The following is a 71,301-nucleotide window of genomic DNA, read 5'->3' on the forward strand; positions in this document are numbered from 1 at the left end:
GGTGCAGTGGCTCATGCCTGTAATCCCAGCACTTTGGGAGGCCAAGGCGGGCGGATCACGAGGTCAGAAGATCGAGACCATCCTGGCTAATACGGTGAAACCCCATCTCTACTAAAAATACAGAAAATTAGCCAGGCGTGGTGGCAGGCGCCTATAATCCCAGCTACGCGGCAGGCTGAGGCAGGGGAATCGCTTGAACCCAGGAGGTGGAGGTTGCAGTGAGCTGAGATTGCACCACTGCGCCACTGCACTCCAGCCTGGGTGACAGACTCTGTGTCAAAAAAATAAAATAAAAGATGGGAACAGCAGATACTGGGGACTACTAGCACCAAGAGAGAAGGAGGGGAGCAAAAGTTGAAAACTACCTATTGGATACTATGCTCACTACCTGGGTGACAGGTTCAACCATACCCCAGACCTCAGCATCACGCAGTATACCTTTGTAACAAACTTGCACATGTACCTCCTGATTCTAAAACAAACATTGAGAAGGGGAAAAGAAATAATGCAAAGTTTGTTTAACTTACAAAATTTACTTAATATACCACTTTAATAGAAAAAAAGGACAAAAAGCACATGATCATTTTCAATATACACTGAAAAAGCATTTGGCAATACACAACACTCTTTCTTGGAAAAAACCTCTCAACAAACGAAATAAATTACTTCCTCAACCTGATAAAGAGCATCTTTGGAAAAACCCACAGCCTACATCATATTAATGGTGATGTGAAAGCTCCAGTTGGGAACTTTCTTCCCAATATCAGGCACAAAACTGTTGTATTTATTCTTGTCACTTCAACATTGTTCTAAATGTTATAGACATAGCAATTTAGACAAAAGGAAGGAAGGAAGAGTGCGCATTCAGACTGGAAAGGGAGAAGTATGACGATCTCTCTTTGCAGACGACAAGATATCATATAGAAAAAGTCCTAAGAAATCCACTAACGCTGTTAGAATGTTCAGCAAGATTGCCAGACACAAGATCAATATACAAAACTCAATGGTATTTCTACATATTACAAACAACTTGAAGTTAAGAAAACAATTCCATTTACATCAACATCAAAAAGAATGAAATACTTAGGAATAAATTTAACAAAAGTTCATTTCTACACCAAATACTACAAAACATCTCTGAAAGAAATTAAAGAACACCTAAATAGCCGGGCGCGGTGGCTCACGCCTGTAATCCCAGCACTTTGGGAGGCCGAGGCGGGCGGATCACAAGGTCAGGAGATCGAGACACGGTGAAACCCCATCTCTACTAAAAATACAAAAAATTAGCCGGGCGCGGTTGTGGGCGCCTGTAGTCCCAGCTACTGGGGAGGCTGAGGCAGGAGAATGGCGTGAACCCGGGAGGCGGAGCTTGCAGTGAGCCGAGATCGCGCCACTGCACTCCAGCCTGGGCGACAGAGCGAGACTCCGTCTCAAAAAAAAAAAAAAAAAAAAGAACACCTAAATAAATGGAAAGACATCCCATGTTTATGGATCGGGAGACAATTATCGTTAGATTGAAAATAGGCCCCAAATTGATCTACAGATTGAACACAATCCTGATCAAGAATCTCAGCCTTCTTTGCAGAAATTGACAAGTTGGACAGGGCATGGTGGCTCACGCCTGTAATCCCAGCACTTTGGGTGGCCGAGGCAGGTGGATCACTTGAGGTCAGGAGTTCAAGACCAGCCTGGCCAACATGGTAAAACCCCGTCTCTACGAAAAATACAAAATTAGCCAGGCATGGTGGTGCATGCCTGTAATCTCAGCTATTTGGGAGGCTGAGGCAGGAGGTGGAGGTTGCAGTGAGCCGAGATCATGCCACTGCACTGCAACCTCAGCAACAAGAGCGAAACTCTGTCTCAAAAAAACAAAAAACAAAACAAAAAAAGAGAGAAATTGACGAGCTAAGCTGGCGCTAAAATCTATATTGAAATACAAAGGATCAAAGAAATCTGGAGAAAGAAAAAGTTGGAGGATGTGCACTTCCTGATTTCAAAATTTATTACAAAGCTATATTAATCAAATCTGTGTAGTAATGTAGACAGACATACAGACAAATGTAGATAGACATACAGATCAAGAGAATAGAACTGAGAGTCAAAAATAAACCCTTGCATCTATGGTGAATTGATTTTCGACAAGGAGGCCAAGAAAATTTGATGCGGGAAAGAACAGTCTTTTTAACAAATGGTGTTAGGACAACTGGCTATCCACATGGAAAGGAATAAAGTGATATGCCTTTCTCATATACAAAAATTAGCTCAGAATGGGTCAAAGACTTAAGAGTTGAAACTACAAAACTCTAAGTAGAAAATGTAGGTAAAAATTCCCATGATTGAAAAAGATCCAGTATTTGATAGCACAACAGGGTGACTGCAGTCAGCAATAATTTGTTGTACCTTTAAAAATAACTGAGGAAGTACAATTAGAATGTTCATAATATAGAAATGATGAATGCTTGAAGTGATGGAAACCCCATCTACCCTTCTGTGATTATTACATTGTATGCCTGTATCAAAACATCTCATATACCCTCTAAATATGCTAATTATGTACCCATAAAATTTTTTTAAATCCTCATGACCTTGGATTACACGATGATGTCTTAGATATGATATAAAAAGACAGGCAACAAAAGAAAAAAAACACACTTCAAAACTAAAACAGTTTGCTTCAGAGGACACCAGCAAGAAAGTAAAAACCCACAGAATGGGAGAAAATATTTGCAAATCATGTATCTGACAAGGACTAGTATAGGCTATATAAAGAACTACAACTACTCAGCTGGCCGGGCGTGCGCGGTGGCTCATGCCTGTAATCCCAGCATTGAGAGAGGCAAGGCGAGAAGATAGCTTGAGGTCGGAAGTTCAAGACCAGCCTGTGCAACACAGACTCCCGGCTCAAATTTTTTATAAAAAGTGATATAGGAAGGAAAAGTACCAGGTGAACTAGGAAAAGGGGAAGTTGACAGTAAGGAGGGACTCTCAGGGACAGGAGGATACTGGGTAGTGGTGGTTTAACTGTTTTGTGGTGATGGCTGCATGGTTGTATACATAGGTCAAAACTTAACACGTACACTTTAAATGTTTGGTTTATTGTATGCCAGTTATAACGCAATATAGCTGTTAAACACACAATGAAGTTGAAAGGCCAGCAGGCATTCCCTGATTAATCAGTGTACTGGGGAGGTAAGGGGCTCACAGGGACGCAAAGGATCTTCACGCTGTAAATCCAGTGGGACGCCCAGCTGCCCTCTCCCCTCCATCCGAGACCGCCCGATCCCACCTCCCTCCCCAGGCCTCCCCAAGGACTCCAGTCCAGAAGATGCGAGGAGGTTAGCGGGGCCCGACCACTCCTTGGCTTCCCAGGGATGAGCCTCGCGAGTTAGGAGTTGGGTAGAGTCAGCCAGGGGCCCGGCATCCGCTTTTTCGTTGAAGCAACGACTTTGGCCGGATGACTCCCCAGTGTCGGCGTCGGCGTGGGACTGGGAACGGGTTAAGGGAAATAGAAGAGAACCTGAGAAGACCGCTCTCCTCCAATCCTAATTGACTGAGCCAATGAGAGCCAAAGAGATCACACGCTCCACTGGGAGAGGAGCGGGTTTCCACCTGCGGCATCTGTCGCAGAGGAGGGAGATGGGTGGGGCGGAAGATGGGAGAAAGGGAGGGACCGCCACGCTCTAGCTGGTCACGGCCTTAATCGGCCCGTTCACTCGAAGTTTTTGGTTCTACGTCGACTCCATGAAACCGAAACCGTAGGGCCTAGGGCGGGCGGAACGAGAGGGAACTACATTTCCCAGCAGGCTGCGGAAGCGGGACTCCGGCCACTACTTCCGGCGTGTACAGAGCCACTGGCATTCGGTGTGCAGGTGGCCGCATGGATCCCGGCAGCCGGTGGCGGAACCTGCCCAGCGGGCCTACCCTAAAGCACCTGACCGACCCCTCTTATGGAATCCCGCGGGAACAGCAAAAGGCAGCGTTGCAGGAGCTGACGCGGGCGCATGTGGAGTCCTTCAACTACGCCGTGCACGAGGGTCTCGGCCTCGCGGTGCAGGTGAGCGCGGCGTCCGCTGGCGCCCTTGCCGCGGCGAGGCCAATCGCAGGGAGATGGCTGGGAGGTCACAATATGACCCTAAATGCATGTGCTCCTTGATCCTGACAGGCTCAGTGGGTAAGCGGGAGAGCACAACATGTTAAACAGGACGCGGAATTGGGCCTCGTGGAACTTGTAGTCAAAGCGTCTTAAGAGATGTATTCGTGATTTCTGGATTGAAAAGTGATTGCGAACCGTAGTTTCTTGTTGGACAGTTTCTGGGTGCTGTGAGAGTGAGGAAGTGGCTTATCTGGGGTGTGCTTCCCAACCACTCACAATGCACACGGCTTTATATCACTAGAAGACTTACCTCTCCAAAACGTACCTCAAAAGATTCCGAACTTATTTGTAGGTACAGTGTAATGTACAAGGTTATCCTTCAGTATCCTTCTCTTAGAGCTTTAAAGAGAGAAACTACTCGTCATTTGTTATGAATTAAGCAGGTGCTGAGGAAGGTATAAATGAGTCATAAAAGCAAGATTGAATCGAAAAGTGTAATTGCATTATTAGCGTAGAGTAGTGGTAGCAGAATTCAGGTGAGGATGGTGGGGGAAAGTTTCGTTTAGTAAGCATCTCCAGTGTCTCCAGGCACTAGGCTCAGAGGATGTGGAGGAGGCAGTCCCGTGTAAGAGACAGTTCATGCGTTTCAGTGCTCCCTGTCGTGTTTGGGGGTTGGAGGGGTGAAGATATGAAAGCAGTCCATGCCAATATTCTTGAGAACTGCTCTGCCAAGGGATTGTGTGGGCTACGGTGGGAGCAGATGGGCGGCGCAACTAATCCAGGAGTTTGAGAAAGGGCAGGATTAGATGAGTTCAAGAGGTGAGAAACGTACATTTCATCCAGGGGAAGGGTAGAGCAGAGTCACATGCTTAGGGGACGCTACCTGTGGTTTTGTTGGGTAAAATTTGTGTTGTGAGAGATAGGAATAGAGATAATGTGGAGAGCTTTGATTGCCAGTCTGATTCTTGAACTCTGTTCGGCAAATAATATGGGAGCCATTAAGATTTATTGTTTAGAAAGACTTGGTGGGGGTTATTTGTATTGTGCCTGGATTCTTACAGTATCATGTCTGTGAGAAAAAATACCTAATTAAAAGTTAATTGGGCCGGGTGCAGTGGCTCACACCTGTAATCCCAGGACTTTGAGAGGCCAAGGCAGAAGGATGACTTGAGCCCAGGATTTCAAGACCAGCTTGGGTAACATAGTGAAACCCCACCTCTACAAATATTAAAAAAATTAGCGGGACATGGTGGTCTGCACCTGTGGTCCCAGCTACTTGGGAGGCTGAGGTGGGAGGATGACTTGAGCCCAGGAATTTGAGGCTTGACTGAGCTATGATTGTGCCACTGCACTCCAGCCTTGGTAACAGAGTGAGACCTGTCTTTTAAAAAAAAAAAAAAAAAAAAAATCAAATTGAGAAATTTTAGAAAAGCACTAATTCATTTAAAAATAAGCCAATCGGCTGGGTGTGGTGGCTCTTGCCTGTAATCCCAGCACTTTGGGAGGTGAAGGCGGATGGATCACTTGAGGTCAGGAGATCCGGACCAGCCTGGCCAACCTGGTGAAACCCCATCTCTACTAAAAAATACAAAAATTAGCCGGGCGTGCTGGCACATGTCTGTACTCCCAGCTACTCGGGGGGCTGAGGCACGAGAATTGCTTGAACCCGGGAGGCGGAGGTTGCAGTGAGCCAAGATTTCACCACTGCACTCCAGCCTGGGCGACAGAGTGAGACTCTGTATCAAAAATAAATAAATTAAAAAAAAAACCAATTCTATGTTAACATTTTTATGAAAAATATTTTCCAAAGCAAAAAAGAAATTAGATGAATTGCATTATTAAAAATATTTTTAATGTCTGGCTCAATGAAAAGACAACTGGATTCTCATGTCTGCTTCTGCATTCAGTCCCTTGTGATATATTGTTTTGGTTGAAGTAGATGAAGAAAATTTGGCCCTGCATAGAAAATGATGCCACAACTTAGCCAGTACTGTAATAATATAGTATCTGAAAATGTTTTGTAAAACACAGTAACATAAATGGCTCATATTTATAAAGCCAAGGGAAAAAATAGTTGTCATTTTTTTTACTTACAAAACATAATTTTGCCTAGTTTCTTTGAAGTGAATTTCTCCTTTCTGTGAGTCAGAATTTATGTGTCTGTCTTTTCAAAATCTTTTCAAAATGCAATTGATTTTTATTACTTGGGGATTCTATATTTGCAAATTCACCTACTCACTAAAATTTACTCCTACTCCAAAAGCACCATGCCCAGAAGCAGCGAAAAAGTTGAGTTGATCAGTGTCCGTTTTCCCAGCTGAGATCTAACAAGGTGATGCTCGGCCTTCTTGTTTTCAGTTCTTAAACTATAAACAGAGGTGGTCTTCACTATCTATTTAGTGCCATGTTTTGTGCTTTTTGTTGGTGATTTTGCTGTTTAAAATGTCCCCCAAGCAAAGTATTAAAGTTCTGTATAAAGTTCCTAAGCACAAGAAGGCTGTGCTGTACCTTTTGGGGAAAATGTTAACACATGCATTTAACATAGGCTTTGTTCAGGCATGAGTTAGGGACTCAATAATATATATTAAATAAGCTGTCCTTAAACAGAAACACACATAAGGCAAGATTGTGTATCGATCAGTGGACGAAATCATAGGCTTTGTTCAGGCGTGAGTTACGGACTCAATAATATATATTAAATAAGCTGTTCTTAAACAGAAACACACATAATGCCAGACTGTATTGATTAGTTGATGAAATGTGACCAGAGGCTCTCAGGAAGCTAACCACGTATTTACCCTAGGAGCAGTGGTTCAGTATTGGCTAATTCAGTGTTTATGGAAACGTGTAGAACATAACTATTGTGAATAACAACAGTTCACTGTATTTCGATCTAGATAGTGCAGCTGCGTCTTGAGAAAGCAAATCTTCTAATCTCTCTTTTTTTAAGTGCCATTCTTTTTGTTTTGAGATAGGATCTCACTTTGTCACCTAAGCTACAATGCAGTGGCATGGTTATGGCTCACTGCAGCCTCGACCTTCCAGGCTCAAGTGATCCTCCCACCTCAACCTCTTGAGTAGCTGGGACCACAGGCATGCACCACTATGCCCAGCTAATTTTTTTATTTTATTTTTTTGTAGAAACGGGGTCTCCCTATGTGGCCCAGCCGGTCTCAAACTCCTGGGCTCAAGTAGTCCTCCTCCCTCGGTCTCCCAAATGTTGGGATTACAGGTGTGAGCCACTGCACCTGGCTTTTATTTTTAAATAAAATATGAATTTCTAAAATAATACCAGCGTTAGATAAAATTTTAAAATTTAGCAAAGGTCAGTTAACTCACGTGAGGGTGAAGGAGGAATACCTCCTTGGTATTCTTTCTTGGCTCCATTTTTTCATTATCATTATTCTAAGAAAAGCCTGGGAGGTTGCTCGTAATAAATATATAGGAGAACTTGGTGATGCCCCTTCCTCAGAAGAGCAAAGCTTTCCCCACAGAATGGTACGAAGAAGTAACTTCTGTGGAAGGGGAAACCCAGCCTGGCCACCATCTTTTCCTTTGCATGACTCTGGCTTCAGTATGACGTTGCCATTGTACATTAAGCATCTAGTCTTGAATCCTAAAGGATGTTTCCATATCCTTGCTCTATTAGCAGCAGTCCCATTTGTCTTGCTATGCACATAGACAAGGTAAGAATACACAAGGCTCTTGGTTCAGAGAACAGGAATTTTGTTCTGTTCACAGCTGTATTCCTAGAGCCTGCTACAGTCTCTGACACATGTAGTCACTCAAAACAATCTTGTGCTAATAATGCATTATGGTTTTAAGTATTTAGTGAAGTTATGAGTAGACTGGAGGTAGCCTTAACTGTCCTTTTTAGGTGTGTCATGATGGCATCACAGGCATCAATGTTTGTAGAACATACAAGATTTGGAAGAGTCTTAGAGAAAAAATGCCTTGGAAATGCAAGCAATTTAATAGTGTGAATTGCATTTCAGGCTATACCTCCCTTTGAATTTGCTTTCAAAGATGAGCGTATCTCTTTTACTATTCTGGATGCTGTTATCAGTCCACCTACAGTTCCAAAAGGGACCATCTGCAAAGAGGTCAGCGTTTATCCAGCAGAATGCCGGGGCCGAAGGAGTACCTACCGTGGGAAGTTGACAGTGAGTACTGGTAACGCTGTGTGACTCTCAGCACTGCACATATTTGGGAGTAGGGCGGGTGCCTAATAAAGTTTATGCCAGAAATTGCTTTCTTGGTGCTGTTTTCTAAGAGATCCCACCTTCTAAATCTAAGGCATAAAATCATTTAATTGATCTTCTTCCTCAGTCTTTGAAAATGCTCATTGTTCTCTAAAATGCAGGTATTTCCCTTAAGTAACTTTTTCTCTCATTTTCATTTAGGCCGATATCAACTGGGCAGTGAATGGAATCTCAAAAGGAATCATTAAGCAGTTTCTTGGCTATGTTCCCATCATGGTGAAATCCAAGCTTTGCAACTTACACAGCCTTCCCCCACAAGCCCTTATTGAGCACCATGAGGAGGCAGAGGTAATCACAGGCGTCCAGGCGTGAGACAGTAGAGAAGGCCTGGGTTGGGAGTAAGAAGACAAGAAGTGTGTCAGTGTTTTCCTTCTCTGCTCCAATTTCTGGATAGGTGAAAGAGGTATCAGTATGTTGCCTGCATACAGTATATGACTCTGAATGACCATCAAACTAGACAGTATGAAAAACTGGCTATAAAATTAGAGAATATTATTGTTCAGGGGGAAGAACTGGTAGGTTTTTCCCTGATTTGCTGAATGATAGAGACATACTTCCATGAATTTTTTTTTTCAAGCTGTCTTAATCTACAAAGCTATCGTCAAAAATGTCTATTTAGCTGGGCATGTGGTGGCATGGATCTGTAGTCCCAGCTAATTGGGAGGCTGAGGCGGGAGCATCACTGGAGCCCAGGAGGCCTGACTACAGTGAGCCATGATTGTGCCACTGCACTGCAGCCTGGGAGACAGAGTGAGACCCCATCACTAAAAAAATAAAAATGTCTGCTTTGCTAACAGTAAGATTCTGTGCTCATATTAAATGACTTACATGCCTTCCCTTCATCATTTCTTTCAGCTGTATTAGGTGGCTTTGCAGTGTTGAGGTAATCAAGACGTACAGACTGTGCCTACTAAATAGGTAGATGGTGTTATGTGGTGGGAAGAGGGTTTTGGTGTCAGACAGCTCTTCCGTTTATCAGTCTTGTGGTTTGGGGAAGTTAATCTCCCTGAGCCTCAGTTTCCTCTGCTGCAAATGGGCATAAGAGCTCTCCCACTCCTTGTTATGGGAATTAAATGTTATGATAGCATAGAGTACCTAGTATAATATGCCTGTTTCATAGTAGGCAATTCGTAAACAGTAGCTCTTTATTACAGAAATGTGATATTGAGCAGAGCTATTAAAAATATTTTTCTATTTAGCTAATCCAAATTTCTGGTTTCCAAAACTTTCATACAGTCAAGTTTTTGAACTTATTTGGGAAACCATACTTGAGTATGGAAGCAGAATGGTTACAGTTTTTATCTTTCAACCCCTCTTTGGAGTAAGTTTTTTTTAGTGTTGTTTGAAGACTGAAGTCATTTTAGGGGACAGAAGGCAAGTTAGGTTGAGCCTGTCTGACAGAGAGAAGTATCCTGTTTTTCTTCCATACTTTTTCCCTATGTCCCTAGGACCTTTGTAATATACTTGAGAAAACTGTTAATTCACACAAAGACAGTGTCTGTGTACTGTTTTTAAGGGGTGAGTAGTATGTTTCGCCTCTGTGCTCCTGTTCTATGTGTTGTACTACCTTTGCCTAGGAATGAGGTTCGTGTCTACAGTTAGTCATGTATCTTTGTTTAACAAGTTGCAGTTCATCTCTTTGGCAGGAAATGGGGGGCTATTTTATAATCAACGGCATTGAAAAAGTCATCCGAATGTTGATTATGCCTCGGAGAAATTTTCCCATTGCAATGATAAGACCAAAATGGAAAACCAGAGGGCCTGGTTATACTCAGTATGGTAAGTTCTGGAGATTATTAGAATGTTTTTTAAGGAAAATTTGAAACCTTTTTTTTTTTTTTAAGTAGATGCATCTAAATAGTCTTTGATATTTTTCTTTCTTTCTTTTTTTTTTTTTTTCTGAGACAGGGTCTCACTTTGTCACCCAGGCTGGAGGGCAGAGTGCTGTGATCACAGCTCGCCATAGCCTCGACTTTCCCAGGCCCAGATGATTCTCCCACCCCACCCTTCCAAGTAGCTGGGACCACAGGCGTGTGCCACCATGCCTGGCTAATTTTTGTATTTTTTTTTGTTGTTGAGATGGGGTTTCACCATGTTGCCCAGTCTGATCTCGAACTCTTGGGCTCCAGCAGTCCTTCTGCCTTAGTCTCCCAAAGTGCTGAGATTACATGCATGAGCCACCGTGCCTGCCTTTTCTTTTGCTTTTTGTTGTTTTTCTATTGCTCATTCCTGTGTTAAGTTTTCATAATTGGGATGGAGGAAGAAATGGAGAGATACCAGTCAGAGGATACAGACTTGCAATTACAAGATGAGTAAGTTCTGGGGATCTGATGTACAGCCTGGTGATGATAGTAATACTGTACTGCTTACTTAAAATTTGATGAGTAAATTTTAAGTGTCTCAACCACACACACGTGCACACATACACACAAATGATAACTATGGGTGGTGATTGATGTTTTCATCAGTTTGATTGTGGAAATCATTATAATATATGTATATGTATATGTATATGTATATTCAAGGTATTGTCCACCTTGAATATGATTTTTATCAATTATAAGCATTTTAAAATTTACAAAACTTTCATAGTGGAAAACCAGCTTTCTATTATGTTTCACTTTTGCTAACTGAAAGCGCATGTGTATTTTTGTTACTGCTTATGAAGATGAAAGCTAGTCTGGCTTGGCCATAGGTGAGTGTGGGTCTTGGATGTCTTCCGGTTCAGGCTACTGTGGTACACCCCTCAGGTTCTCTGTCTGCCAGCCACCTGGCCTCTGTTTGAGCACTCTCTTTGACAATGTCTAAGACAGCATGTTGTATTCTTGAGTAACCCTGACAGTTAAACAATTTGTCCTGATAGTTGAGCTAAAAATCAGACCTTAATTATAGCCATACATACTACACCTAGAAAAACAGCATGCCCAAATGTCTAGTCATTTTCTTTTGCATCAGTTGATGGTAGTATGTCTTAGCAGTCTTTGCCTGAAACTGAAATGAACTTAAAATCTAAAATTCCACTTTTCTCCATTGGAACTATTAGATCAAGCACCAGAGTCTTGACCAGACTCCACAGTTTAAGTCGGAAAAAAGGTGCTAAAAGACGTGGATTCTGTCCTGGAGGAAACTTTAAAGTTTGCTTAAATTTATAGCTTCAGTTATTTTACATTAGTGTTTCTCAATCTGGGTAGATTTTGCATGCAAGAGGACGTCTGCTGAGGTTTAGAAACATTTTTGATTGCCAGTCTTGGCTAAACTTAGTGACTTAATGGCTTTAATTGTGTCTAAGAGAGTAAGATTGTTCAGGAAAAAAAAAGATCGAAGCAATTATAGTACCAATGAGTTTCTGATGTTTTTGTTGTTTGGTTCAATAGGAATTTCAATGCACTGTGTGAGGGAAGAACATTCTGCTGTCAATATGAACCTCCACTACTTGGAAAATGGCACTGTTATGTTGAACTTTATTTACCGGAAAGAACTGTTTTTTCTTCCTTTGGGATTTGCACTTAAGGTATGACTTAATGAATGCGTTCTTTTGTTATGAAGAAATTCATTGGGGGTAGTATCCTGTACAGATTGGATGGATTCTCCTTGTTAAAATAATACTGTACTAGTTATCTACTGCTCCAAAACAAATTACTTGAAAATTCAATAGCTTAAAACATCAATAAACCTTTCATTCTCACAGTTTCTGTGAGTCGGGAGTTTGGGAGTGCTTTGGCTGGGCAGTTGTGGCCCAGGGTCTCGGGAGGTTGCATGGAGATGTCAAGACAGGACTGCAGTCATTTTGAGGACTTCCAAGGTGGCTCACTCACATGGCTGGCAAATCAGTGCTGGTTGTTGGCAGGAGGTCTCCTCGTGGGGTTGCTCTCTACATGGCCCTTTCTGTAGGCTGCTTGAGGCAGCTGTCTTCCTCCACATAGTTAGCTGAGAGAATAGAGGGCGGAAGATGCAGAAGACAAAAGCTGCAGTGCCCTTTGTGACCTAGTCCTGGGAGTCTGCCATCATCTTTTTCACCACATTCTCTTGGTCAAGCAGAGCAGCTTGATTCAGCATGGGAGGAAACCACACGTGTGCGTGAACACCAGGAGGTCAGGACCCTGGAGGCCATATTGCTGTCTGGCTATCATACAAAGAATGCTTTATTTTAGAGAGTTTACTTTGATTCAGCAATAGCAGAGTGCTAATTTTACTTGGGTATGAAAAATAATGAGAGAAGATAATTGTTACTGAATAAATACAGTATTTTAGTTATTAGTGAGCAATGAAACCTTTTATTTTCTATTCCAGGCACTTGTCAGCTTTTCTGATTATCAGATATTTCAGGAGCTCATCAAAGGAAAAGAGGATGATTCTTTCCTTAGGAACTCTGTTTCTCAGATGTTAAGGATTGTAATGGAGGAGGGTTGTTCGACACAAAAACAGGTCCTTAACTACCTAGGTGGATGCTTCAGAGTAAAACTCAATGTTCCTGACTGGTACCCAAATGAGCAAGCTGCGGAGTTCCTGTTTAAGTATGTGTGCTTTGCCTAAATGTTTTTGGAGGGGTGGAGGGTTGTCAGTGGTCCTTTGTACTGGTTGCAGTTTGGGCAAGCGAGTCATTTGGGAATGAGAATGAATTTTGGGGTAGAATTCTGGTCCTTGCTAGCCGGGGGCTACCTTTGTTTTTGTGGCCCTCCTCACTTGTATTTTTTTAGTAGCCATGTTTTATTTTATGGTACTTTTTAACTTTTATTTTGAAATCACTTCAGACTTCCAGAATAATGTCCAAATAGTACATTGGATTCTTACATTCACCAATTGTGAACATTTCATTCATTTACATTTACTTTTTTACTTTCTGTGTACACAAATGTACATTTTTATTTCTGTACGGTTTGAAAGTTGCAGGGACTTTATTTCTCCAAAGCAAGGACTTTGTCTTATATAACCACTGTATAATTACTAAAGAAGCCAGCTGCATGCTGGTGCTGTCCAGTACATAGCCGCAAGCGACATGATAAGCACTTCAAATGTGGCCAGTGCAGCTCAAAAACTGAATGCTTAATTTTATTTAATTAAAGTTAAGTAAGCTTGAATTGGGGATCTTGTTTAATAGAACATTAAGTAGTATTACCAACTGGATTGTTTTAAGCTTTTTTTTTTTTCTGTTTTGACAGCCAGTGCATCTGTATCCACTTGAAATCCAATACTGAAAAGTTCTATATGCTTTGTCTCATGACGCGAAAGCTCTTCGCTTTAGCCAAAGGAGAGTGCATGGAGGACAATCCTGATAGTTTAGTGAACCAAGAAGTCCTTACACCGGGTCAGCTCTTCCTTATGTTTCTGAAGGTAAATGCGTGCTATGTCCATCCTTGGCCAGTGGTACCACTTGTGGAATGGCGTGACTTTGGCCAGCAGTACTGTTTTCTGCATACTTATAGTCTCTAGTTTTGGCATTTTGTGTGGTCTCTTTTTTGTTTGTTCATTTAGCAGTAAGGGAATCAAAAATCCTAGCTTACACCAGGTTTGGAAATTTGCTTAATATTTTTATATAAAGACCACATCAAACCTTGGTCATAGTGTTAATGAGAAAAAGCAAATGGCCTATATTCATACACATGGTTGATCTTCATTATTTGTAGATTCTGTATGTGTGAATTCACTCACTGGCTAAAATGTATTTGTAACCCTAATGTCACTACTCGGTGCTTTCATGATTGTTCACACACCTGAGCAGTGAAGAATTTGAGTCTCCTGAGGCAGATGTTACAGCTGAGGTGGGGCAGGGTGATGCTCTGCTTTCCTGTTTCAGCTCATGCTATAAAGATGGTCCTTTTTGAGATGTATTCGGTGCTATGTTTTTCACATTGTCATGCTTCTTCTTGGTGACGACTTTGTTTTTTTTGAGACAGGGTCTCAGCCTCAACTTCCCAGGCTCAAGCAATCCTTCCACCTCAGCCTCCTGAGCAGCTGGGACTATAGACATTCACCACCACACCCAGCTAATTTTAAATTGTTTTTGTAGAAACAGGGTCCCACTATGTTGTACAGGCTGGTCTCAAACTCCTAGGCTCGTGTGATCCTCCCGTTTCAGCCTCCCAAAGTAATAGGATTGGAGACATGAGCCACTGCGCCTGGCCAGTTTTTGCCATTTATAATGTAAGCATAGCACTGAAGTTCTGTCTAGTGTTCAGTGTTAATAAATTAACAAGGTATGTTAAATAAGGTGCCTTTCAACAAAAGCTTGCATTAAACAAGACTGTATATCGATCCATTGACCAGAACGTTATGACCAGAGACTTGCAGGAACCCAGCCCTGTATTTCTCCTCAGGATCTGTGGTTTCATGTGTGTGAATTCAGTGTTCACTAGAACGTAACTACTGTGAGTAGTGAAATTGGACTGTAGATGTATATATAGAGAAAGTTGGCATGGCACAAAAATGATTTCATAAGAATATTGATTGGGTGGCATTTTATATTTTGCATCTTATCCCCAAAAAGATGTAATCTAAGAGGTAATGTGTTGTATTTTTAGTAGAGATGGGGTTCCACCATGTCAGCCAGGCTGGTCTCGAATTCCTGACCTCAGGTGATCCACCTGCCTCGGCCTCCCAAAATGCTGGGATTACAGGTGTGAGCCACCGTGCCTGGCTTCTATTTTATTTTATTATTTTATTTTATTTTATTTTATTTTATTTATTTTTTTTGAGACAGAGTCTTGCTCTGTTTCCCAGGCTGGAGTGCAGTGCCACGACCTCAGCTCACTGCAACCTCCACCTCCTGGGTTCAAGCGATTCTCCTGCGTCAGCCTCCCCAGTATCTAGGATTACAGGCGCGTGCCACCATGCCTGGTTAATTTTTGTATTTTTAGTAGAGATGGGATTTCACCATGTTGGCCAGGCTGGTCTCAAACTCCTGACCTCAAGTGAGCCACCCGCCTTGGCTTTACAGGCATGAGCTATCATGCCCGGCCTTCTAATTTCTTATCTAAAGTAGTAATTCTTATTTACATTCTTCCTGAAAGGTAATAATCTTTGTTTCTGTTTGCTCTGTCCATAAAATTAGATTAAAAAATTTCAGCAGCCTAGAATTTTCCTGACAAAAATTGAAAGCAGGCAGCATAAGTTTTCTTTTATTAATTTAATCTGTTATTAAATTAACCTTTCAAGTAAAGGTGAATTTACGTTTCCCATCTACTTAAAGTGAGGCATGGTGGGCTTATTGTATTCCATACTTAGAAATGTGTCTTCATTCCACATCAATTCCTAATTAGGAAAAAAAAGAAAAGAAAAAGAAATGAGACTGGGGGTACAGTGGCTCGTGCCTGTGATCCCAGCACTTTGGGAGGCCAGGGCAGAAGGGTAACTTGAGCCCGAGGAGTTTGAGACCAGCCTGGACAACATAGAGAGATCTCTACAGAAATAATAAAAACTATTAGCAGTGGCCAGGTGTGGTGGCTCACACCTGTAATCCCAGCACTTTGAGATGCCAAGGTGGGTGGATCTCCTGAGCTCAGGAGTTCAAGACTAGCCTGGGCAACATGGCAAAACCCTGTCTCTACAAAAAATACAAAAATTAGCTGGACATGCTGGCATGCTCCTGCAGTCCCAGCTACTCAGGAGGCAGGAGAATTGCTTGAGCCTGGGAGACGGAGGTTACAGCTGAGATCATACCACTGCACTCCAGCCTGGGTGACAGAGCAAGACTGTCTCCAAAAAAAACTGTTAACTGGGTATAGTGGTACATGACTGTGGTCCCAGCCACTCGGGAGGCTGAGGTGGGAGGATCCCTGAGCCCAGGAGGTCAAGGCTACAATAAGGGGTGATCATGCCACTGCACTCTAGCCTGGGCAACAGAGCAAGACCTTATCTCAAAAAGAAAAAAGATAAAAACGCCTGGTGCAGTGGCTCACACCTGTAATCCCAGCGCTTTGGGAGGCCAAGGTGGGAGGATCACTTGAGCCCAGGAGTTTGAAACCAATCTGGGCAAACAGCCCAGAGACAAAACCTCATCTCTACAAATAATTTTTAAAAACATTAGCTAGGCCTGGTGGGCCACGCCTGTAGTCCCAACTACTCAGCAGGCTGAGGTAAGAGGATTGCTTGAGCCCAGGCAACGGAGGCTTAAGTGTGCTGTGATCACGCCAGTGCACTCCAGCCTAAGTGACAGAGCAAGACCCTGTCTCAGCAAAAAAAAAAAAAAAAAAGAAAAGAAAAGAAATGAGTCTTCTGTAGCAAGGTATTACTAAGGTGACCTGTTTCAGCAACAGGAGAAACAAAGGGAAAATTGGGGCTTTTTCAGAGAATTCATTGCCGAGTATCTGATTTCCTTACCAGCTGTGTTAAAGCTTTTAAACCTTTGAGTTTGGAGAATAAAAACAATCTTCAGAAGACACATGACCATGATGTAAGATGAATTATAGACTGTTAAAAATTCACGTCGTATTTACATTAAAATAAGCAATATAAAATTGAAAAATAGCAACTATATTTTCTGTATTATTTATAGATAAACCATAAAACACTTGAGTTAGCTTTTCCGGTTTTGATTTTAAACCCAAATAAGGAAGTAGACATAGTTATGAAAAAAGGCAGAACACAAATCAGTTATCAAGATCCAGGGCTTCTTATTCCATCTTGACCGTGAAGCTGTTCAGTGTACACCTGATAAAAATGTTTATGACACAGGAAGAAGCAGGCTCAAGAAAGGAATCTAAACAGCAACCAGCAGAAGTGGAGCAGCGATGCCAGGCTCTTCCATTCAAACTTGATCCTTTAGGTTCACTTGGTAAAGACCAAACCTGTGCTGACACCCTTGTTGGGTGAGCTAACAGCTTCCTTCACTCTCTGGTAATTCCCTTATCTGTACATTACAGATTTTTAGCAGTGTACTTACAAATCCTATTAATGTGTAGTCAGTTGTGAGATTCATTGTAACATTTTATAAAATATATTCCTTCTTCCCACACCTCTCCAAAATTTATTCCTTCAAAGTACTGAAAATGTAATATTACTGTACCACAGTGATATTAAATGCAGTGTCAGTGCCAGAGAATATGCAGAAATGACATGTGGCACTTCCAGTGCTGTCTTCTGGAAGAATAGTTAGGTCTTCCAAGCGTGAGTGTTCAAACACTGGTACTTTAAAGAGCTGGGTTATCAAGAGTCAATGGCTAATGTGTTGACTCGGGGGCCTGCTGGAAAAGGTATACCGTGATTAAGTGACCTGTGTACATCTTCCAGGTTTTCTTCCAAATATCAAATACAGGAGAGAACGTATTTCAAACATTCTCTTAGGTGTTTTCAGTGGTTTCTGAACCACCCATAGGAAGCACTGATGGTGTATAGTCTTTTTTTCTTTTATTTTTAGTTGACATGCAATAACTACATATTTATGGGGTATGCAGTGATATTTCCATGTATGTAAATAATGTATAATGATCAAATCAGAGTAGTTAACACATTCATCACCTCAAACATGTATCTTTTTTTGTGTTGTGGACGTTCAAAATCCCCTCTTCTAGCTTTTTGAAAATAAACAATAAGGCTGGGCATGGTGGCTCACGCCTGTAATCCCAACACTTTGGAAGCCGAGGCAAGAGGATTGCTTGAGCCCAGGAGTTTGAGACCAGCCTAGGCAACAAAGTGAGACCCCCATCTCTACAAAAAAAATTTAAAAATTAGCCGAGCATGGTGGCACATACCTATGGTCCCACCTACTCAGGAGGTTGAGGCGGGAGGATCCCTTGAACCTAGGAGGTTGAGGCTGCAGTGAGAAAATATACAACAAATATAGTTAACTTATTCAACCTGCAGTGCTGCAGAATACCAGAACTCAGTCCTCCAGTCTAGCTGTAATTTTGCAATTGCAGGCTGCCTTAACCATTTCAGTGAGTGTTGGCAGCATAGACTAAGATGGGCTGTGTAGTTCGTGTGATTGCTTTTAGGTGTGGACTGTGTAGTTCGTGTGATTGCTTTCAGGTATGGGCTGTGTAGTTCGTGTGATTGCTTTTAGGTGTGTAACAAATATAACGGGTGAAGGAGGGCATGACATTGAAGAGCTATCCTTTCTGCACCTGAAAAGCTCTCCTTCAGGTTTTTGGTTTTGCTGTATTCCATATCCAGTGTATGTTAGTGGACCTTTGTTAAAGGTTGTACAGATTACATGGGAATAAATATGACGTTTGTAATAATTTTATTTTATTGAGAATAGGGTCTTGCCCTGTTTCCCAGGCTGGAGTGCAGTGGCACAATCGTGGCTCCCTGAAGCCTTAGGCTCCTGGACTCAAGCGATCCTTCTGCCTCATCCTCCCAAGTAGCTGGAACTACAGGCATGCCCCACCCCTCACCCCACCCCCTTCTGGCGAATTTTTAAATTTTTTGTAGAGACAGGGTTTTGTTTCACCATTTTGCCCAGTCTCATGTTGAACTCTTGGTCTCAAGCGATCCACCCAATCCTGGGATTATAGATGTGAGCCACCACACCTAGCTCACATACTATTTTATATTAATTTTTTGTTTTTCTTATTTCAGGAAAAACTGGAAGGTTGGTTAGTGTCTATTAAAATAGCTTTTGATAAGAAGGCTCAGAAGACCAATGTTTCCATGAACACTGACAATTTGATGAGGATTTTTACTATGGGAATAGACCTTACAAAACCATTTGAATACCTTTTTGCTACTGGGAATCTGCGTTCTAAAACAGGTAAAATTAAATAGAGCATTTTAGTTATGTTTTTCAAACTATTTGCTTAATGTAGATTTGCCTGTCCTTGACAGGTTCTTTTTAAAAGCAAACCCCCCCAAAAAAGTAAATTTCTCGTAACTATGACTTTGATGACTATTGATCTGAAGGACTTTAGACAAGGTGTCTGTATAGCTAAAATTTAATTCAAATAACCAAATACATTTTCTCTGCCTCCTTCTAGAAAATGAAAAGACCACTTAGACCTCTGAGGAAGGCTTACCTAATAGGAATTCTGCATGGGTTGCTGTACATGCCCATCTCTAAACCAGTTGCCTTGCCTCAGAGTGACCTGAGAGGCCAGGTGTGGTGGCTCATGCCTGTAATCCCAGCACTTTGGGAGGCCAAGGTAGGAGGGTGGCTTGACTAGGAGGTCAAGGCTGCAGTGAGCTGTGATTGCACCACTGCACTCCAGCCTGGTGACAGAGTGAGACCCTGTCTCAGCAAAAAAGAGAATGACCCTGGAAACTTAAAAAGTGGTAATTGGGAACCCAGAAATTTTTTTTTTTTCTTTTTTTGTGAGTCAGGGCCTCACTGTGTCACCCAGTCTAGAGTGCAGTGGCAGAATCATGGCTCACTGCAGCCTTGACCTCCCGGGCTCAGGTGATCCTCCCACCTCAGCCCCACTAGTAGCTGTGACTACAGGCACAAGCCACCACACCTGGCTAATTTTTGTGTTTTTTGTAGAGATGGGGTTTTGCTGTGCTGCTAAGGCTGGTCTGGAACTCTTAAGCTCTGGCGAACTACCCACCTCGCCCTCTTGAAGTGCTGGGATTATAGCATTAGCCACTGTGCCCAGCCTTTTTTTTTTTTTTTTTTTAAAACCCCTGTTACTGATGCCGATTCTTTCATTAGCCTTCTTACTTGCTTGTCTATTATCTGACCCTCTCAGATGAATTTAACTACTTGCTATTTTATTAACTCATTTAATGTTCTCCTACAAAGGAGGTCATAGAGGAGATAGGGAACTAGTTGGGGCTCATACAGTTTGTGAAATCTGGGGATTATTTTACATATTTTTTGCGAACTCTTTCCACTCATCAGAGCTAGGAGAATAAATGTTGTAATAATTCATTCTGTAATCTGTAGAGTGCTCTGAGGTTTTGTCGTCACAAAGCCTCAAAAATTTCCGTTTTTTAAAAGATTGGCCCATTTTTGAGTGACTTTTGTTTTATTAAGGTCTTGGCCTCCTACAAAATTCTGGACTTTGTGTTGTGGCTGACAAGCTGAACTTCATACGCTACCTCTCCCATTTCCGCTGCGTGCACAGAGGGGCTGATTTTGCCAAGATGAGGACCACCACAGTACGCCGGCTGCTGCCAGAGTCCTGGGGCTTCCTTTGTCCAGTGCATACCCCAGACGGGGAGCCCTGTGGCCTGATGAACCACCTAACTGCCGTATGTGAGGTTGTCACACAGTTTGTGTATACGGCATCTATTCCGGCTTTACTCTGCAACTTGGGTATGTAGTGTATAGTGATAAACATCTTGCTTGATTTTTTTTTTGTTTTTTGTGTTTTTTTTGAGATGGAGTCTCGCTCTGTTGCCCATGCTGGAGTGTAGTGGCACGATCTCTGCTCACTGCAAGCTCCGCCCCCTGGGTTCACGCCATTCTCCTGCCTCAGCCTCCCAAGTAGCTGGGACTACAGGCACCCGCCACCACGCCCAGCTAATTTTTTTGTATTTGTAGTAGAGACGGGGTTTCACCATGTTAGCCACGATGGTCTCGATCTCCTGACCTCGTGATGTGCCTGCCTCGGCCTCCCAAAGTGCTGGGATTACAGTTGTGAGCTACCGCGCCCGGCCAAGATTACGTGGTTTTTAACCTGTTAAGTTGTGCTGCTTTTGGAGATTCAGCAGAGACTTTCTGTAAGAATTCGTTTTTACCCTTCTGTGCAGGAGTTGCGCTGCTTTCTTGGCTCCTCTATAGAAGGCTGAACGCATTCTTTGAAAGTGAAAACAGGAGAAACTGTTATAGGTGTTTTGTTTTCTTTCAAAAAAAAAAAAAAAAAGAAGATAATGGAAGTGAGGATCGCTTGAGCCCAGGGATTTGAGGCTGCAGTGAGCTGTGATTGTGCCACTGCTGCACTTTAGACTGGGCGAGAAAGTGAGATCCTGTCTCCAAAATAAAAAATAAATCAATGAATAAGAAGGATGCCAAAGCATCTGAAATAGACTAGTCATTAATATTGGAAGCATAGAAGCTATTGAGTAGTTTTTTGGGTCACTTCTCCTTGCATCTCTTGGTGGATCTTTGCATTTCTAAGTAGAAAACAGTGTTGGTTTGCAGGAGGACAGTTTAAAAGATTTTCCAGTCTACCCTAATGTCATCAGATGATAACCATTTTTCCTGATAACCTTACAGCTGCTGTCTCTGTCTCTGCTTTGGCTAGAAAGCTGTCTAATTCTTGGCTTGATACTTGATTTGAATTTATCTTCATACCTAAAGATGTCAGCTTTCTCTGCCGTTTTCTAGTCCCAGGGTTCTCCAGTTATGATTTGGAGACTAGAAATGTTCTGTCTTTGGTGGTCTGTGGACAGGTTCACCAGTGGGATTAATATTCATACAGTAAAACTTCCAGTTCATGGGGATCAGACGATAGGTATTCTCAAGCAACTAGAAGGGCATTGACTCAAAGTTCTGCTCAAAAGTACTTCTCCCAATTAGAGTGGCCTGGCCAGGCGTGGTGGCTCATGCCTGTAATCCCAGCACTTTGGGAAGCCGAGGTGTGCAGATCACTTGAGGTCAGGAGTTTAAGACCAGCCTGGCCAACATGGCAAAACCCCATCTCTACTAAAAATACAAAAAAAAAAAAAATTAGCTGGGTGTGGTGGCATGTGCATGTGGTCCCAGCTACTCAGGAAGCTGAGGCAGTAGAATCGCTTGAATCCAGGAGGTGGAGGTTGCAGTGAGCCAAGATTGCACCACTGCACTCTAGCCTGGGTGACAGAGTGAGACTCCATCTTAAAAAAAAAAAAGAGAGAGAGAGAGAGAGAGAGTGGCCTGTAGGAAGAGGGCCCCACAGAAAGTAATCAAGAAATACTCAAGATTCAGACGATGTAATCAGTGTAATTTGAAGGTTTATCCTCTACGAGGAAAATAATTTTGTTACTGGTGATTCGAAATGTCAAAGTCCAGGAGAGGGTAGAAAGGAGAAAAGAATAAAGTGGAGAGGTAGAAAATAGATCCAACTGCAGAAAAAGAGATGGGGAAGGGTTTTTCGCTCTGGCACTGGAGAAGACGACAGAATCGCTACCTAACTTTCGATAGAGATGTTCATATTGAGGTGACAGATGAAACACGAAGTGGGTAACCTGTGACACTCTAACAAACACTTGATGTCTTCAGAATGTATTTATGGTTCATGGGAGAGTGTTCCTTTTTTACTTAATTTCATATGATTCTCATTATTTGTAGTACTTGTCTTTAAAGTCACCAGTGAATATTGAACCATTGTGCCAAGGGGAAATACAGGGTAAGGTTCCTTCGAGCCTCAGGTTACAACATTTTTGTTAGCTGATCAATATGTAGCCTTGGTTTTTGTGTGTTTCTGTTGAAAGACACCCTTTAGGCCGAGCGCAGTGGCTCACGCCTGTAATCCCAGCACTTTGGGAGGCCGAGACAGGTGGATTGTGAGGTCAGGAGATTGAGACCATCGTGGCTAACACGGTGAAACCCTGTCTCTACTAAAAATACAAAAAACTAGCCTGGCGTGGTGGCAGGTGCCTGTAGTCCCAGGTACTCGGGAGGCTGAGGCGGGAGAATGGCGTGAACTTGGGAGGTGGAGCTTGCAGTGAGCCAAGATCATGCCACTGCACTCCAGCCTGGGCGATGAGGCAAGATCCGTCTCAAAAAAAAAAAAAAAAAAAAGATACCCTTTAAAAATATATATTGTTCTTGTGGTAACATTGAATTCTCAGCCAACAGCACTGTAACTATAAAGCTTATCTAACACACATTTTTTTTCTGTTAGGCACATCACAGCCTTTTTGCATTTATGAACACTAGGCAGCACTTCAGTGCTACACTTGGAGGCAATTTTTTTTTTTTTTTTTTGTAGAGATGGGGTCTTGCTGTGTTATCCAGGCTGGTCTCGAACTCCTGGCGTCAAGCATTCCTTCTACCTTGGCCTCCCAAAGTGCTGGGATTACAGTTGTGAGCCACCATGCCAGGCCTGGAAGCTATTATTTAAACAGTGAAATCACACCAGCTGAAAACATGCCACTGAACAGACTGGACAAGGGACACTTGTTGACAGCATGAGCTGACAAGAAAGCATGGCATCGTCTTGTTTGACTTCAGCTGCGGGGAGCGTATGCATCAGGGGACTCAAATTTTTTTGCTGCATGTTCTGAAGTGACGTTAAAAGCATCCCCAGTATCAATTTTGTGGTTATAGATAAAATGTAGCAAGTAGGCAAATCTTCACATAATGAGGATCAACTGTAATTACATTTTGGGGGTTAATGCATTTAATGCATTTACGTGGCTTAGAAATCAAAATATTAAAAAGACATGCAGTGAAATGCTCCCTCCCATAGGCCCCTGTTCCCTTGCTACTTCTTTCCTGTGTCCTTGCGGAAGCGATTTAAACTTCCACAAGCAATACAAAAGCCTTCAGGCTTACCCTGGAGATATTGCAGGTTTGGTTCCAGAGCGCTGCAATAAAATGAGCCACATGAATTTCTCAGTTTCCCACGGTGCATATAAAACTTATGTTTACACTATGCTGTAAATATTTCAAATTTAAGAATACTTTATTGCTAAAAAAAATATTAAATCATGTGAGCCTTCAGCAATTCGTTATCTTTTTGCTGGGGAAGGTCTTGCCTCAGTGTTGCTGGCTGCTGACTGATCAGGGCAGTGGTTGCTGAAGGTTAGGATGGCTTGTGACAATTTCTTAAAATTAAACAAAGAAGTTTACCACGCCAATTGAATCTTCCTTTCACGAAAGATTTCTCAGTAGCATATGATGCTGTTTGATAGCATGTTACCCACAGAAGAGATTATTTCCAAGTTGCAGTCAGTCCCCTCAAACCCTGCCGCTGTTTTATCAGTTAAGTTTATGGAATAATCTAAATCCTTTATTGTCATTTCAACAGTGTTTACTGCATCTTCTCATTTCTTGAGATCGCATCTCAAGAAACCCTTTTCTGCTGGGCACAGTGGCTCAGGCCTGTAATTCCAGCACTTTGGGAGGCCAAGGCGAGAGGATTGCTTGAGCCCAGGAGTTTGAGACCAGCCTAGGCGACACAGGGAGACCCTGTCTCTACAAAAAAAAAAAAAAATTTTTTTTTTTTGAAATGGAGTCTTGCTCTGTCACCCAGGCTGGAGTGCAATGGCATGATCTTGGCTCACTGCAAGCTCCGCCACCCTGGTTCATGCCATTCTCCTGTCTCAGCCTCCTGAGTAGCTGGGACTATAGGCGCCCGCCACCATGCCCGGCTAATTTTTTGTAGTTTTAGTAGAGATGAGGTTTCACTGTGTTAGCCAGGATGGTCTCAATCTCCTGACCTCGTGATCCACCCGCCTCAGCCTCCCAAAATGCTGGATTACAGGTGGGAGCCACCGTGCCCGGCAAAAAAATTTTTTTTAAATTAGCCAAGCATGATGGCACACACCTGTCAGCTACTCGGGAGGCTGAGGTGGGAGGATTGCTTGAGCCCAGGAGGTTGAGGTTGCAATGAGCCATGATCATGCCACTGCACTGCAGCCTGAGCGACAGAGCAAGACCCTGTCTCAAAAACAAAGCAAAACGACATTTTCTTTGCTCATCCTCTAAGAAGCAATTCCTCATCTGTTCAATTTGATTATGGGATTGCAGAAATTCAGTCACAGCTTCAGACTCTACTTCTAATTCTAGTTGTCTTGCTATTTCTACCACATCTGCAAGCACAGTAGTAACATCAGAGATCACTAATCACAGATCACCATAACAGATATAATAATATTGGAAATACTGCAAGAATTACCAAAATGTTGACACAGAGACACAAAGGGAACACGTGTTGTTGGAAAAATGGCATTGATAAGCCTGCTTAAAATATCTGTGAAGTGCAATTAAAAGAAATGCCTGTACCTGTTATAGAGACAAGGATAATTTGATATCTGAACTGATACAGCAGCTGTTGACCCCATCTGGAGGGAATCTAGAATGTTGGATGAAGCATTCCGATGTGATCGTGCTGTTTGTTCCGTTTACCAGGGGTCACTCCCGTTGATGGAGCTCCCCACCGGCCATACAGTGAGTGCTACCCCGTCCTGCTTGATGGCGTCATGGTTGGCTGGGTGGATAAGGAGCTTGCTCCAGGCATCGCAGATTCTCTTCGTCATTTTAAGGTGGGCTTGAGGCTTTGTGAATTGTCCTATCCCTTGACCTTAGGTTTTCAGTTCCTTTCTAGTTTTGGGGTTAACCCCTGGGCGGTCTAGAGTGATCAAGTGGTCAGGGGGTCAGAATGTCCAGAATGCCTGTGCATTCCCTCTGGTGACAGAGGCTTGCCTTATACTGGCCTCACTGGTTGGGGTCAGTGACAGATATTTGACCCATATACATTCTTTGGGAGTTTCACTGAGGCACCTCAGTCTGCTTATCTAACTAATTTTAACTTTTTTTCCCCTTCTTAATGCTAGTGGCATATAAGGGATCTCAAAATACAGGTATTTCAGTAATATTCAAAATATGCAAGGTAGAAGTTAACTACCCCATTGCCTCCTAGGTTTTGAAAATATATTTTTAAAAAGTAGAATGACATTCTTTGAATAATTTATCTTTGGGATTTCCTCCTAGTGAAGAGTATTTGTTGCTTTGATAATGGCCGTTGAAAGAATTATCCTTTGGCAACAGGCTGAGTTTGTGGTTTATATTCTGTTCTGTGTGTTTATTTTTTAAAAATGTTTAAACGAAATTTTAGTTTTTGTTTAAGTGCTCTGTTGGACACTTGGGTTGTCTCTACCTTCTGGTCATTGCAAATAATGCTGCTGTGAACATGAGTGTACAAATATCTATTCAAGTCCTTGTGCTTTTCATTCTTTAATTCTTATATTCCTATAAGTGGGATTGTGGCTCATTTGATAGGATTTTATGCTTAGAGCGAAGATGTTTAATCAGTACATGGGACCCCCCTGTATATACATTACCGAAATCCACCAGTTGCTATGCTTTGCCCCACATGCTTTGTCTTCTGTATGCTCTTTGTAATGTTTTTCTTTTGAACCATTTGAGAGCAGCATTGAGACAGTGTCCCGTTTTCCATAAAGATTTTAGCATACTTTTTCTAAGAACAAGGACTTTCTCTTCAATAACCACAGTACACTTATGAAAATCAGAGAAGGTCATGTGGGTGGGATCCATAGTTGATGCTCATATTCCACCAGTTGTCTCAGTAATGTTCTCTTTTTTTCTTTTCTTTTCTTTTTTTTAAAGAGACGGGTCTCACTCTGTTGCCCAGGCTGGAGTGCAGTGGCACAGTCACAGCTCACTGCAGCCTTAATGTCCCAGGCTTAAATGATCCTCCCACTTCCACTTGCCAAGCAGCCTGACCACAGGACTGTACCACCGTGCCCAGCTTCCCTGGCAGCTCCCTGACCCAGTCCTTTGGGTCGTTATGGCTTTATTATGTAGGATGACTGATGGAATCATTGGCCATTGGTGATTAGCTTAACCTCAAGCCCCTATCCCCTTCCTGGAGTTGAGGGTGGGGCTGAAAGTCCCAGTCCTCTAATTCTGGCTTGGTCTTTCTGGTGACCAGCTGCATCCTGAAGCCACCTAGATGCTGCCAACCACCAGTCTTCTATTTTTCTTTTTTTAAGTCAGAGTCTCGTGCCTCAGTCTCCCAAGTAGCTGAGACTACAGGTGTGTACCACCACACCCAGCTAATTTTTTTTATTGTTAGTAGTGGTGGGGTTTCCCCATCTGGATCAGGCTGGTCTCCTAACCTTAAGTGATTCGCCCGCCTTGGCCTCCCGAAGTGCTGGGAATCACAGCTCTCCTGTAATTTAGGTTTATGTTTTGCTTCCTCATGATGAGATTCAAGATATTTCAGGAAACACATGATGTTGGTTTGTCCTGTTACGACTCATGTTAACTGATCCCTTCAAAGTTGTGTTCTTTAGGTTAATTCACTCTACAGTTTCTGTTTTTCTCCGTAATAAGTAACTTGTGGAGAGATAGTTGAAAGCTATGTGGAGCCCCCTTTCTTCATATTTTCACCCACTAGTTGATGAATTATTTGCTGAATTACTATTCCATTGATGGTTCTTTGCTGAGTTAATATAACTGTGATGTAAAGTTACCACATGGTGTTTTCCCCCACCAGCATTTTTTCTATGTTTATTAGTTGCTATTCTGTAAGGAGGGCTTTCTTTTCTATTAGTTGTTCATTTATTTATGTTAGCATAGATTTATAGATGCTTGTTTAATTTTGTGAATATTCTGTTACTACTCATTTTGATGCTCAGAGAGTATATGAGATTTGATCTAGTGTACAATTCAGTGATATTAAGTACATTCATGTTGTGCAGTCATCACCATCTTCAGAACTTTCTCATCATCAAAACTCTGTATGCATTAAACAATCATTCCTTTTTTTTTTTTTTTTTTTTGAGGCAGAGTCTCACTCTGTTGCCCAGGCTGGGCTGCAGTGGCGTGATCTTGGCTCACTGCAGCCTCCACCTCCCGGGTTCAAGCAATTCTCCTGCCTCAGCCTCAGCGGGGATTACAGGTGCACACACCACACCTGGGTAATTTTTGTATTTTTAGTAGAGACGGGGTTTCTCCACGTTGCCCCGGCTGGTCTCGAACCCCTGACCTCAAATGATCTGCCTACCTCATTCGTCTCAGATTTTATCTTTTTTATAATTTGTGCTTTCTTTTGGTTGACTTTATTCTTTTTTAGCTTTTGATTAAATAATTTATTTTCTTTACTTTTTTTTTTTTTTGGTTAGCATTGTGGAGGGTCGGAGGATGAGGACACTTAAGATCTGCTCTCTTACTAAATTTCAGGCATGCAATATAGTATTCTTAACTGTACTCACATGCTGTACTTGAGATCTGCAGAAACTTAATTCTCTTGCATAACTGAAGCTTTATACTCTTTGCCCAACATCTCCCAGTGTCCCCTCCACCAAACATCCTCTCATTTAGCTGTGAATCCCCGAGTACTGACACCTGGGTTTTGTTTTGTTTTGTTTTTTTCTTTTCCAGGTTCCTGTAATTTAGATTTTTATTTCTCCTTTCACGCAGGAGTTTGTTGGCATTTTTTTTGTTTTGTTTTTGAGACAGGGTCTCACTCTGTCACCCAGGCTGGAGTGCAGTGGCATGATCATGACTCACTGTAGCCTCAACCTCCTGGGCTCAAGTGATTCTCCCACCTCAGCCTCCCAAGTAGCTGGGACTACAGGCACGCACCACCACGCTCAGCTAATTTTTTTATTTTTTGTAGAGACGGGATTTCACCCTGTTGCCCAGGTTGGTCTTGACTTCTGGGCTCAAGTGATCCACTCACTTCGGCCTCCTAAAGTGCTGGGATTACAGGTATAAGCCACCATGCCCGGCCCACCCAAGAGTTTTTGGTTTATTAAGTTTACAAATAAAACCAGTAATGTACTGTATTTGAGATCACAGAGGACAGAATTTCCTTTAGTGTATCTACACATGCATTCATGGTGTACTTTATCCTTAGCCTCAGTGGTTAGTGATTTGCCTGCTAGCTGGGGTGAGCACCCAAGGAAGTAGGGCTTTTACCATGGCTGAGTGTGGATGAGTAGTATTCCATGGGGCATAAGACTGGCAGCGACAGCCATGGCCATGGGACAGGTTTGTTAAACTCTGTTTTTGTTGAAAACAGGTGTTGAGAGAGAAAAGAATTCCTCCCTGGATGGAAGTGGTCCTCATACCCATGACAGGAAAACCAAGTCTATACCCAGGATTGTTCCTTTTTACTACTCCTTGTAGACTGGTACGGCCTGTGCAGAACTTGGAATTGGGCAAAGAAGAGCTAATTGGAACTATGGAACAGGTAAATACATATGTGTGATGGATGAGTGTATGTGCTTGTTTGTATAGTATACAACTTTCAGAGACTTAACTCTTCCTTTTTAAATGAAGGGGTGGCCTGCCCCTCCACACCTGTGGGTGTTTCTCGTTAGGTGGAACGAGAGACTTGAGAAAAGAAATAAGACACAGAGACAAAGTATAGAGAAAGAAAAGCGGGGCCCAGGGGACCGGCGCTCAGCTTACAGAGGACCCACGCCGCCCCGGTCTCTGAGTTCCCTTAGTATTTATTGATAATTATCTTTACCATCTTAAAGACAGGGGAGTGGCAGGACAATATAAACAAAGAAAAAAGAGGAAATCGGCAGTAAGACATATGAACAAAAACCTCTGTGACATGAATAAGTTCAAAGGACAAAGCTATGCCTTGAGATGCATATGCAAACATCTCCATAAACCTTTTGGCAGCATAGTTTCAGTCTATCACATGGGGAGAAACCTTAGACAATACCTAGCTTATCTAGGAACAAAGTCACACCCTGCACGCCCAAAATCCATTAAACCTTGAGTTACCACAGCACATGTCTCTTGCAAGGACAAGGTTGGGGGTAGGGTCACAGACTAACAGCATCTCAAATACAGAACAAAATGGAGTCTCTTATGTCTACTTCTTTCTATATAGACACAGTAACAGGCTGATCTCTTTCTTTTCCCCACATTAAAAGGGTTGTTAGTGTTACAATAACAGTTGGACATTTGAAAGAAAGTCAGACTTTCCACCTCCTCCGTGACCAGCACAAAGCAGTTCCCATGTCTGATCTCACTCCACAAGAACCTGAGAGGGTTGGTGGTCACATTACCTGCCTTCCATCCTGTCTGGCTGCCAGAGCTCCTTTGTACCTGACTCTGCCTCAGCTGGTGAAGTGAAAACATTCCATTAGATGCACACTCAGTCTTTGCCTACATATTTGCAGTTGCAAAGTTATAGGCTTTGTGCTACTTAAAATTTTTTCTTCCTATTCCCCTTCACAATTGGTCTGGGGTAGATTTAGAGTGGAATATGTAAAGCAAGTGGTATTTCTAAGTGGTCACTTCCCTGTGCTTCCCAGTTGATCCCTTCAGCACTCATGATGCTGGGCGGGGAAGGTTTTCTCTTGAGTCTTTGAGTGCTGAACTCTGAGAAATGGTAAGAGTTAATGTGTAAGCAGTTGCAGTTATTTTGTGCCTTGGACATCTGCTCTTCCAGATCTTCATGAATGTCGCTATCTTTGAGGATGAGGTTTTTGCTGGAGTTACCACACACCAGGAACTCTTTCCACACAGCCTGCTGAGTGTGATTGCCAACTTCATCCCTTTCTCTGACCACAACCAGAGTCCACGGAACATGTACCAGTGCCAGATGGGTAAGGAAGAGGGACGATGTTATAGTCACAATCAGGAAAGTAAACTTGATACTAGCATAGTCTTTTGTAGTCCTCATTTACGTATGCTGACCATTTGTTCCAAAAATATGGCTTATGGCAAGTTTTTTTTTTTTCTGTGCCACAAGCAACCAGTCCAGGATCACTCATTGTATTTAGTTGGCATGTCTATTTAGTCTCCTGTAATTTATGACAGATCTTTAACCATTCTGTGTCTTTGACATTGACATTTTTGAAGAAAAAGGTATAGAATGTCCATAGATTTGGGTGTGCCTGGGGTCTTATTACTTGATTTTTTGAAGAATACAAGCAATCATAGTCACCCGCGTATTTATCACTTCCAGTTCTCTTCATTCCTGTTGCAAGATTCAGGTTTTCATTGCTTACAGTTTTCCTTCAGCCTGATAATCTTCCTTTAGCATTTTTTTATATTGCAGGTTGCTGGCCACAAATTCTGTTGGTTTTCATTTATCTGAAAATGTCTTTATTTTACTTCACTTGAAGGAATCTTTCACTGGGTATACAGTTCTGAGTTGACAGTTATTTTTCTTCCAGCACTTAAAAGTTGTTGTTATACTGGCTTTTCTTTGTCTCTGTCATTTCTAGTTAGAAAGCAGCAGTCTTCTGAATATAGTGTTCTTTTTTTTTTTTTTTTTTTGAGACAGAGTGTTGCTCCATTGCCTAGGCTGGAGTGCAGTGGTATGATCTCGGCTCCCTGCAACCTCTGCCTCCTGGGTTTAAGTGATTCTTCTGCCTCAGCCTCCCAAGTAGCTGGGACTACAGGCACTCACCACCATACCCAGCTAATTTTTGTATTTTTAGTAGAGACGGGATTTCACCATGTTGGCCAGGCTGGTCTTGAACTCCTGACCTCAGGTGATCTGCCCACTTTGGCCTCCCAAAGTGCTGGATTACAGGCGTGAGCCACCGCGCCCGGCCCCAAATTTGTTTTTTTGTTTTTTTGTTTTTAAATTAAATTGCTAAACTCTTCTGTCATTATTTTTAAAAACATTGCTCTTACCCTTTTCTCTCTTTCCTCCCCTTCTGAGATATCAGTTACTCATATATTTAAACCTTTTGATATTGTTCCATAAGACATTGAGTTTCTGTTCTCTTTTTTTCTTTATTTTCTTCAGATTGGATCTTTTAATTTCTTTTTTTTTTTTTTTTTTCCCCTAAGATGGAGTCTCACTTTGTTACCTAGGCTGGAGTGCAGTGGTGCGATCTCGGCTCATTGCAACCTCTGCCTCCCATGTTCAATAAATTCTCCTGCCTCAGCCTCCCGAGTAGCTGGGATTACAGGCACACATCACCATGCCCAGCTAATTTTTGTGTTTTAGTAGAGATGGGGTTTTACCATGTTGGCCTGGCTGGTTTTGAACTCCTGACCTCAAGTGATCTGCCTGCCTCAGCCTCCCAAAAACGCTGGGGTTACAGGTGTGAGCCACTGTGCCTGGCCCAGATTGAATTATTTTTATTGACCTATTATCACAGTCACTTTTCATTCTGTCTTCTACTGAATTTTCGCCTACAGTCATATACCCTTAACGACAGGGATACATTTGGAGAAGGGAGTCGTATGTGATTTTGTCGTAGTGTGAACATCATACAGTGAACTTACATAAACCTAGATGGCAGAGACTACTACACACCTAATATATGGTATAGCCTGTTGTTCCTAGGCTACAAACCTGGGTGGCATATAACTGTACTGTGTGCTGTCGACAGCTGTAAGACAATGGCAAGGATTTGTGTAGCTAAATATAGAAAAGATACAGTAAAAATGTGGGATCACCATAGTATATATGCCATCCTACATTGACTAAAACATTGTTATGCAGTGTATGACTGTATTTTCAAGTCCAGCACTTCCACTTGTTTCTTTTTTTTTTTTTTTCTTTTTTTGAGACAGGGTATCGCTGTGTCACCCACCTGGAGTGCAGTGGCACGATCTTGGCTCACTGCAACCCCTGCCTCCCCGGTTCAAGCGATTCTCCTGCCTTCACCTTCTGAGTAGCTGAGATTACAGGCATGTGCCACCATGCCCAGCTAATTTTTTGTATTTTTAGTAGAGACAGGGTTTTATCATGTTGTTCAGGCTGGTCTCAAACTCCTGACCTCAAGTGATCTGCCCGCCTCAGCCTCCCAAAAGTGCTGGGATTACAGGTGTGAGCCACTGCGCCTGGCCTGACTTGTTTCTTTTTTTATAGTTTCTCTTTTCTCTAAGATTTCTTATCTTCATTGTGGGCATGTTTTCCTTTATATTTTTAGCATAGTTTTATATGATGGGTGTTGTAAAGTCATTATCTGCAGATTCCAATGTCTGGGTCATCTCAGGATCAGTCTCCTTGAGTATAAGTCAAGTTTCACCATTCATTTGTATGCCCAGTAATACTGGATTGTATTATGAACGTTGTGAGGAATATGTTTTAAACCCTGGATCCTGTTAGGGTCCTCTGAAGAGGATTGGTTTTGTTTGTTTTTAGTGTGGTGTTTGGCCTTCAATTACATTTTAATGTTTTTCATTTTATGTCTTTCCTTGTTAATACACAGTCCATCACCTGGCTCAGTGCATGTCACCAAAAATTCTCCAGGGGAAGAGGATTGGTTTTTAGTTTTCACTGGTACTTAACTTGGTGAACATGGCAGTTGAAGTACATTCTTCAGCCTTAGGTGGGCTGCTTTGATCTGTCCCATGCATGCATAGTTCAGGAGTCCACCAAAGATTGGGACCCAATTTTACATGCTGATTTTAAGGGTCTCCCTTTGTTCTCTCATTTCTGAAACATTCCCCTTTCCCAATTGTTGTCATGCTCAGAACTCTATTTCTTGGTTCTTCAAGCCAGTAAGACTGTGGGTTTCTATCTAAGTTGTGGCTGCCACACTGGGCCATAAGGCAAAAATATATACATAAATACTTATTCACCCAGTGTGGTTCCTTTCATCCAAGTAAAAATTCTTCCTCAGCTTCTGACAGCTTTTGGTTACTCTCCAGTGCTATATGTGTAGTTGGGGCCTTTTTTCTGCATCTTATACGTATGTGTTGAGGGTGGTCTTGTAAGAGTAGCCCTTTATTACTGGAAGCTCTAAGTTTATAATTTTTTTAAAAAATTTTCACTTGTATGTATTTATATTTTAAAATCATTTTGTTCGGAAATGATTATACTGTGAGGTAGTACACAGAGGAATCTCACCCCATACTCTACTACCTAGAATTAAATACATCTTCCGCTGTAAGAAAGTAATCTAATTCATAATAATTACTGTCCCCTTTTCTCCCCCCAGTAGTGATATCCTGTAATTCGTGTGCTTCCTTTCTGTCCCCTTGTAAAGCTTTTATTACATCATACATGTATCCATAAACTAGGTATAGAATTGTTTGGGGCGTGTTGCAGATGCACATAAATCTTACATTAAATGTCAGTCTGCACTTTCTCCCACTCAGCACAGTTTTCCTGGTCTGGTCACATTGATACCTTTAGGTTTACTTCATTTTCACAGCTTATGTATTAGTCTAAAGTAAGCATAACTACTATGATTATTTATTCATTCTCCTCTGATGAATATTTAGTTGTTTCCAGTGTTGTGTATCACACCTATAATCAAGATGAAAGAAGCAGAAAATGCTAAGATGTTTTTCTCCGTGTAGGTAAGCAAACTATGGGCTTTCCACTTCTCACTTACCAAGACCGATCAGATAACAAACTGTATCGTCTTCAGACTCCTCAGAGTCCCTTGGTGAGACCCTCCATGTATGATTATTATGACATGGATAACTATCCAATTGGGACCAATGCCATCGTTGCCGTGATTTCTTACACTGGCTATGATATGGAAGATGCCATGGTAAGTTTTACCGGGAAATGTTGTTCCGATCTTTTTATCTTTTAACTCTTTTGTTTACTGTGAAATCACTGAAGGAATATTTTTGTGTACCCAAGTACCTAGTATTTGGCACATGATGTTCTATGAAATGATTAGTTCTTGGTCTAAGTTGAAAGTGGGCAAGCCTTGAGGAGTATCCACTAAATATTCAGATACACATATATCTTGCATATTTGAGTGCATATTATGAGTAAATTTTGAAGAGTTTGGTTTTGGATATATCTACCTTTTATATTTAAGTATGATTAGATTTTAAGCTATTTCTGTGTGCCTGGGTTTTTGTTTTTCTTGGTGTTTTTTGTTTTTTGTGTTTTTTTTGAGCCAGAGTCTTGCTCTATTGTCCAGGCTGGAGTGCAGTGGCACGATCTTGGCTCACTACAACCCCTGCCTTCTGGGTTCAAGCAATTCTCCTGCCTCAGCCTTTCGAGTAGCTGGGACTATAGGCACCCGCCACCACGCCTGGCTGATTTTTTATTTTTAGTAGAGATGGAGTTTCACCATGTTGGCTAGGCTGGTCTCTTAACTCCTGACCTCAAGTGATCAGCCTGCCTTGGCCTCCCAAAGTGCTGGAATTACAGGCATGAGCCACTGTGCCCAGCCATGTCTGGATTTTTGTAGTTAGTATCAGTGATTTGGAAAATGTGAGGAGAGTTAAAATGTGATGCCAGTTATCCTAAACCAAGTATTATAGTCCCACCTAGTTTTATTTTGAAAATCCTCACTTGGCCTCAGTCTTTTAAATTAACGATTCTTTTACTTCACAGATTGTGAATAAGGCCTCTTGGGAACGAGGCTTTGCCCATGGAAGTGTCTACAAGTCTGAGTTCATAGACCTCTCTGAAAAAATTAAACAAGGAGATAGTAGCCTGGTGTTTGGAATCAAACCTGGTGACCCACGGATTTTGCAGAAGTTAGATGACGATGGATTGCCGTTTATAGGAGCAAAACTGCAGTATGGAGATCCATATTACAGCTACCTAAACCTCAACACTGGGGAAAGTTTTGTGATGTACTATAAGTAAGTTTGGGTATCCAAGCTGGTTTTTGTTTGTTTTTTGAGATAGGGTCTCAGTGTGTTAGCCAGGCTGGAGTGCAGTGGAGTGATCTCACTCCCTACAACCTCCACCTCCCGGCTCAAGCAATCCTCTCACCTCAGCCTTCAAGTAGCTGGGACTACAGGCACGTACCACCATGCCCAGCTAATTTTTTGTATTTTTAGTAGAGATGGTTTCACCATGTTGCCCAGGAGGGTCTCGAACTCCTGGGCTCAAGTGATCCACCTGCTTCAGCCTCCCAAAGTGCTAGGATTACAGGTGTGAGCCACTGTGCCTGGTCTATTTGTGCTTTTTTTAAAAACTGTATTATACAAACTTTGTCGTCTTTATCATATACAATGTTAGCAATGTTTCCTAGCCAAAATGTTGAGCTCATACCTCTTATTAGAAATGTCTTATTTTAGCTTATTTTACAATATAATTTATTTCAGTAGACCTTCATAATAATTTTTCAGTTGCCTTTGTTGCTAGTTTTCTTTCAGATGAACATAATTCTGTAGTGAATATCACCAATAGCTCTATTCATACCATCTCTGTTTGTATTGGAGAATAAAGGTAAGAATGAGTTTTGCAGGCCAGGCACAGTAGTTCACACCTGCAACCCGACAATTTGGGAGACCAAAATGGGAGGCTCCCTTAAGCCCAGAAGTTTAAGATCAATCTGGGCAATGTAGTGGGACCCTGTCTCTACAAAAAATTTAAAAATTAGCCAAGCCTAGTGGCATGTACCTGTAGTCCCAGCTACTGAGGCGGCTAAGGTGGGAGGATTCCTTGAACCTGGAAAGTCAAGGCTGCAGTGAGCTGTAATCACACCACCCCTCTCCAGCCTGGGCAACAGAGTGAGACCCTGTCTCATCAAAAAAAAAAAAAAAATGTGTTTTACAAATATCTTTTATGAAGCACTAATTATGTCAATGAAACTTACCTCTATAAGTTTAAACAAATAGGTTGACCTTACAGAGTTTACTTTTTCCTAGGAGTAAAGAAAATTGTGTTGTGGATAACATCAAAGTGTGCAGTAATGACACTGGGAGTGGAAAATTCAAGTGTGTTTGCATCACTATGAGAGTGCCTCGGAACCCAACTATCGGAGATAAATTTGCCAGTCGTCATGGGCAGAAGGGCATTTTGAGCAGATTGTGGCCGGCTGAGGACATGCCTTTTACTGAGAGTGGGATGGTCCCAGACATTCTGTTCAATCCCCATGGTTTTCCATCCCGCATGACCATCGGGATGTTAATTGAGAGTATGGCTGGGAAGTCTGCAGCTTTGCATGGTCTCTGCCATGATGCTACACCCTTCATCTTCTCAGAGGAGAACTCGGCCTTAGAATACTTTGGTGAGATGTTAAAGGCTGCTGGCTACAATTTCTATGGCACCGAGAGGTTATATAGTGGCATCAGTGGGCTAGAACTGGAAGCAGACATCTTCATAGGAGTGGTTTATTATCAGCGCTTACGCCACATGGTCTCAGACAAATTTCAAGTAAGGACAACTGGGGCCCGAGACAGAGTCACCAACCAGCCTATTGGGGGAAGAAATGTCCAGGGTGGAATCCGTTTTGGGGAGATGGAACGGGATGCGCTTTTAGCTCACGGTACATCTTTTCTCCTTCATGACCGCCTCTTCAACTGCTCAGATCGGTCAGTAGCCCACGTGTGTGTGAAGTGTGGCAGTTTACTCTCTCCACTGTTGGAGAAGCCACCCCCTTCTTGGTCTGCCATGCGCAACAGAAAATACAACTGTACTCTGTGTAATCGCAGTGACACTATCGATACTGTTTCTGTGCCTTATGTTTTTCGGTATTTTGTAGCTGAATTGGCAGCTATGAACATCAAAGTGAAACTGGATGTTGTTTAACTTGATGTTGACCTTTTGGATTAGGAGGCCTATCAGATTAAAACAAAACGTAATTTTAGTTCAATGAAGATATTATTACCAGGTTACTCTTGAGATTTTTCAAGGGTGTTAGAACTCTCAACCAAGATCTGAAAACCAAGAATGCAAAGTGTGAATCTCGCTGGTAGATTAACTGTTGACAATGATTTTCTGTATATTTGTTCAAAAATCTCATGTCTTCTCAAAATATGAAATATTGATAAATGGAAGAACATACAGGTTCCCTACACCCTGCTTTCAGCAGGCAGTGACTGTCACACACCTGTTAATCCATCTTGAGCAGGACAGTACTATACAAATAGAATGCAAGCTGTAACGTAATTTTATATTTTCTTATAGCAACATTGAAGTAAAAACAAACAGAGTGTTTTTTGCCAGCTTTATAGAAGTACAGTTGTTACATATGTAATGAATACAGTTTGATGGGTTAGACTATATGTACACACCTTTGATACCATCACCACAATCAGGGTAATAAACATATCTGTCATCTCCACAAGTTTCCTCCTGCCCCTTTGTTTTTTGCTTTTTGGTTGCTGTTGAGTTTTTTGTTTTGTTTTCTGTGGTAAGAACACGTAACTCAAGACCTACCCTCTTAACAAATCTTTAAGTGTACAATACACTATTGTTAATTATAGGCACCATGTTGTACAACAGATCTTTAGACCTTGCTTGTCTTGCATAACTGAAGCTTTATACCTGTTGAACAACTCTCCATTTCCCTAGCCCCTAGCAAGCACCCTTCTACCCTGTTTCTACAAGTTTGACTATTATAGATATCTCATATAGTGGTATCATGCAATATTTGTCCTCCGACTGGCTTATTTCACTTAGGATAGTGAAATAAGATTCATCCATTTTGGAAGCCAGGCATGGTGCTATGCATCTGTAGTCCCTGCTATTTGAGAGGCTAAGGTGGGAGGATCATTTAAGTGCAGGAGTTCAAGGCCAGCCTGGGTAATGTAGGAAGACCTTGTCTTAAAGACCTTGACCTCAAGTGATCCACCCACCTTTGCCTCCCAAAGTGCTGGGATTACAGGTGTGAGCCACTGCGCCTGGCCTCCAGTGAGTATTTTATATTTAGTCTACACTTCCATACTTGGCTTTTTTCTGCATTTATATTGACCTGCTTTCAAGCAGTGTGTAGAGTGCCGCTTATGTTTTCTTTCCTGTGCACAGTATTTTATTGTACGGATATACCATCCCCTGTGTATTTGAGTTGTTCCATTCTTTGGCCATTATAACTTTTTTCGGCAAATACTCTGCCTATTTATCTTTGGCCATTATAAACTGTTGATAATAGATCATCTTGTATGTACTTGTGCAATTATAGGATATTTTTTGATGATGAAAGCTTTCCTAAGGTAATTCTTTCCTGAGTTTGGTTTAGATGGTCTGTCACTAATTATAAAATAAGGCAGATAGGAAAAGACTCAGAAAAATCTATCATTTCAAGATAGGCTTAGCAGGACGGGCATGGTGGCTCACACCAGTAATCCCAACATTTTAGGAGGCCTAGGTGAGAGCAATCACTTGTGCCTAGGAGTTCTAGACCAGCCTGGGCTGAGACTAATGACAAAAAAATTAGCCAAGCATGGTGGCACACCCCTGTAGTCCCAGCTACTTGGGAGGCTGAGGTGGGAGGATTGCTTGAACCCAAAAGGTTGAGGCTGCCAAGACTGTGCCACTGCATTCCAGCCTGGGTGACAGAGCAGGACCCAGTCTCTATAAATAAAAAAGACTGGGTACAGTGGCTTACACCCATAATCCCAACACTGGCTCAGCAGGTTGAATTCCTGGCTGAGCCCAGGAATTCAAGTCCAGCCTGGGTAACATGGGGAAACCCCATTTCTACATAAAAAATTAGCCTGGTGTAGTGGTACACGCCTGTAGTTCCAGCTACACAGTAGGCTGAGGTGGGAGAATCTCCTGAGCCTGGAAGGTCCAGGCTTCAGTGAGCCAAAATTGTGCCACCACACTCCAGCCTGGACAACAGAATAAGACCCCGTCTCAAAAAAAAAAAAAAAAAAAAGGCAAAAGAAAAAAACTATTTAATAGAAAAGATAGGCTTTGCTTCAGGAAACTGGTTGAGAAGAATAAGGAAAAACTGGATTCTATTGACTGACATTTCTCCCTGCTGTTAATAGAATCGCAGCCATACACTTTCGCACACTATTCCAGGTTCTGTCTACTGAACGATCCCACAGCTGAGGTCTATTGTCCATCTCTCCATTTCCATTTATAGCAGCACTAAAAACATTTCCAAAAAAAACCATTTTTTAGCTTTTTGATTGTAGATTCACCACTAAGAAATTGACATTGGGACAGTCCACAGAGCTTATTCAAATTTCACCCATTTGCACTCATTTGTGTTGCGTGTGGTAAACAGTTCTATTTCATTTTATCACCTGTGTAGATTGACAAAAACACCAACATAAGCAAGATACAGAGCTGTTCTGTCATCACAGAGCTCTGCCATACTATCCTTTTATCTCTGTCCCCCATTTCTAACCCCTGGAAACCACTAATCTGTTCTTTATAGTTTTCTTATTTCAAGAATCTTATGTAAATGGGATCATGAAGTACAACCTTTTGAGAATGGCCTTTTCATTCAATTCCCTTGAGATACATTCAGGTAGTTGCATGTATCAATAGTTAATTCCTTTTTATTGCTATATAGTACTCCATAACATGGATATACTATGCACATAGCATACATACATAGTATATATGTACATAGTTTAACCATTCATCTTAAACATTTTGGTTGTTTCCAGTTCGGGACATTAACAATAAAGCTGATCTGAACAATCATGTATAATAGTCCCCCTTTATCCTTAAAGAATATATCCAAGACTCCCAGTGAGTGAAACCATGGTATATACACTATCCATATGTGCTATATGTACTATATATCCTATATATATTCCTATACATACATACCTTTGATGAAGTTTAATTAGGCACTGTAAGAGATTGACAATAAATAGAACAACTATACTGTAATTAAATGAATGTGGCCTCAAAATATACTGTACTCACAGATTTTCAGGCTGTGGGTAACTGAAACTACATAAAGCAAAACTGGCTGGGCGTGGTGGTGCATGCCTGTAATCCAGGACTTTGGCAGGCCAAGGTGTACTGAGCACTTGAGGTCAGGAGTTTCAGACCAGCCTGGCCATCATGGGGAAACCCCGTCTGTATTAAAAATACAAAAATTAGCTGGGTGTGGTGGTACACACCTGTAATCCCAGCTACTCAGGAGGCTGAGACAGGAGAATCACTTGAACCCAGGAGGCAGAGGTTGCAGTGAGCCAAGATCACGCCACTGCACACTAACCTGGGCAACAGAGCAAGACTAGAGTCTCAAAAAAAAAAAAAAAAGCAAAACTGCAGATAAGGAGGACTACTATACAGGTTATTGTGTAAACATATGTTTCATTTCCGTGGGACAAACGTTCAAGGTCGGGATTGCTAGGTCATATGGTAGTTGCATATTTCATTTAAGAAACTGCCAAAATTTTCAGAGTGGCCGTGCCATTTTACATTCCTACCAGCAATGCATGAGTGATTCATTTCTTGGCATTCTGACCAACCAGCATTTGGTGATGTCACCTTTTTTTTTTTTTTTAAGGCTAGTCAAGTGAAGCAGTGGGAGTGGAAAAAGAACAAATAAATCTGTAAGAGGTTGTGGTCAATTTGTCGCAAACACCATTGCATTTGGACCAGCCCACTATTTCTTATTTTAGCCATTCTGATAGATGGGTAGTGATATCTCATTGTGGCTTTAATTTGCATTTCTTTAATGGCTGAAGATGTTGAACATCTCTTCATGTGTGTGTTTGCCATCTGTATATCTTCAGTGAAATGTCTGCTGCTCATTTTTTAATCGGTTTGTCTTACTTTTGACTTTCAAGACTTCATTATATATTCCAGATATAAAGCCTTTGTCACACAAGTGCTTTGCAAATAATTTCTCCCAGTCCATAGTTTGTCTTTTCATCCTCTTCACAGGTATTTTGCAGAGAAACAAATTTAAATTTTGATGAAGCCCAATTTACGGGTTTTTGCGTTTTTGCTGTTACGTCTAAGAACTCTTCACTAGCCCAAAGATTTTCTTGTATGTTATTTTCTAAAGGTTTTATAGTCTTATGCTTTATATTTAAATCTATGATCCATTTTCCACTTAGAGTTCATTTTTGTACAAGGTGTAAGGTTTAGATCAAGATTCTTTTTTTTTTTTTTTTTGCCAGTAGATATCCAACTGCTCCAGCACTGCTACTTGAAAGCGATCCTTTATTGAATTACTTTTGCACTTCCGTCAAAAATCAGATGGCCATAGGCCAGGTGCAGTGGCTCACACCTGTAATCCCTGCACTTTGAGAGGCTGAAGTGGGATGATTGCTTGAGCCTAGGAATTTGAGACCAGCCTGGGCAACACAGCCAGACCCCATCTCTACTAAAAAAATTAGCCAGGCATGGTGGTGTGCGCCTATAGTCCCAGCTCCCTAGGAGGCTGAGGTGGCAGGATCATCTGAGCCTGGGAGTCAAGGCTGCAGTGAGCCGTGATCGCACCACTGCTCTCCAGCCGGAGTGACAGGGTTTAAATCAGATGGCCATACATACTTGTATGGGGCTAATTTATTTATTATTTCATTTTTATCTCCATTGTTGGCTTATTAACCCTACCCCCTTTTTCATTTTTTGTTGTTTCTTTTAAAATTTCCAGTGTAAATCTTTAGACTTGTCACACTTTTATGTAATATTCTATCATTTCACAGGTAGAACAACTTAGCAACAGCACACACCTCCCTGTCTCCTGGCCTTTGTGCTATTTTTGTCATAAGGGTTCTATTTACTATATCTGGAGATCTTGATTTCATATACCGTATTTCCATTTTCCTTCGAACTGAGGGCTTGCTTCAGTGTTTCTAAGCTTACTTAGGTGAGACCAGAGCAGCCATTAGGGCTAAGTTTGCCTCACTAGAGAGGCAGTATCTTTGAGTAGTTTATCCCGTGCACAGTGATGGTCTCCTCTGTGGCTGGGGGTGGAACATGGACAACTGCAAGCTCTAGGGATTGCTCTGCCTGCACCTTCCTGGTGGTTCCCTTGGCCTCCAGGAGTGTATTCACAGACATGCTGTGCGCTACATGTGCAGGAAACCCTCTGCAGGCCTGTGTCATGCTACTCTCTGGTACCCTGCCTTACAAACTCTAGCTGCCTTGGCCTCTCCAAATTCTCAACTTTGTCCCAACTCAGGGATACCCCTGGGCTGTGTAGCCTGGAAACTAACTCTCCAGACATAAGCCGGGCCACTAGTGTCACTTCATTTGTCTCCTTTCTCTTGGGGACCACTGTGCTACAATGCTTGTTTCCAGTGTCTGAACTCTGTTGTCTCCTATTTTGTCCAGATTTTTTAGTTGTTGGTGTTGGAAGGATAAATCCACTATCTATGACATCACCACACCCAGGTAACTTCTGTACTTTTTGTAGAGACAGAATTTCACCATGTTGCCCAGGCTGGTCTCAAACTCCTGGGCTCAAGCATTCTGTCCACCTCAGTTTCCCAAAGTGCTGGGATTTACAGGGATGAGCCACCGCACTTGGCCTATGTTTCTAATGCAGAAGCCACCACCATATGCCACACTTGTGACTCCCATATCTGTTGTAGTAAAAGAGGCTGCAGGCCTGTAATCTCAGCACTTTGGGAGGCTGACATGGGCGGATCACGAGGTCAGGACTTCCAGACCAGCCTGGCCAATATGGTGGAACCCTATCTCTACTAAAAATACAAAAACTAGCCGGGCGTGGTGCACACGCCTGTAGTCTCAGCTATTCGGGAGGCTGAGGCAGAAGAATCACCTGAACCCGGGAGGTGGAGGTTGCAGTGAGCTGAGATCGTGCCACTGTACTCCAGCCTGGGTGACAGAGCGAGATGCCGTCTCAAAAAATAAACAAGTAACAATAAAAGAGGCTGCAATACATGACACATTGGCAGCACCAACTCCTGCCTGGTGGATGACATCCATCTTTAGACATCCCCACTCCAGGGTTGCTGGGGGTCCATTACCATTGTTGACACCTCTTCAGGTTATGATGTTATCATCAGTCCCAGTGCTATCAGTCAACTCTACACTCCTAGGTAGTTCTTGAATCTACAGTTGACCCTTAAATAATGCAGTAGAAAATCCACATATAACTTTTGACTCCCCCAAAACTTAACTACTAACAGCCTGCTGTTGATCTGAAGTCTTACTGATGACATAAACAGTAGATTAACACATATTTTGTATGATATATGCATTATATACTGTATTCTTGCAATAGTAAACTAGAGAGAAAGTGTTATTAAGGAAATTGTAAGGAAGAGAAAATATACTATTCATTAAGTGGAAGTGGATCATCATAAAGGCGTCCACCCTTGTCCTCTTCACATTGAGTAGCTGAGGAGGAGGAAGGGGGGTTGGTCTTGCTGTCTCAGAGTGACAGAGGCAGAAGAAAATCCGAGTATAAGTGCATCAGTACACTTTAAATCCATCTTGTTCAAGGGTCAACTGTAAACTGTTTTATTTAATGGGCAACCCACGCACCCAAGTGGTTATAAGTGGTACTACGAAATGTATTATAAAAATACTGTAGTTTTTTAAATTTGAGACAGAGTCATGCTCTGTCATCCAGGCTGGAGTGCAGTGGTGTGATCTCGGCTCACTACAACCTCCGCAGCAATTCTCGTGCCTCAGCCTCCTGAGTAGCTGGGACTACAGGCACCTGCCAACCATGCCTGGCTAATTTTTTGTATTTTTTGTAGAGACAGGGTTTCGCCATGTCTCTACTCCTGGCTGGTCTCCAACTCCTGACTTCCAGTGATCCGCCCACCTCGACCTCCCAAAGTGCTGGAATTACAGGCATGAGCCACTGCACCCAGCTGAACACAATCTTTACCTTCTATGTACTGATTTATGTCTTTGTAACTGCCATCCACCTAAAATGTACAAAACCAAACTGTAATTCTACTGTCTCAGGCACACTTTCTCAGGACCTGTGTTTCCCAGGCCATGGTCACTCATATTGGCTCAAAACAAACCTCTTTAAGACATTTCAGTTTGGTTTTTCTGTTAACAGGTGGTTGATTTTTCCTAGTTCTTTAACGAGATCCCTAGAAACCGGGTTTAAGACAATTGAACTTCTTTTTTGCTTTCGTGGTCAGATAAGAAAATTTCAGAAACTCCCTCCCTGTGTACCTGTGGGCATCCCCACCCCCCCACACCAACAAGAAAGGTTAGACAGATCTTCTGAGGTAGCTTCTAAGGCCTTTCAGCATGTCAAAATGCATCTTTGGGGTATTCGTTTCTGAGTACAAACAAGGGAACGGGGTGGATTAAGATTTCGTTCTCCCAGTAGAGGAAAATCCAGGGATTCAGTCTACATTTGAAGCCAAAAACAGTTATCTGACTCCTTCCAGAGCCTTTAAATGTTGATCCCCTCCCCTCTTCTCCCACCAAACATACACTTGGAAGTTTAAAAAGAATGGAGGGATCTCAAGGTGTAAAGCTTTCTGTGCCTATGGCAGATTCAGATGACCAGTGCTGGTCCTCGGATGTCAACTGCCAACCAGGGTAGCTCATGGTTACAGCCTCCCGTAGAGCTCTCACTTATCCAGAACACCTGAGGCTCCAAGCTCAGTATCAAACTGTTCACTTGCACTGTGTCCTCTATGAGGTCACTGTCATCATCATCATTTTACAGACACACTGAGACTCCAAGTGGTCGTTACTAGTTCACAGTCAAGTAGCTCTCGTTCATCTTCTCGTTCATCTTCAACTCTATGATTAACTGCAAAGTGTTCTGCTCATTTTGACTAGAGTCTTGAAAGATCTGCAAACTAAATGGCAGGACTGATGCTCAGTTCTCTGACCAGGGGATATCCAGTCTTTTAAGTTGGGAAACTCACGCCCATGTCTAACCTCACACTTTTAAGACAGATGAGAAGGAAGGGGGAAATGTTACTACACTAGGAGGAATTAATTACAAAGAGAGGAAGTAACTGGCTTGATAGTCTCACGGAGTCGGGATTAAACACCATGTCTGTCCTGGCCTACACTAAGGGACGGAGGAACGCCTGGGTCACCCAGGCTGAGTAAATACGAGGCCCAAGCCGAATTAGTTCGGCTCTTGGTTTGACTCCCTCTTCCCTTCTGTTCCAAGCGCTCGCATGAACCAGGGTGCCAGGAGGACTATCAGCTTCTGCGCCAGGCCGATGGTGGCAGCGTGGCGTTAGGAATCAGGCCCCCTATCCCTGAGTCCAACAGCCTACCGCCATAGCACCCAACCAAACTGGGAACAACATGTTGAGACGCCGCAGCAACAGCAGCCGCTTCCCACCAGCTCCAGTCGGAGATTTGGAGCGCTTGTGTCTGCGGCTCAATCCCGTGAGGTGCGGCGCAGCTCAGCGGCGCATTCTCTTTGGAGCGGAGGCACCACCGTACTTTCCATCGCTTACTTCCGTTGAACCCCGGGCGCTGCCATGGCAAGCCGGAAATAGGGATAGATCTAGCCAGAAGAGGGCGGAAGTGGCTACTCAGGGCGTCGCCATGACGAGTCGGGACCGGAAGAAGAGGTGGGGCGCCGCCATGACAGATTAGTCCTAAAGGGAACCGGTTGTTAGTTCAATTGGCTACCGGAAAAAAACAGGCTGGGCTGGGCGCCGCCATGACAACCGATACCGGAAAAGGCGGGTCGTTCCCCCCGGACAGACCTACGCCGGCAAAAGTCTCGAGATGTGAGTAGTGAGAGCGCCTACCGTATACGTGCGGCCGCTCCCCTTCTCTTACCCAGTGATCTAGACCTAGTCTAGGACCTCCGGAATTAGGACCAGCCTCCCTCCTTCTTGGAGATCTGACCCTCAGGATTCAGCGCCTTCCCTCACGAGTTACAACCCTCCGCATGCCCAAGCCCCGCCCTCTAAGCGTTTAGGCCCCGCCCCCTCTCGCAGCAGCTTAGGACTTCGGTCCAGTCACTATTCACCCAAGCTCTGCCCCCAGTACCCCTGGTCCGGCCGTTCACACCGAAATCCTAAGACTACAGACATATTTAGGGACCTCTAGGACTCCTACACCCGTCCTCAGAGCTCCAGATTCCTCCCCCTCGATCACCAAACTTTACCTATTGAACCTTCCACATCTGCCCAGGACCCCAGTCCTCACCTATAGGGTCCATAGACTTGTTCCTAGACCACTCTGACCTTGCCCGGGATTCCCAGAGCACCAACCTCATGCAGGGCTTCCAGACCTCATGCCCCTGGGACTTGAGTCCCGCACCACGGCCTCAGGTTTCATCTTGAAGACTCTTTGGCTAAGACACTCTTCCCCAGGACCTGAGACCTCACCTCCTGGACCTCTAAACCTCACTTTTAGAATCCCCAAACCCATTTAGGGCTTTCAAGCTCTCTCCCTGGAATTCTAGATCTTACTTCTAAGTCCGTAAGTCTTCTCTGCATGATCCTCAGGCCTACTGGGGGATGCCTGGATTTCAAGGCCTGTCTTCTAGGACCCAGAAGGCCTACCTTAGATTAATCAGACCTTGTTTTAGAACCTCCACTCTCTCCCCAGAAGCTCCCCTTCTGCTTTACAAGCCCCAGGGCTAGGCCTCACCTCTACACTTCTTTGGCCCCATCTCAGGATCCTTCAGACTCCCACATCTGCCCTGAACGCCTAGTCCTACTTCAGATCCAGACCAGAACTCCCTTTCTTTGCCAAGCACCATAGCTCATGCCTGTAATCCTAGCACTTTGGGAGGTCTAAGCGGGAGGATCACTTGAGCTGAGGGGTTCAATACCAGCCTGGGCAACATAGCAAGACCCTGTTTCTACAAAACATAAAAAATTAGCTGGGCATGGTGGCTCATGCCTGTGGTCCCAGCTACTTAGGAGGTTGAGGCAGGAAGATCACTTGAATCCAGGAGTTGGTGGCTACAGTGAGCTATGATCATGCCACTGCACTCCAGCCTGGGCCACAGTGAGACCCTGTCTCTAAAAAATAAAATAAAATAAAGATTCCCTTGCTTCCCTGCTGCCTGGAATGATCCTCAGCCCATCCTGTCCCACAGGCAGGCAGCTCTGGAGGTCACCGCTCGCTACTGTGGCCGGGAGTTGGAGCAGTATGGCCAGTGTGTGGCGGCCAAGCCGGAATCCTGGCAGCGGGACTGTCACTACCTTAAGATGAGCATTGCCCAATGCACATCCTCCCAGTGAGTGTCGGCAAGTATGAGACAGTGTGGGGGGTGGGCAGTGGGGTGGGAATCTCCCAGAGGCTGAACTGCCCTACCCCCACAGCCCAATCATCCGCCAGATCCGCCAGGCCTGTGCTCAGCCTTTTGAGGCCTTCGAGGAGTGTCTTCGACAGAACGAGGCAGCTGTGGGCAACTGTGCGGAGCATATGCACCGCTTCCTGCAGTGCGCTGAGAAGGTGCAGCCACCACGTTCACCTACAACTGTGGAGGTAAGAGGGGCTCATCTCAGTTCATCTCTTTTCTCCACAACATGCCCTTCATCCTTCTGATTGTTCAGGGTAAAGACTTAGGAGTCATCCTCAGCCCCACCCCACCACCACACAGGCCTTTGCCATGCATCCAGAATCCAGAACATCATCACTTCTTGCCCCATATAGCCCCTGCTTTAATCCACCACCACCCACACCCTCCCCCTCCAGGATACCTGCCCCAGCCTTCTCCCTGGTCTCCCTTCTTCTTTTCTTGCCTCCATAAAGCGGCCTGGGTGAGCATGTTAGGACTGAAATTTGGTCTCATTACACCTATGCTTAAATCTCTCCAGTGGCTTTGCGTCACATTGAGAATAAAATTCCAGGTCCTTGCTAGGTTCTCTGTGTTCTTCCCTAGGCTGACTTCATCCACCTCCTCCCTCACCCTCTCTCTCCCACTACTTTTCATCTGCAACTGGAGAGGGGCTGGGCTGAGGTGGCCAAAAAAAGCTCACTCTTTTAAATGTATCTAATATGTAAGCCAGATATACAGTATATTTGTGATATGTAAGTTTCATGGTTGGGCAATTAGAACAAAAGTCTAAAATGACTCCTTGAGGAGAGGCAGTAATGGGAAAACGTTGAAAAATGCTCTTTTAGATGTTTACTGCCCTCCTGACTGGACTGTGAGCTCCAAAGGTGAAAGTCACATCTTTCCCCAGCCCCTCTGAGCACCCTCTCCTGGGGCCTTCTCTCTGCCCCTGCAGCCCTGTCATCTCTCTTGGACCACCAGGCCATCCTTCTCCTGGGCCCCATGCTTCATCTTGACCTTCCAATCGTTCTTGGTGATCATCCTAGACTGATCTCAGAGGAAATCTAACCATGTTCTGCTTCTACTTACAAACCTTTCCATGGTTCTCACTTCCACCAACCCAAGTCTTAATGCCAGCACAGCCCACAGGGCCCTGTGGGATGCAGTCCCTGCAACCCATGGTCCCACCTCTTCCCACTTTCCCCCTTAAGCTCTATGTTCCAGCCCCAGTGAACATGCAGTTACTCAAGTGCACATCTCTGCTGCTTTTGTCCAGCTGTTTCCTTCTGCCGGGACTGCCCTTCCTAATCCATCTCCTGGCTAATTCCTATTCCAGCTTAGATGGCACCTCTCTCAGAAAACCTCCCTGATGTCCCACCCACTCCCCTCCCCTGTCTTCAAGTTCCCAAGGTCCCTGTGCCCCTCCATCAAGGCTCATATCCTATGCCTGTGTCAGGGGAGCTGTTGGCTGAAGATTGGGGCGATGCCCTTCTTACCAGGCCCTATAGGCGTTAATTATTTTTGTAAGTCAGGGATAAGTGATGAGTTCAGACCCCAAGGGCAGAAACTACGATTCCTGAGAGCCGGAAGAAACTTACTTCTCAGAAAACATTACCTAACGATCACATACTGTTCTCAGTCAGCTGTTGGGGACATTTCTCTCTCTCAAGCTTTTTTGGGCATATGAACAGTGAAGACTCCATCCTCCTATCTTAGAGCCATTTGCGGCTTCCCTCCCTGGACCAGCAACCAGCCTCTCCCTGTTTTCCCTGTGGCCACCCCTGCCCTGACAGTCTTCTCTTCCCTGGCAGCCAAAGGAGCTTTTAAAAATGGGAATTGGGGCCGGGTGCGGTGGCACATGCCTGTAATCCCAGCACTTGGGGAGGCTGAGGTGGGTGGATCACCTGAGGTCAGGAGTTCGAGACCAGCCAGGCCAACATGATGAAACACCATCTCTACTGAAAATACAAAATATTAGCCAGGCGTGGTGGCAGGTACCTGTAATCCCAGCTACTAGGGAGGCTGAGGCAGGAGAATTGCTTGAACCCAGGAGGCAGAGATTGCAGTGAGCCAAGATTGCACCATTGCACTCTAGCCTGGGCGATAGAGCAAGACTCTGTCTTCCAAAAAAACACAGAAAACAAAAAACAAACAGGAAAAAAAACCAGGGGATTAGGTCAGATCTTTCCCCTTTAAAACCTTCTTGTGGCTTTCCAGTGCACTCAGAGTAACTACAATCAGCTCCTCCTCATCATCCCGTCTTTCCTGGGGATGGCATCCCAGTTAACAATTTTTCCTTCCTAGGTAGGGGCAGTGAGATGTGGGCCTCCCATGTTGTCTGGTCTACACAGTAGCGAACACAAACATTCTCATCTCCTACAGCATGGCTTACAGACTTTACAGAATGTCCCATGTTTTTGTGGCTGACAATTTAAGTGGTACATGTCCCTCCCATTCCACACACACCTCTGCTCTTTACCCTGATTAAATTTTCTTCATAGAATTTATCCAATGTTAACATATTTGTTTTCTGTCTCTCCCTGCTTGAGTCAGAGAGTGTTGCCTGCTGGGTACTCGGCAGGTGCTCTGTAAATACAGCAGAATGGCGCCTTCCCTGCCCGCCATGACACTTCACCACAGCTGACGTTTTCACATGGCTCAGGGCCAAGGTCATTGCCTGACACCCTTCTCCCTGCAGACTGTGGGCTCTGCAGGGTCTCCTCTGTGGTGTCTACATAGGTTCCCCAGGCTGGGCACAGAGGAGGTGCTACTAGTTGTTGATGTGCTTTCTCCACAGACAAAGCCACTTCCTGCCTCCTGAGGACTCCTCTGACTGCAGGAAAACTGGACATGAATGACTGCCCCCCAACCCCCCTCCCCTGCAGAGTGACCAGATGGAGTCCCGAGCCCTGGCCACGGGCCTGGCTTTCCGGGATATCAGGACTTCCAATAAATAAAGACTGTGTATACTGGGCTTTGACTCCTGCCATCCATACCTGAGAGGGCCCTAGGAGAGCTGGCTGGGCAGAGTCATCTGTTCCCCAGCTTCACCGGGTGTGCCAAGGAAGCGCCTGGGAAGAGCAGGACACTGCAGCTGTGCCCCAGGGTTGAGACTACCCTGGCCTCCCTTGTGAACTCTGCCACACAGCCGTTTCCTGATTCATGCTCCGTGCATGGGGGAAAGACCCTCGCTCCCTTCTACTCTAGCATTCCCCAACTTGTTACATATATATATATATATTTTAAATATATATTTTAAAGACAGGGTCTTGCTGTGTTGCCCAGGCTGGAGCACAGTGGTGCGATGATAGCTCACTGCAGCCTCGAACTTCTGGGCTCCAGTGATCCTCTGCCTCAGCTTCTAGAGTAGCTAGCACTGTAAGCGCTTGACACAGTGCCTGGCTGCATTCTCCAAATCTGTATTCTGTTTTCTGGAGGCTCGCGGGGGGGTGATAGATAACATGCGTCTTCCCTGCTGAATTCAGAATCAGCTGGGCAACAGTTAGAGGCATTAGGCAATGGAGATGAAAATACTGGCTTTATTATTGACAACAACTGCATGGAAGGATGTGTGGCTTAGAAGGCTATGCACTGGATTTCTCCCTCCCTTCGTTCCCTCCCTCCCTCCCTCCTTCCTTCCTTCTCTTTTTTTTTTTTTTTTTTTTTTTTTGAGACGGAGTCTCACTCTGTCTCCCAGGCTGGAGTGCAGTGGCGCGATCTCGGCTCACTGCAAGCTCCACCTCCCGGGTTCACGCCATTCTCCTGCCTCAGCCTCCCGAGTAGCTGGGACCACAGGCGCCCGCCACCTCGCCTGGCTAATTTTTTGTATTTTTAGTAGAGACGGGGTTTCACCGTGTTAGCCAGGATGGTCTCGATCTCCTGACCTTGTGATTTGCCCGCCTCGGCCTCCCAAAGTGCTGGGATTACAGTCGTGAGCCACCGCGCCTGGCCTTTCTTTTTTTCTGACAGAATTTCACTCTTGTTGCCCAGGCTGGAGTGCAATGGCATGATCTCGGCTCACCACAACCTCTGCCTCCCGAGTTTAAGCAATTCTCCTGCCTCAGTCTCCCGAGTAGCTGGGATTACAGGCTCCCACCACCATGCCCAGCTAATTTTCGTATTTCTAGTAGAGACAGGGTTTCACCATGTTGGTCAGGCTGGTCTCAAACTCCTGACCGCAGGTGATCTCCTTGCCTCAGCCTCCCAAAGTGCTGGGATTACAGGTGCCCGCCACCATGCCCAGTTAATTTTTGTATTTCTAGTAGAGACGGTTTCACTACGTTGGTCAGGCTGGTCTCAAACTCTTGACCTTAGGTGATCTGCTCATATCAGCCTCCCAAAGTGCTGGGATTACAGGCGTGAGCCACTGCACCTGGCCTATGCACTGGATTTCTGTTCTTAGTTTCCGTTTTTCCAGAAGCCAACTCAGAATTTGAATGCAGATGGTAATTTGAATTTGATTCCAGAAATACTGGTAGACGAATGGAGAAGAGAGACATAGAGAGGAAGGCAGCCAATAAAAGGTGCATTATCAAGTGAGTTACCACTCTGGGCAACTGGGACTCAGTCCCACTGGGGACCTGCGGGGGACTTTACAGAACATAACCCAGTTACCCTATCAAGGAGCAAGGGAATTGTGTTTATCTACCAACTTCCCATCTGTCATGAAGGGATATTTTCATGGGCATTGACTATCTGGTACTTCCGGCTTGCCTTTTATAGGCCAAGTTCACTTCTGCCATCAGAAGAATGCCCTCAGCAGAGTAAAATGAGATCAAGTGAGCAGCCTTAAACATGCAGAAGAGATGCTGAGTGGATCTGGGCAGGTACCAACAGTGGCTGCTGTGGCTTCTTCATGCTTCTCCTCAGGAATACAGGCTCCATGGGCACAGCTGTTTGATACAGGCTCCCCAGTAGGCACTGGTCCTAAAGAACAGAAAGCAGACAGGCATGAATGCAATAGAGAGACCCCAGAGTGCTGAGCTGAGCATGCCCGTGGCCTGCACCCACATTCACCATTCAGACGAGGCCTTCCTCCCTGGAGGTGATCCCAAACCTCCAGAAATTGGAATAACTGGCCATTTGATACCCAAGGGTTATGCTTTGCTTGGAAGAATGAGCCTGGCCTATGGGAGTCTCTCCTAGGGATTAATCTCCAAGACAAAGGAAGTTATTCATTGGTTTAGGAGCCAGGTAGAAATCCCGTAAGTTCAGGGTTGCAGGATTTTATACCATTTGTCTGAGCTAGGAGGAAACCCAGGTAGTGGAGAGAGAATTGTGATCAGTTCCTGTAACCTGCCACAATCCCTGGTGGACTGAACAAAGGGGGGCAAATGCCGGAATAAAAGACAAGAGACAAAAGAGTATTTGGAAGAAGGGGTCAGGGGGCACCTTGCCTCTAGTGGACAAGGGCCCTGAACTTTACACAGCCCCCGTATTTATTAGGCAAAAGAGATAGTGAGAAGAGGGTAGAAGAAGAGGTCAGCTGTTCGGTCCAGAGTAGGCTTGCAAGACTGCATTCTCTAGATGTCCCAGTAGATAACCTCAAGGAGCTCGGTAGCACCAGGAAGCTATTACCCTTAGCAAACCTTCTGCGGCAGGCACAGAAGTGAGTTTGCCCACATTCCGTATTCATGATAAACGGTTTGCTGCTTGATCATATAGCCTCAGTGGAATGCTGAGTTGGTCACATCCCACAGGCCTTTGGCTCCCTGCAAGTTCCTGTGGTCCCTGAAAGGGTCTGGATCCTGGTGGCTTTTTGTTTCCAGCTCTAGTTTCTTTGGGCTGTGGTGGATGTTTTCAGCCCACTCCACTTGCTTCAGTAAGCTTGAGTGGGGTTCTGTGCCATGCAACTAAAAGAAGTGTGATTACAACAGACAAAATGGAGATCCAGACTACACTTTAGAACATCTCTATGTGTCCTCTCTTACAATAGGCTAGACTGGTTTCTTTATATGATGGTGTCAGGGGTCCAAGAGAGTGAAAATGGAAACTTCAGACATCACTTTTACCACATTCTATTGGTCAAAGAAGTCGTAAGCCCAACTCAGATTAAAGTGGTGGGGAGAGTTTACTTCTTGATAGCATTTGGCTGCAAAAAATTGTGCCTATATTTAAATTACTGCAAGAACTTCACAGTGTCTCTTTCTTCTTGTGTCTTCTTGTGTCTTCTTGTGTCTTCTTGTGTCTATTTGAAGGTGGGGGTCTTTGGGAGGTAATTAAGATTAGACGAGGTCATCAGGGTGGGGCCACCATGATGGGACTGGTGATTTTATAAGAAAAGGAAAAAAGACCTGAGCTGGCCTGCTCTTGCCCTTTGAACACATGATGCTCTCTGCCATGTTATGATGCGGCATGAAGGCCCTCACCAGATGCAGGCACCATGCTCTTGGACTTCCCATTCTCTAGAACTATAAGAAAAATTCTTTTTAGTAAATTGCCCTGTCTATTGTATTCTGTTTTAGCAACAGAAAATAGACTAAAACAAACATCTACATTTTCAAATTGCCATCAACTTGTTAATAATATCTTTATAGTATCTTTTAAGGTTTGTAGAATCTGTAGTGATAACTCCCTTTTCATTTCTGACATTGGTTATTTGTATGCTTTTCCTTTTTTTGATCGATTTTGAGAAATGGTTATCAATTTTGTTAATCTTCACAGAAATTACTTTTGACTTTGTTGACACTTTATTTTGTACATTTGTTTTTAACTAGTTATCTTCTTTTCTTTTCTTTTTATTTTTTGTGAGACGGAGTCTCACTCTGTTACCCAGGCTAGAGTGCTGTGGCACGATCTCGGCTCACTGCACCCTCCACCTCCCAGGTTAAGTGATTCTCCTGCCTCAGCCTCCTGAGTAGCTGGGATTACAGGCACCTGCCACCACACCTGGCTGATTTTTGTATTTTTAGTAGAGACAGGATTTCACTGTGTTGGCCAGGCTGGTCTCAAACTCCTGACCTCGTGATCCACCCACTTTGGCCTCCCACAGTGCTGGAATTACAGGCGTGAGCCACCATGTCCAGCTAGTTCTCTTATTTTCTTCTTTCTTTAGATTTAATTGTCTGTTTCTACCTTTTTGAAATGAATGTTTAGCTCACTGGTTTTCAGCCTTTTTTTCCCTCCCTCCCTCCCTCCCTCCCTCCCTCCCTCCCTCCCTCCCTCCCTTCCTTCCTTCCTTCCTTCCTTCCTTCCTTCCTTCCTTCCTTCCTTTCTTTCAATGGAATCTCACTCTGTTGCCCAGGCTGGAGTGCAGTGGCATGATCTTGGCTCACTGCAAGCTCTACCTCCCAGGTTCATGCCATTCTCCTGCCTCAGCCTCCGGAGTAGCTGGGACCATAGGCACCCGCCACCACGCCCGGCTAATTTTTTGTATTTTTAGTAGAGACGGGGTTTCACTGTGTTAGCCAGGATGGTCTCCATCTCCTGACCTCGTGATCCACCTGCCTCGGCCTCCCAAAATGCTGGGATTGCAGGCCTGAGCCACCGCATCCAGCTTTCTTTTCTAATATACTTAAATTTGCCACAAAGCGTGACTTTCTGTTTTTTTTTTTTTTGCAAGATATGTAATTTTACTTGTCCCATAGCTGTGAAGAAATAACAAATCGTTCTTCAAAATAGATAAAATAGCTACAGTAACAACAAAAACCCATGAGTGCATTGCTGCAACTTAGCCAACAGTCCCGTTTCCTTCTTGCCATCTCTGCCAACAGGAGTCCTGCTCCTTGAATGTCTTTTTCTTTCACTCCTCCTTTTGCTCCTTATTTTCTCTTCTCTACTCTCTTTTGATTTCTCCATTGACCTCAGATTATTTAGAAGTTTTTCTAAATTTCTTAATTTCTAAACATAAGGAGGGTTTTTAGTTTTTAGTTATCTTGCCTAATTGCAATTGAGTTGGGAACATTTTATATGATTTTAATCTTTTGAAATGTGTCGAGCCTTTATGGTTTGGCATATGCTCAGCTTTTGTTTATGTGCCATATGTGCTTGAATCATAATCCTTGGTTCATGATGCACTGTCTTAGCTTGGGTTCCCCCGGAAACAGACCTTGGGACAGAGAATTAGAAGTTAATCCCAGTAAGCATTAACTAGGGCAGTGGGAAGTGAGACAGGGACAGTCGTCTTGAGTAAAATTTTCCTTACTGTTTTAACAGGTGTCAGAATACATTTTTAGTGGCCCTCCACATTTCCACTCTTCTTTCTTCTTTACATGGACTCTGCAGGTTTCCTCCTAGCTCTCTGGCTATGCCTCCACCTTCTCCCACCCAGCTGTGACATAATGATTTTCTTCAAGGCTTACACAAGGCCTCTTCTTATTCTCTACTCTGTGCAGTGATCTCCTTCATAGAGAATATCAGATAAGTCATTGGTTCACAGATGGTTATCTCCAGTTGTGGCTTCTGCCTTGGGCTTAAACCTGCTGCCATAGACCTTCATATAGATTTCTCAAAGGGAGCACTCAGTCCCAAGGTGTCTGGAATTGCAGGCATTATTTTCCCCAGCTTGTCATTCTCACCACCATTTCTTTGCACCCTGCCCCTGCAGAAGATTTGGTATTGTTACTGCTGTTGCTGTTCTTTTTCCTAGAAGGCCTCACTCCATCTTAAGCCTGGATATACAATTCCCCTTTTGTTCATTTTATTTATTTGTTTGTTTATTTATGAGATGGGGTCTCACTCTGTTGACCAGGCTGTAGTGCAGTGGTGTGATCTCAGCTCACTGCAGCCTCCACCTACTGGGCTCAGATGATCCTCCCACCTCAGCCTCCTGAGTAGATGAGACTACAGGCACGAGCCACCATGCCCAGGTAATTTTTGTCTTTTTAGTAGAGATGGGGTTTCACCATGTTGTCCAGGCCGTTCTCTAACTCCTGAGCTCAAGAAATCTGCCTGCTTCAGCCTCCTAAAGTGCTGAGATTACAGGAGTGAACCACCATGACCAGCCCCTTTTGTTAATTTTAAAGCTGAAATGAGGACTCAATTAATTTTGTTGTAGTCTTGTCTGGTGAGGGGTGATTCTTCGCCCTTGCTGCCGTCCCTCACACTCTTCCTATTTTCTAAATAAGCAGTCAATCATTTAGATCACATCACCCATATGAATAAAAGCCTTTCATGTCGGCTGCATTCTTCAGGCTTTTAACTTCTTACAATTCACCAGTTGCATCTAGTTACATCTGTGGATTCCTGCACCATTGCAGATGCGAAGCAGGAGAAAAGAAGTAAAGAAGTATTTCTTTTCTTTTCTTTTCTTTTTTTTTTTCCGGAGACAGAATCTCACTGTATGGCCCAGGATGGAGTGCAGTGGTGTGGTCTCGGCTCACTGCAAGGACCGTTTCCTGGGTTCAAGCAGTACTCCTGCCTCAACCTCCCGAGTAGCTGGGATTATGGATGTGCACCACCACAGCCAGCTAATTTTTTTGTATTTTTAGTATAGACGGGGTTTCACCATGTTGGCCAGGCTGGTCTCAAACTCCTGACCTTGAGTGATCTGCTCTCCTCGGCCTCCCAAAGTGCTGGGATTCCAGGCGTGAGTCACCGCACCCGGCCTTCATTTTTGTTTTGAAGGAATTGCTTCCTACCCCTTAAGTCCTGCAGTCCCTGAACTTGACCTTATCTACAGCAAAGATGAGAAAGGTGGAAGGTATGATAAAAGGAGAAAATACTTGCCAATGTTTTCTAAATTAACCCATTAAATTAAAATTTAACATTTTCTGCATTTCCTGATCACAGTCCTGTCTTTTACTCAGTTGTGGGCATGCACTTTTTCTTTTTCTTTTTTTTTTTTTTCTGAGATGGAGTCTTGCTCTGTCGCCAGGCTGAAGTGCAATGGTGCAATCTTGGCTCACTGCAACCTCCACCTCCCAGGTTCAAGCAATTCTCCTGCCTCAGCCTCCTGAGTAGCTGGGACTACGGGCACGCACCACCACGCCCAGATAATTTTTGTATTTTTAGTAGAGACAGGGTTTCACCATGTTGGCCAGGATGGTCTCAATCTCCTGACCTCGTGATCCCCCTGCCTCGGCCTCCCAAAGTGCTGGGATTACAGGTGTGAGTCACCACCCCCGGCCTGGGCATGTACATTTTATGGATCTTAACTTGACTTTTAAATTTTCTTTGAGAATTTGGGAATTTTATGAAAGCACTTTGTTAGTTTCTATTAGTGTCCTCTATATCCAAATTCTCGTTAAAGAATGCCGTCTCCCATCTCTCAAGAATTTATGAATTCAGGCTGGGCACGGTGGCTCAAGCCTGCAATCCCAGCACTTTGGGAGGCAAGGTGGGTTGATCGTTTGAGGTTAGGAGTTCAAGACCAGCTTTGCCAACATGGTGAGACCTCATCTGTACTAGAAAACCAAAAATTAGCTGGGCATGGTGGCAGTGCCTGTAATCCCAGCTATGAGGGGGACTGAGGTAGCAGGATCGCTTGAGCCCAGGAGGCGGAGGTTGCAGTGAGCCGGGATCATGACACCAGTGCACTCCAGCGTGGGCGACAGAATGAGACTCTGTCTCAAAAAAAAAAAAAAAAATAGAATTTATGAATTCACATTGTGCACAGGAAGAAAATTATGTGAATGTCCTTCCTAACAGGGAGAGTCCTTCCCTGGCCTTGCTCCCCTTGGGCTGCCATCTGCATGGGGCTTTCTTAGGTATCAAGGTCACCTCAGTTTGGAGGGATGCCAAAAGTGGAAATGTCAGGCAGGCCCTGTTTTCATTCTACTTGTCTATATTAGATCAAAGTCAGAGAGAGACTGTCAGTTCATAGAGGGAACACTTTATAACCTGTGTTTCTGGAGGAGAATTACACGCCAAGGTGGAATCACCTTGAAGCAAGGCTTGTGTGCCGGGGGTGGTGGCTCATGCCTGTAATCCCAGGACTTTGGGAGACTGAAGCGGATGGATCACTTGAGGTCAGGAGTTCGAGACTAGCCTGGCCAACATGGTGAAACCCTATCTTTACTAAAAGATACAAAACAAGCTGGGCATGGTGGTACATGCCTGTAATCCCAGCTACTCGGGAGGCTGAGGCAGGAGAATCACTTGAACCCAGGAGGCAGAGGTTGCGTTGAGCCAAGATCATGCCACTACACTTCAGTCTGAGCTACAGAACAAGACTCCATCTCAAAAATAAATAAATAAATAAATAAATAAATAAATAAATAAATAAATGGCAGTTCGAGACCAGGCTGACCAATATGATGGCCATCTCTACTAAAAATACAAACTTAGCCGGGCGTGGTGGCGCATGCCTGTGATCCCAGCTACTTGGGAGACTGAAGCAGGAGAATCACTTGAACCCGGGAGGCAGAGGTTGCAGTGAGCTGAGATCATGCCATTGTACTCCAGCCTGGGCGACAAGAGTGAAATTCTGTCTCAGAAATAATAAAAAAAAAAAAAAGAAGAAGAAAAGTGGAACCGTTTAGTAGATTATAATCACATTCCCAGTTATCAACTCTTTCCCTGTGTCAGCATTAAACATTCCCACCTCCACCTTCATCACATACCCTGTTGGAGGAGGGTGCTTCCCTGACCCACAGCCAAGGGCTGGCTGGTGAGACTTGTGTTAGCCAATGGAAGGTGAAAAGATGTGACATATGCTACATCTGGGCAGAAGTTGTAAATAGCATGCGTCTTGTAGTTTTGCATTTTGTGTTTCCTCTCTATGTTGTGGGAGTAGCCTTAGAGGACCATGCTCATTCAGCCTGGGATCAGGAATGAGACTAGAAACTGAGCAGAGATACAGGTCAACCTCAGTACTCATTTAAATGATCAAGAACTACATGCTTGTTGTAAGCCACTGAGATACTGTGGTTATTTGTTACGGCAGCAACACCTCAGTCATACAATAGGAACAGGCAACTTAACAAAAGAGGAAAGGAAAAATATGCAATCTCTCTAACCATTTGAGAAGTGTAGATTCCAGTGAGATTTTTGGTCCTTCAGATTGGCAAAAACTAAAAAGTCGGATGATATCTAATGTTGGCAAGAAAATGTAGAACTAGGCCAGGTGCAGTGGCTCACGCCTGTAATCCAATCATGTTGGGAGGCCGAGGTGGGTGGATCGCTTGACACCAGGAGTTTGAGACCAGCCTGACCAACATGGAGAAATCCTGTCTCTACTAACAATACAAAAATTATCTGGACGTGGCGGTGCATGCCTGTAATCCCAGCTATTCGGGAGGCTGAGGAGCAAGAATTGCTGGAACTCAGGAGGTGGAGTTGAGATCATACCACTTGCACTCCAGCCTGGGTGACGCAGCAAGACTCTCTCTCAAGAAAAAAAAAAAAGAGAGAAAAGAAAAACAAAATGTAGGCCAGGCACAGTGGCTCACACCTATAATCCCAGAACTTTGGGAGGCCGAGGCGGGCGGATCACCTGAAGTCAGGAGTTCGGGACCAGCCTGACCAACATGGAGAAACCCCATCTCTACTAAAAATACAAAAAATTAGCCGGGGGTGGTGGCACGTGCCTGTAGTCCCAGCTACTCGGGAGGCTGAAGCAGGAGAATCGCGTGAACCCGGGAGGCAGAGGTTGCAGTGAGCCAAGATCGTGCTATTGCACTCCAGCCTGGGCAACAAGAGTGAAACCCTGTCTCAAAAGAAAAAAAAAAAAAAAGAAAGAAAGAAAGAAAGAAAAATTAAAAAGAAAAGAAAATGTAGAAATAGGGCCAAGCGTGGTGGCTCACACCTATAATCCCAGCACTTTAGGGAGCCAAAGTGGGAGAATAGCTTGAGGCCAGAAGTTTGGGACCAGCCTGGGCAACATAGTGAGACCCCATCTCTAAAAAAATAAAAATTAAATTAAGTAGAAAGTGTAGAAATAGGTACCTCATAAACTATTGTTCATGGTACACACATTTTGGAGGAAAATTGGTGATACATTCCAAACTGTGCGTGCATGTTTGTGCCCAAGTCCATCTGGGATTGGGAGAGGAACTGAAATCACAAGAGAAATATTCAAGGGGTTCTTGCACTCTCTTTGTGTTATTTGAAATCTTGTGATAATTAATTTATGTATTGCTTCAACAATTAGTAGTAAGCTTCATTTTTTTTTTTTTTTTTTTTTTTTTGATGGAGTTTTGCTCTTGTTGCGCAGGCTAGAGTGCAATGATGCAATCTTGGCTCACTGCAACCTCTGCCTCCTGGGTTCAGGCGATTCTCCTGCCTCAGTCTCCTGAGTAGCTGGGGCTATAGGCGCACACCACCACGCCTGGCTAATTTTTGTATTTTTAGTAGAGACAGGGTTTCACCATGTTGGTCAGACTGGTCTCAAACTCCTGACCTCGTGATCCACCCGCTTCAGCCTCCCAAAGTGATGGGATTACAAGCGTGAGCCACCGCGCCCGGCCCAACAATTTTAACGTAAATAAATATTCTGTGCATAGAACTTCGTGCAATGTAGATATGTTGCCCTCCCCAAAAGAGGAACTCAGGACTTGACCATGGGGGAAGGTGCATTTTTCATCTTGCACCATTGTCCTCACCAATTTTTTAATCTTTTTTTTTTGAGACGGAGTCTCGCTCTGTGGCTCAGGCTGGAGCGCAGTGGCCGGATCTCGGCTCACTGCAAGCTCCTCCTCCCGGGTTTACGCCATTCTGCTGCCTCAGCCTCCCAAGTAGCTGGGACTACAGGCGCCCGCCACCTCGCCCGGCTAATTTTTTGTATTTTTTAGTAGAGATGGGGTTTCGCCGTGTTAGCCAGGATGGTCTCGATCTGCTGACCTCGTGATCCACCCGTCTCGGCCTCCCAAAGTGCTGGGATTACAGGCTTGAGCCACCGCGCCCGGCCTCAGTTTTTTAATCTTACACTGCCCTCAAACTTTACAGAAAATAAACTTATAGCACCCAAAATACGTTTGAAACAAAATTAAGGCTAAGCAAGGGCGTTTCCTAGCATGGAAGCGTGCATGGAATTAAGATGCTGACTCCGCTGCCGACCAGCAGGTGGTGCTGTCCCACACAGACCAGAGGCAGCTGCTTCCACGTGAGGCCTCCGGCTGGGAACTGCACATGGAGATTTTGGGGTGTGTCTTTGCTGGAAACCCTAAGGTCAAATAAGTGCACTTCTTACAGTGCACTTATTTAGTGTGTTTTGGGCAGTCATTATACTGTAAGAAGGGAGTCATTACAAAAAGTGGTATAACTTTAGTTATTAACTGAATGGTGTTATGTGAAGGTAAGTCCATAGCCCTGTATTTTAAAGGTACATAGTTTATTCTTTCTACTTCTTAGGTTGGACATTGACTATACAAGTGTTTATTATATTATTTTTAAAAACACAAAATAAATGAAAGCAGGGTATGCAGAGAATGGTGATGAGAGTGTATTATGAAAAAAGATTTTGATCTGTCTAATTCTGAGCTCTCGAGGTACGAAAATTAGAGAGAAGGAATTAGTAAAATTAAAACCTGATGTGAATAAAACAGGAAATAAAAACAAGGCAAAAAATGATTGAAAGGATTAATCCCAAATTGCTTCTTTCAGGATAAACTATATGCACCCTTCAGGAGACTGAATAAAGATAAAGAAAGTAAAAGGTTAAAAAGAGATGCATTTAGAAATCAGAAAGGAATGTAATCAGCAGTTGTCTGGAGGCCACTGCATGCCACTCTAGTAAAAATATTTCCTGCTGAACTTCTAAGGATCATATTTGACACAAGATGTAGAAAACACCAGTGTCCTAGTTACTGTGGGAAAGTTCGGAAAGGTGATCAAAAAACATCGTTTTTGTTTTTGAGATGGAGTCTCACTGTGTTGCCCAGGCTGGAGTGCAATGGCGCGATCTCGGCTCACTGCAATCTCTGCCTCTCAGGTTCAAGCGATTCTCCTGCCTCAGCCTCCCAAGTAGCTGAGATTACAGGCGTGCACCACTACGCCCCGCTAATTTTTGTATATTTATTAGAGACAGGGTCTCACCATGTTGGCCATGCTGGTCTCAAACTCCTGACGTCGTGATCTGCCCACCTCTGCCTCCCAAAGTGCTGGGATTACAGGCATGAGCTACTGTGCCCAGCCAAAAAAAAAAATCAGATATATATATATATATATAAAAAATCTCCTTTATTCAGATTTTCCTCTTGTGGATATTTTGCCTTATTTGCTATATTGCTGTTCTTTCTCACTGTTCTTTTATTTTTGGAGACAGCATCTTGCTATTTTTCAGGGTGGCAAGAGCAGTGGTGTGATCGTGCAGCCTTGACCTCCTGGGCTCAAGTGATCTTCCTGCCTCAGCCTCCCAAGTAGCTGGGACCACAGGTACACACCACTATACCCAGCTAATTTTTTTTTGGTAGGGGTCTCGCTATGCTTCCTAAGCTGTTCTCAAACTCCTGGGCTCAAGGAATCCTCCCACCTCAGCCTCCCAAAGTGCTGGGATTACCCATGTAAGTCACTGTGCCCGGCCTCTCTCTGTTCTTAACATTTTTTTTTTCCTTCAACAATTTGAGACTGTGTTGCAGACATCATGGTCCTTTACCCCGGATGTAGTGTAGAGTACACTAGTGAGGGAGCTTCTGGTATCAATGGGAAACTCACTGGTGGAGTCTCCATAGGCTAGGAGTGACAGTGAGATACGATGCCATTAAGCTGGGCTCCCTAGGGTTAATGGGAGTGACAGGATTCTGAAATAGCAGAGGCAGGTGGAGGCACTTAACCATCAGAGGCAAAGTGAGTATAATTATTATTGGAATGAGCAGCAAGCCTGGACTGGCAGTCAGGGCGCTGTGATATGCAGATACCTGTGGCAATGGCCAATGGTCCACACGGTCCCTTGGGGAGAACAGCATCCCATGAGGGATATTGCCTAGAGTATTATTTGACTGTATAGCCAGGAAAAATGAAGATCTGGGGAGCAGAGCCCTATGTCATCCTCCACAATGAAAATCACAAGTCTGGCCAGGCACCATGGCTCACACCTGTAATCCCAGCACTTTGGGAGGCCAAGGTGGGTGGATCACTTGAGGTCAGGAGTTCAAGACTAGCCTGGCCAATATGGTGAAACCCCATCTCTATTAAAATACAAAAATTAGCCGGGCATGGTGGTGGGCACCTGTAACCTCAGCTACTCAGGAGGCTAAGGCAAGAGAATCGCTTGAACCTAGGAGATAGAGGTTGCAATGACCTGAGATCGTGCTATTGCACTCCAGCCTGGGCAACAGAGCAAGACTCCATCTCAAAAAAAAAAAAGAAGAAGAAAAGAAAAGAAAAGAAAAAAAGAAAATCACACATCAGTTCTCAAGCTCAGTCCCCATTGACAGAAGGGCAGCCCAGTTCCCCCTGAGGAGGGACCCGACAACTGCAAATATATGCTAGTTCTTTGTTAAAGGGACCGAGCCATGTTCTAGAGTAACTGTCCACTCCCTGCCTAGAGTGGGCACCGGAGGCAAAGTAATAAGCGGAGTCCTGCCTCATGTTTGTCTCATGTTTGTCCAGTGGACCCACACTTCCCTCTTGATGTTATTTCCAGGTCTCTTAATTGGGGTGGATATACTTAGTGGGTAGCAGAACTTGAATATTAGTTCTCTCACCAATTATGTTAGGAAGGTCCAAGCATCAAGTGCCAAGATGAGAAATAAAAAATAATACCACATTCTGGAGAATGCAATTCTGGAGAATTGCAGAGATCAGCACCTCCATCAAAGACTAAAGATGCAGGATGATGGTTCCTATCATATCCCCATTTGGCTCATATGTTCAAAAAACCATATGGATTGTGGTGGATGACTGTGGACTTCCATGGACTTAACCAAGTGATGGCTGAAATTGTAGCTGCTAGGCTGGATCTTTACCTGAACAGATCGATACAGCCTGTGGCACTTGGCCTGCCGCTATTGATCTGATAAACGCATTCTTTTCAATCCTCATCAGTAAAGAGACTCAAAGTTATTTTGTTCATATGTAGGAAAGGCAGCAGAATAGATTTACCATCTTGCCCCAGTGCTATGGTAACTCTTCTCCTCTCTATCACAGTATGAGCCACAAGAACCTGATCATCTTGACATTCAACAGAGCATAATGCTAGCTGGACTTGGTTGAACAAAATATGGCAAGTACTCTGAATGATCAGATGCCAGTTGGTGGGAGACAAGACTCCCCTCCCCTAAAATTCAGAGGCATTGCCATATTGGTGACATTTGTAGGGGTCCGCTGGTCTGAAACAAGTTGATGTGCCTCAAGCACCCCCTATTGCCAAGAAGGAGGCATTTTGAGGCATCATGTACCACACTGGCGATATAGCATTACTCACTTATTTCCTAGTTCGAGTAATACCCAAACAATGAGTCCCTGCAGCAGATCCAGGGTGTGGGGCAAACTGCCCTGCTCTTTGGCTTCTGTGCCAGTGGGCCCAGTGGTGCTAGTGTATGCATAGTAGATCAAGATGCCATGTGGAGTTTCTGGAAAGTCCACTGGGAGAACTGCAGCACAGACCCCTAGAGATCTGGAGCAAAACTATGCCTTCTCTAACAGACAATTATTTGCCATTCATTGGCAAAGCAATTCTTGTCGTACCACTGGGCCCTAAAAGAGATTTTGAAATTGACCATGGGGCATCCAGTGACTTTGCACCTGGAGCTGCCTTTCAAGTATGATAGAGATGGTCATTCAGGAGCAGGTCGAGAACACAAGTAAACTAGTTAAATGGACACATGGCCCAGATCCCCAGGTCATCCACCTTGGTTGCATTGAAGCCATTCACTCATCTGATGTCTATAGCCTCAGGTAGGTGTATATGATCAACTGATGGAAGAACCATCTTTGGCCTTGTTGGTGTGAGCTGAAGTAGACTGCTATCCACTGAAATAGACTGCTATCATACTACAGCCCTACTCAAGGTGGCCCTCAAAATAGTCATGAGGGGTTATCTTCCCAGCCATCAGAGCTGAGTAGTGTATTTGGCCATCCACTTTGTACAGAGGGAGAAGAGGCCTGAAGTAGGTATGAGTATGGACTCCTGAGCTGTGGCAAATGGCTTGGCTAGTTGGTCAGCGACCTGGAAGGACCAAGTTAGGAAAAAGGGAGACAAGGAGATTTGGTATTTTTAGTAGAGATGCAGTTTCGCCATGTTGGCCAGGCTGGTCTCGAACTCCTAACCTCAGGTGATCCGCCCGCCTCGGCCTCCCAAAGTGCTGGGATTTCAGGCGTGAGCCACCAAGCCTGGCCTAATAATTATTAACTCTAGATATTTTGACATTCATAATCAACATGTATATAATTAATTAATAGCTCTACTGTCCTTCAACTATACAAGGATATTTGATTACATTAACCTCACATTCTCTCCTCCTTACATGCTGTGTTTCTCTTGTTCTTTGGGGACAAGAAGACATTCTTACAGTGTACTCTACCGTCAGTGTTCTTTGTTCTTTCCTGCATCTCTGATCTTCCTGGATTGCTCTTCTGCATAAGCACATCCTTCAGAATTTATGACAGTTCTTTTTGGAGCAAACCCTCTAGATTGTTAGCCTGAAAATGTATTTTACTGTCATTCTTAAAATATATTTTTGTTGAATATATAATTCCAAGTGAACAGTCTATGTAGAAAAAAGTTAACACAGCAGGCCTGAGCCTGCTATTCTCAGAAAAGTCGGCTTGCAAGGTTGGCCCTTGGCTGGCATCGAGTCAGTTGGATTTCCATCATTCTCTAATCAGAGTGTCTCACTGTATCTAAACTGCCTGTACAGTGTGGCTTGTGTTGAACACCTCTTTTCCTGCTGGGAGTCTAGAATTTTGGTGCATGCCAGACAGTGGATGCCAATGTAAGTACCTTCCCCGCATTAAAACCTTACACACTGAGTCTCTAATGAGCCTCCCTGGTAGACAATGTTTCACATGTGTTGTCATAACCTGTTGCTGGAGGAATTACATGCATCCTGTGGATTCCATTGGGAAAGGACTCTTGGAAGCTTGTGTTGCACCCAGTAGGAACTTGACCTGGCCTGGTACCCCGTGTATTACCTGGCCCCTTTAATGATGATGTTTGAGTCTCTGATTTTCATTGTTAACTTGGATCCTGTGTCCAACAGTTCCTGAAATGTCCGACTATTCCCTTTTCCCCAGTGTACATTTACCTGAGTACCTGCCCTCAGGTCTTTCTGGAGAAGGAATGGAGGGAATCATTACCACATACATTTGCCATGATGTTGTAGGATCCTCTCTTATGTGGCCTGGCATCCCATTCAGTCAAGGGGTACTGACTCAGGTCTAGAAACTGATCAAAGGATCATAATTTTTTATTGAGATGTGTCTTGAGCCTTTATCATCTTTCCTGATTCCCTCTGATTGCATAAATTAAGCTATAGCTTGCCCTTAGGAAAAGTATGTCCTATTATCATCTCTATAATTCTCTCTCTCTCTTATTTATTTATTTATTGAGACAGAATCTCATTCTGTTACCTAGGCTGGAGTGCAATGGCACTATCTTGGCTCACTGCAACCTCTGCCTCCTGAGTTCAAACGATTCTCTTGCCTCAGCCTCCTGAGTAGTAGGAATTATAGGTGCCCACCACCATGGCCGGCTACTTTTTTGTATTTTTTAGTAGAGACAGGGGTGTTTCACCATGTTGGCCAGGCTGGTCTTGAACTCCTGACCTCAGGTGATCCACCCGCCTAGGCCTCCCAAAGTGCTGGGATTACAGGCGTGAGCCATGGTGCCTGGCCCATCTCTATAATTCTCTGTGGGAACAGACTCCCCTGCCTGTCATACACTACATCTGTTCTTGCCATGTATGACAGCAATCTCATCCAGCTTCCTTCCGGCAGTGAAGTGTTGTCACCTGGCCTCTATTATTTCAGGACTCATCCTCATTAGTATTGGGAACACAGCTCTGTAACAGCATCTCCCACTCTCAGCCCACAGTCACCACCAAGCTTCTTGCTGATGTTGGTGGCCCCATTCATCAGCACATTCCTCCTCACTTGGATAAACAGAAGGTGCCCACGGCTCTCCTGTGGACTGCGGTGACCTGGTGAGTTTTCTGTCCTCAGTAGTGTATCCACTCCAGCATGCCCGCTTCTCTGAGTCATCTCATCCCTGTATCCACTATTGCACCGCAGTTCTGGCAGTTCTACTGTCATGGCGGATACTGCTTTTTCCTAACTTCCATGAGACTGTTGAGTGGAGTGTTAGTACTATCTTCACCTCCTTGCTAGGGTGAGAATCCCATACCCCACAGCAGCATTCTTGCATCAACAAACTTCCCTTTATCCAACTTTGTCCCACTTAATGCAGCATGAGGAGAGCCAGCCCCGTATGTGTCTCCCCAGCACCTGCTGGACATTTGGCCACATCCTGCGGTTCCTCCGGTGTGTATCATTCTTTCCTCCCTAAGCAGACCGAGTATCTTCTTGTCAGGTGGCCAAGCAGCAGCCCCTAAGCAGCAGCCTGGGGGAGTCACAGCTGCTATGCATCAAGCACAAGGCAAGGCCTGGCTGACATGCATGGTCAGGAAAGCAACAAGGAGCCATTTTTTAGATCAGGCAGTTTATATTACTTACACAGATGGTGAAAGCGCAAGTAGACAGAGGTGCCAGGTCCCCGTGGCCCTTGCACAGGGCAACACCAAAACAAAAGAGGCCAAATGGCAGCAACATGAGTGCCACGTGAAGCCCATACCACAGTGCAGCCAAGCAGCTTTAGAGGTGGTAGCTATGTGCATGCTGTCAGGGATGGGAAGGTATAATTCTAGGTGGTCCCCAATTCCCACTGCCTCGTATACATGCCTTCTATAATCACCTCCCCTCGAGTGTGGGTGCTAATTCTAAGCTACAACCAAGTGTTTCCCCCTTCCTTCCTAAGCTACAGCCAAGCCTGCCTTCCTTCCCTCCCTCCCTTCCTCCCTCCCTCCTTCCCTCCCTCCCTCCTTTCCTTCCTTCCTTCCTTCCTTCCTTCCTTCCTTCCTTCCTTCCTTCCTTCCTTCCTTCCTAAGCTACAGTCAAGCCTGCCTTCCTTCCTCCCCTCCCTCCCTCCTTCTTTTCCCTCCCCTCGCCTCCCCTCCCCTCCCCTTCCTTCCCTTCCTTTCCCTTCCCTTCACTTTCCTCCTTCTCCCTCACTTCCCCTCCCCTCGCCTCCCCTCCCCTTGCCTTCTCTTGCCTTCCCTTCCCTTCCTCTTTCTTTTGACGGAATCTTGCTCTGTTGCCCAGGCTGGAGTGCAGTGGTGTGATCTCATCTCACTGCCTCAGCCTCCTGAGTAGCTGTGATTACAGGCATGCGCCACCACACCCAGATTATTTATTTTATTTTTTTTGGAGATAGAGTCTCGCTCTGTCGCCCAGGATGGAGTGCAGTGGTGCAATCTCAGCTCACGGCAAGCTCCGCCTCCTGGGTTCATGCCATTCTTCTGCCTCAGCCTCCCGAGTAGCTGGGACCACAGGAGCCCGCCACCATGCCCGGCTATTTTTTTTTTTTTTTTTTTTTTGTATTTTTAGTAGAAGCGGGGTTTCACCATATTAGCCAGGATGGTCTCAATCTGCTGACCTTGTGATCTACCCGCCTCAGCCTCCCAAAGTGGTTTTTCTTTTTCTTCTCTTTTCTTTTCTCTCTCTTTGTTTTTTTGATTTTTTTTTTTGTATTTTTAGCAGAGGCGGGGTTTCACCATATTAACCAGGATGATCTCGATCTCCTGACCTCGTGATCCACCCGCCTCGGCCTCCCAAAGTGGTTTTTCTTTTTTCTTTTTTTTTTCTTTTTTTTTTTGTGTGTGTATTTTTAGTAGAGACGGGGGTTCCCCATGTTGGCCAGGCTGACCTCTAGTGATCTGCCCACCTCAGCCTCCCAAAGGGCTGGGATTATAGGCATGAGCCACTGTACCTGACCCAGCCAAGTGTTTTCCAATCTGCAGCTGCACTCAGAGGAGGGCAAAGCGTGGAGTCCCATGCTTACCAGAACCAGGGAGGCAGGTGATAAACTGGCTTGGGAGAGTTCTGAAGAAGATCACCCCATCTTGAAACCACCTTTGCCAAAATGAAAACTGAGGAAATTATGACAGTGAAATATATCAGATCTGACTGACTCCATCTTGCTTCTAATCTCTAAACTGTCCTCATCCATTCCTGGGCATAGGCCGAACTAGCCTTGGGAAGGAATTTAGCTCATAGTTTAAATAACAGCCCTTCCCAAGAGCGAATCTGTTCTCGTGAAACGAAATGAAAGGCCACCAGCCACCAAGTTAGGTTGAGAGGGGCTGGAACTCTAAATATTACCAGCCATTATGTGGGAGGTCATGAGATTTGCAACTTCCCTGATGACTCTTGAAGGTAACATCACTGTTGTGAACCTGAGATTGGTCTTTTGAGATGTCTCCTCAGGTTTTTCCATTTCTGACAAGTAGTTGGCCCCGCCTGGACCTGCCAACCAGTTCCGTGGCCCTCACCCAGGAACTGACTCAGTGTAACAGGATAGCTTGGACTCCCTATGAGTTCGTCCCCAAGCCAACCAATCAGTGCTCCTGACTCACTGGACCCCTACCCACCAAATTATTCTTAAAAACTCTGATCCCTGAGTTGTCTTTTCTTTTCTTTTCTTTTCTTTTCTTTTCTTTTTTTTAATTATACTTTAAGTTCTGGGTGACATGTGCAGATCCTGCAGTTTTGTTACATAGGTATACACGTACCCTGGTGGTTTGCTGCACCCATCAACCCATCACCTACATTAGGTATTTCTCCTGTTATCCCTCCTCTAGCCCCTCACCCCGTGACAGGCTCCGGTGTGTGATATCCCCCTCCCTATGTCCATGTGTTCTCGTTGTTCAACTTCCACTTATGGGTGAGAACATGCAGTATTTGGTTTTCTGACCTTGTGATAGTTTGCTGAGAATGATGGTTTCCAGCTTCATCCATGTCCCTGCAAAGGACATGAACTAATCCTTTTTTATGGCTGCATAGTATTCCATGGTGTATATGTGCCACATTTTCTTAATCCAGTCTATCATGATGGACATTTGGGTTGGTTCCAAGTCTTTGATATTGTGAATAGTGCCACAATAAACATATGTGTGCATGTGTCTTTATCGTAGAATGATTTATAATCCTTTGGGTATATGCCAGTAATGGGATGGCTGGGTCAAATGCTATTTCCAGTTTTAGATCCTTGAGGAATCACCACACTGTCTTCCACAATGGTTGAACCAATTTACACTCCCACCAACAGTGTAAAAGCGTTCCTATTTCTCCACATCCTCTCCAGCACCTGTTGTTTCCTGACTTTTTAGTGATCACCATTCTAACTGGCATGAGATGGTATCTCATTATGGTTTTGATTTACATTTCTCCAATGACCAGTGATGATGAACATTTTTTCATGTGTCTTTTGGCTGCATAAATGTCTTCTTTTGAGAAGTGTCTGTTCATATTCTTTGCCCATTTTTTGATGGGGTTGGTTACTTTTTTCTTATAAATTTGTTTAAGTTTTTTGTAGATTCTAGATATTAGCCCTTTGTCAGATGGATAGATTGCAAAAATTTTCTCCCATTCTCTAGGTTGCCTGCTCACTCTGATGATAGTTTCTTTTGCTGTGCAGAAGCTCTTTGGTTTAATTAGATCACATTTGTCAATTTTGCCTTTTGTTGCCATTGCTTTTGGTGTTTTAGACATGAAGTCTTTGCCCATGCCTATGTCCTGAATGGTATTGCCCAGGTTTTCTTCTGGGATTTTTATGGTCCTAGGTCTTATGTTTAAGTCTTTGATCCATCT

At 44.0% G+C, this 71,301-nt stretch overlaps 2 protein-coding genes across 11 annotated transcripts; both read left to right on the plus strand.

Annotated features, from left to right (window-relative positions):
• The first annotated feature begins 3,844 nt into the window (after positions 1–3,844).
• Positions 3,845–37,827, plus strand: POLR1B (RNA polymerase I subunit B). 10 transcript variants are annotated; one of them, XM_074011265.1, is made up of 16 exons: positions 3,845–4,054; positions 8,089–8,256; positions 8,497–8,643; positions 9,211–9,238; positions 10,002–10,134; positions 11,730–11,866; positions 12,646–12,869; positions 13,515–13,686; positions 18,871–19,042; positions 20,261–20,542; positions 25,286–25,419; positions 28,926–29,096; positions 30,318–30,474; positions 34,142–34,338; positions 35,142–35,395; positions 36,410–37,827. In XM_074011265.1, exons 3-16 carry the CDS (start codon positions 8,630–8,632, stop codon positions 37,290–37,292), a joined length of 2,958 nt encoding a protein of 985 aa, XP_073867366.1. In that variant the 5' UTR covers positions 3,845–4,054; positions 8,089–8,256; positions 8,497–8,629; the 3' UTR covers positions 37,293–37,827. The 10 variants fall into 10 exon arrangements, 9 of the variants coding, with proteins under 9 accessions (XP_073867366.1, XP_073867367.1, XP_073867368.1 ...); XM_074011266.1 differs by having other exon boundaries at positions 8,160–8,256; XR_012422046.1 differs by lacking the exon at positions 9,211–9,238 and having other exon boundaries at positions 25,169–25,419.
• An 8,229-nt stretch (positions 37,828–46,056) lies between these two features.
• On the plus strand, positions 46,057–50,593 carry CHCHD5 (coiled-coil-helix-coiled-coil-helix domain containing 5). The gene is made up of 4 exons (XM_005575273.4): positions 46,057–46,111; positions 47,437–47,577; positions 47,663–47,828; positions 50,417–50,593. Coding segments are annotated over exons 1-4 (333 nt in total). The 5' UTR covers positions 46,057–46,109; the 3' UTR covers positions 50,441–50,593.
• The last annotated feature ends 20,708 nt before the right edge of the window (positions 50,594–71,301 follow it).

Source organism: Macaca fascicularis, chromosome 13, assembly GCF_037993035.2.
Source record: "Macaca fascicularis isolate 582-1 chromosome 13, T2T-MFA8v1.1".
NCBI classification, from domain to species: Eukaryota; Metazoa; Chordata; class Mammalia; order Primates; family Cercopithecidae; genus Macaca; species Macaca fascicularis.

Excerpts from the sequence above, each read along its gene's own strand:
- POLR1B (XM_005575270.5), top strand. The coding sequence starts at position 3,878 with ATGGATCCCGGCAGCCGGTGGCGGAACCTGCCCAGCGGGCCTACCCTA. Across the intron at positions 11,867-12,645 it reads CTTTGGGATTTGCACTTAAG|GCACTTGTCAGCTTTTCTGA; the intron begins GTATGACTTAAT and ends TTTCTATTCCAG. Across the intron at positions 29,097-30,317 it reads TAATTGGAACTATGGAACAG|ATCTTCATGAATGTCGCTAT; the intron begins GTAAATACATAT and ends CTGCTCTTCCAG.
- CHCHD5 (XM_005575273.4), top strand. Across the intron at positions 47,578-47,662 it reads GCCCAATGCACATCCTCCCA|CCCAATCATCCGCCAGATCC; the intron begins GTGAGTGTCGGC and ends CTACCCCCACAG. Across the intron at positions 47,829-50,416 it reads GTTCACCTACAACTGTGGAG|ACAAAGCCACTTCCTGCCTC; the intron begins GTAAGAGGGGCT and ends CTTTCTCCACAG.